The 72,089-nt window shown below is 41.5% G+C and overlaps 1 protein-coding gene across 1 annotated transcript; it reads right to left on the reverse strand.

The window, feature by feature from the left end:
* Window positions 1-3,547: 3,547 nt before the first annotated feature.
* MYL10 (myosin light chain 10) lies at window positions 3,548-59,458 on the reverse strand. Its single transcript, XM_044273506.1, has 7 exons — window positions 59,412-59,458; window positions 34,669-34,758; window positions 33,574-33,649; window positions 27,239-27,343; window positions 11,427-11,505; window positions 6,777-6,825; window positions 3,548-3,755 (listed from the first exon to the last, which is right to left on the reverse strand). The coding sequence occupies exons 1-7, from the start codon at window positions 59,412-59,414 to the stop codon at window positions 3,657-3,659; spliced, it is 501 nt and encodes a 166-aa protein (XP_044129441.1). The 5' UTR covers window positions 59,415-59,458; the 3' UTR covers window positions 3,548-3,656.
* Between the last annotated feature and the right edge of the window lie 12,631 nt (window positions 59,459-72,089).

A 72,089-nucleotide genomic window follows, 5' to 3' on the forward strand; every position in this document is an offset into this window, starting at 1 on the left:
CTTCAAACGGATCCGTCCCCATTGACTTACATTGTAAGTCTGGACGGATCCGCTTGCCTCCGCACGGCCAGGCGGACACCCGAACGCTGCAAGCAGCGTTCAGGTGTCCGCCTGCTGAGCGGAGCGGAGGCTGAACACTGCCAGACTGATGCATTCTGAGCGGATCCGCGTCCACTCAGAATGCATTAGGGCTGGACGGATGCGTTCGGGGCCGCTTGTGAGCCCCTTCAAACGGAGCTCACAAGCGGACACCCGAACGCTAGTGTGAAAGTAGCCTTAGGATTAAAGCGTACCTGAGTTAAAAAAAAAATTTGTATAATGGTGTTGCTTCTTTGTATAATCATAATTGTGAAGAGACAGTTATTTTTTGGCCTCCCTAATGTTTTGTCAGCCATATTATTCCCTATTTGGACTGCACAGCTAGATGCATTTCACTCAGAACCAAGGGACGTATCCCTTCTGTGAAATATGCCAGCACTTTACTGCTGTGATGTCCTTTCCCTTATTTTCCACTATATTTGTGTTCAACTCTAGAGCTCACAGAACAGATAAGGAGGGAGAAATCACACTTACAGACACACAGTGATGTTCAGAAGCCGCGCAGAACCAATTCTTTTATCAGGCTCACAATCTCAGCTAGCTCTGACATGCCCCCATTTTCTTCTTGTCATGTTCTGTATCTCTGTTACCAGGGACAGATCTTGCCTGACAACATGCAGTGGACTGCAACTTAGGTGGAAGTGGGACCCCTATTGTCGTTTACTTTACAGCCTTTTTTCAAGTGAATGCAGGTATATTTTTTTAAATGAAGTGATTTAGAAATGTGCTATTTGCACCATTCTTTATTAAATTAAATGGAATTGCGTAAAAGTACAGTGACTTTTTAAGGGCAGAAATCAAGGAACCCAGAGAAATCCATACACAATCCATACACACACAATTATAAGGCTGGGGAAACATGGTGATTTTGGGCACGACACAGTCACTCAACCAAAGATTGTTGAGTAGCTGCAACCCCATTCAGTTCGGTGGCTGCACTGCTACACAGAAATCTGTGGTCGTGCAACGAGTGTCAAGGTCAAGACTGCTGTGTAGCCCCAGCCTAAAAGTCACATCTGCCAAATACAGGTCCTTCTTAAAAAATTAGCATATTGTGATAAAGTTCATTATTTTCTGTAATGTACTGATAAACATTAGACTTTCATATATTTTAGATTCATTACACACATTACACACTCTGTTTCTACTCCAGACTCGGTCCACTGCTTCCGCAGGTCCCCCAAGGTCTGGAATCGGTCCTTCTCCACAATCTTCCTCAGGGTCCGGTCACCTCTTCTCGTTGTGCAGCGTTTTCTGCCACACTTTTTCCTTCCAACAGACTTCCCGCTGAGGTGCCTTGATACAGCACTCTGGGAACAGCCTATTCCTTCAGAAATTTCTTTCTATGTCTTACCCTCTTGCTTGAGGGTGTCAATGATGGCCTTCTGGACAGCAGTCAGGTCGGCAGTCTTACCCATGATTGCGGTTTTGAGTAATGAACCAGGCTGGGAGTTTTTAAAAGCCTCAGGAATCTTTTGCAGGTGTTTAGAGTTAATTAGTTGATTCAGATGATTAGGTTAATAGCTCGTTTAGAGAACCTTTTCATGATATGCTAATTTTTTTAGATATCATCAATATTAAAACAATAAAAGGCTTGAACTACTTCAGTTGGTGTGTAATGAATCTAAAATATATGAAAGTCTAATGTTTATCAGTACATTACAGAAAATAATGAACTTTATCACAATATGCAAATTTTTTTAGAAGGACCTGTATGTCTAAGGGTACATTCACACAACCATGTGTAATACTTTCCGATTTGCGGTCTGCAAATAACGGAACCGTGTGTCCGCATTTTGCGGACAAATGACTTCCTTATGTTTTCCGTTTTTTACGGTCCGCAAAAAACGGAAGGAAAAAAAAAGAGAGAGAGAAAAAAAAATAATTATGGCCTTCAAAGATATGGAAACGGATCCGCAAAAAACGGATGACATACAGAAACCATTCCGTATTTCATCCGCAATTTGTGGATCCATTGACTTGAATGGTGCTGCGGACAATAGTAGGGACATGCTTCATATTTTTGTGGAATAAAAATGCGGACACACAGATGCGGACAACATACTGAATGTTGTCCGCATATTTTATTAACCCATAGGAATGAATGGGTCCGCTTCTATTCCGCAAAATGCGGAACAGATGCGGATCGGACGCAGAAAAAATAATACGGTCGTGTGAATGTACCCTAAGCCACTCTGCTACACAGGGCAACCAATGTCATATAAACCAGGTACAGCAGCAAAGCAGACATATTTTTTTTTGCCGGAATCGCTTTAATGACTTTTGATGCCATAAATCATGTACATTTTGTACATGTACCACATGCTGTCTGGCACTAGTGCCTATAGATTAATGAAGTTGTTGACAAAAGTAACTTAAAGGGGTTGTCCAACCTTGAGTAAGTGATGGACTACTCTTAGGATAGGCCATAGGTAGCTCATCATTGTGCATCTGGCACCTGACAACCCCTGTCCAGTGTAGCTCCATCACCAGAAGTTAGCACCAGAACTACATAGCACTCTCAACACTGTAATGCAGGGAGCTTGCTATTACAGCCCTGCTCCCATTGACTTCAATGGGAGCCGCCCTGTAGTAGCGAGCTCCCTCTACTACAAGGTTGACGGTGCTGTGTAGCTCTGACACCATTGAAGAATCTACACCAAACAGCTGATTGGCGGGGTGCAGAGTGTCAGACCCCCACCGATAAGCTACTGATGGCTCCTGAAGATAGGCTATCCCTTACTAAAGGCTGGATGACCCATTCTATATAGATAGAGCAGAATGTATTAAGCTATTAATACAGCATAATACCATTAGAGAACTTGGCAATATTGAAGCTAATTACTCTATGCTCAGAGTGCCAAAAATGACCCAATTTATGCAAAACCATAACCTTTATTTACCTTGCTAATCCAGGAAGTATTTATGTAGCAATAAAGTCAATGAAGGCAGCTATAACTCCCCACATCTGGAGACTTGATACTACAGCATGCACTTCTTTCATATGCTCCACTAAAATGAGTAAAGAAAATTAGCAATTTGCAAGAAAACAATAGTGTTTTACATTGCTTGTTATGCTGGCCATACTTCAGATAAAAGTTAACTGGAATAGATGATTTTAGACGTTTTCAGCCAACTTTCATCTGATGGCCAAAGGCAGACTCTTGTCTGCCAAAGATTAAATCAGCCATGCTAGAAACATTGTTGGACTAAACTGTTCGGCCTATCATTTGCGACTGCGATCAAGGAACAGGGAGTAAGCTTTTTTTAAAACTGACTCCCCGGTCAGCCAGTTTAGTCTGGCATGTTGATGGTGGTATCAGATATACAAACGATCCCTCAGACAACTGATCGGCTGTTATAAAGCTGATCGTTGTCTGAAATGTATAGCCAGCTTTGATGTTGATCTGACGAGCAGAAACCATGAGAACAGATACAAATCAACCTCTGGAAGTAAATATTTCTTTTTATTATTTAGACAACTGATGAGGCACTTTGATCATCGGAATAAATCTGGTCTCCATGATGATGAGTTGTTCTAGATCTCCTTATTACTCCTAGTCTTTCTCTTCACCATGGGTGATAACATAACATAGATTCTTGTAATCCAGGTTACCAGCAACATCTGGACGGAATGATTTAAACATCTGGCTGATCTAGGAGATAAATGTGAAATAAGGTTACGTTAAAACTCAGTAAAATCTTTATAATATATGGTTTTCGTGATTTCTGCTACTTCAATTGTGCAATCCCATCCAATGTGGGACACATGTGTGAAGCTGGCAAATATTGCTTGTGTTCCATTGTTCAAAGAAATATCTCTCTGGCACCAGTTTTATTGTCCATGCAATCAAAGTTTACTGTCTCCCATGCTAGAAGAATTCTACTCATCATCATGAGTGTCCTGCATCTTCATCAAAAAACAACATGTATTAAAGGGTTTCTACCACCTCATTTGGACCTAATTAGCTGTCAGACACTAGCGATCTGCTAGTGTCTGCTCTACCTAACCATGCTATTCTAAGACCTTTGTGTGCAGCTGTTACACTAAAAAAACAACAGCCTCTAGGTGCTATGGGGGCATCTTTTCAGCACCTTGAGGCTCCGTCTACCCACCCTGCATTCCGCCCCGCTCGTCCCTCAAGCTCGCCCATCTACTCTAGATTGCCAGCCTCCATCTCATCCATAGGCCAAATTCTCGCGCCTGCACCGTGTGCGTCTGTATTCGGCGTAGGCGCAGTGACTGTCTGACCGCTCCCTGCGCCGGCATCTCCACTGCGCCTGCGCCGATTACGGGCATCGTCTGTTCCTCGGAGCACTCTGACGTAATCGGTGCAGGCCAAGTTTTTTTAGTGTAACGGCTGCACACAAAGGTCTTAGAATAGCATGGTTAGGTAGAGCAGACACTAGCAGATTGCTAGTATCTGACAGCTAATTAGGTCCAAATGAGGTGGTAGAAACCCTTTAAATCATGGTTAATACATATGTAGTATAGTGCATTTCTTTAGATGCACAGTCCAAAACTTGGCTTGCCTGTTTGCATCAGGGGCATAACTAGTGATAGACTGGTGAGACATGTGCCTTGGGTGCTGAGTGCCCAAGAGAGAAATGCCAACAAGCGGGGCTGGCATTGTGAGGAGAAAACTGAGCAATTGGCCAGATCCTCCATTCCCTAAAGGAAAGGGCACTGGTGTGCCAGATCCTGAAGAAGCACAAATTTCAACTGCATTCATGTCCACAGGGCACGGATACAGCTGAAACCTATGTTAAAGCAAAGATCCATAAACTCCTGACATTATCTATGTGATGGCTAACCTCCGGCACTCCAGCTGTGGTAAAACTATGACTCCCAAGATGTACACTTGCTTTGCTGTACTCAGAACTCCATAGAAATAATGGAGCATGCTGGGAGTCATAGTTTCACCACAGCTGGCGTGCCGGAGGTTAGCCGTAGGCCAGGTCAGATATGTTATAACTGATCAACTTGCAGGATAACAGGCTGAACTGGATGGACAGATGTCTTTTTTCAGCCTTATAAACTATGTTACTGTGTTTGGCAATTAGGGTGGCTGCACACATTGTGGGTTGCGCATGGTTCTTCCGCTCGGATTTTGTGTGGAAAAACCACAGGGTAATACAGTACTAGCAAAGTCTAGGAGATTAGACAAATCTCATGTACACCTTGAGTAAAGGAAAACTCGTTTAGTTGCCCATAGCAACCAATCCAATTTCACCTTTCAATTTCCAATGGAGCTGTGGTGAAATCTAATTGGTTGCTATGGGCAACTAAGCCAGTTTTCCTTTGCACCAGTTTTGATAAATCTCACCCTTTGCTATTTTCTTATGTGCATATTGTATTCTTTTTTTTTTCATGTGTGTGGATTTCACAAACACAGAAATCTGTATCAAATCCCCACCAAAAACGGCTCAAAAAATGCAACAAAACCGTGTTGCGGATTTCTGTGTTTATTTTGTGCAATTTTGGTGCAGATTTCTATTGGTGCACATTTTATACACACAAATTTGTTTGGGGTACAAAAGGTGACGCTATTACTTTGTGGCCCACAAAGGGGGGCACTTTGCTGTATGGTATAGTATTATGATCTGGGCCACAGATAACATCTGGGGCACAATATAAGGAAGCTATCTGTTTGACACTATTATATTTGGGGGCAATATCTGGCACAACAGTTTTCAGAGGCATTGTCTATGTGGCACTCTTGTTTTGGGGGTAACTATAGTTCTGACACTATTATTTCTATAATACCGTAGTTAGGGACACTGGGCAACACAGTATGTAAGGAAGATGTACTATACACATGTTTACTGCACATTGGGGCAGAAGATATATTAAGAGATTATCTTTGATGTTGTTTTAGAAAGTGGTAAAGGGAAGATGCGACAAGACGCTCGCCCTGGAAACTATGCGCATAATGTAGTGGGCATGCCAGGGTACTGCCAGCTCAGCTACCACTTAAGTGAATGAAGCTGAGCTGCAGCACATACACATCAAACCCTACACAGTGGACAGAGCCTTCCATTCAATGTATAGTTTCTAGCGCCGGAAGCTGCACCAAACAGCTAACCAGTGAGGGTACTGGGTGTCTGTCCTGAGGATAGGCCATCAATATCCTGGAAACCCCTTTTAACTCCGTGTTATAAAAACTCTGGTCAAGGTTACTCAGTTATAGAGTGCTTTTGGGTTTGTGACAGCATTTAAAATTCAATTGGATAAATTTACTAATCTGATTACACTTGGACCTTTCCATAAAATAGGCTAACATTTGGCACATTGCTAGCGCTTCAGGCTACATCAAGTTTTTTTACCAATTTAGAAATCAAACCAGTGTGCTCTTCTCTCCTGTTTTGAGTTTAGCTTAGCAGAAGGGGCGTGTTATTTAAAAGGGGTTCTGTACCTTTTTACTACTGATGATCTATCCTTTCAATAAGTAAATCTGCCCACTACTATAAAATATATTATAGTATACTCTATAGTATATTATACTGTTCTATTACATAGTATATTTAAGAGTTATATGAGTGTTTTGAATAGAAATGTTGGTTTTGTAAACAAGAGATCTATGGCATCACAATAGATGATTCATGGGCTATTCTTTATCTAGTGGTAGATCCATTAATAAAATATGCCAAATAATAAAACCAAAAGAGAATCATACCTCTTCCTGGCTAAATCTATCCGCTTGAGTTGTGAGCATTTCTCTGATACTGGAACATAAAAAAGACAAATCAGATTATCAGAAATATGGAAAAAAAACATGGCTTTTCAGTACAATTGTGTAACGGACAGGGTGTGTGGAACCACTGCGCCAACTAATTGGTTTCACTTCGGTTTAGACTTAACATCCTTAACCTGACACTCTCCTGGTTTTCACCCTTTAAACCCTATACAGAAATCTAGTCTTCACTACCTATTGGAATAGTCTTGCAATAGTCTAGATGGCAGCTGACCTACAAGGGTCAAAGACATTGGTGTGAAGCATCAAGAGAATAGGCAATGCTCATGGTCAGGAAACAGACAGAGGCCAGGGCAAGCAGCGTTTGTGCGTATCCATGAAACAAGTCCAAGGTCAGAGCAGGCAGCTAAGGGTCAATACCGTAAAAAGGCAGTAGTCAACACAGGAAGGTCGGGGGGTCGGAGTCGGTAAACAGGCAGAGCCTGGTACACAGGCAGACAAACATAAAAACACACCTTAACTAGGGCTAGCAAGCTAGAATACCTAAAGTTCTGGCACCCTCCCCTAGGGGAAGGTGCCTTAAGTACCAAGCAATGCCCAACCATTGATTGAGGAGAATGAGGATGCATGCACCCGGATGTCAGCTGGTTCCCGGTCTCTCCAAACACATTGGCACAATGTGACCCACTTCAGAAAAAGACCCCGCCCGCTGGCTTGCATGGGCTTATGACCTGTAGCTGGCCGCTCCCCTCCCCGCCTCTGTGAAGGGTCCACCCCTCCTTCTCTGGTGCTGGCAGCAAATGACCTATAAAACACCTTAGGGCTCATAGCCCCAGACCAGAATGTCGCAGGAAGGTGGTTCCGGGCCTAATTGATCCACCTGGGTTCCGGCTACAACTAGAGTCCAAGCATGGTACCGTTATTTGGTTTCTGTGGGGAGATATGTATATTTCCCCTCCCGGGCATCCTAGTATCAAGCCAGGACCACGTGGATGTTTGGCTTTACCCCAGGATCGCAAAAAGATAACCGAATTATGCCTGGAATGGACGGACGATTCATAATTCCTTATGAAATCTAGGTACCAACATGTCTGGGAGGTATCATTGATCCTGGGCAACGGCTGAGACCTCCTGCTGGGGGTTTTCCTGCAGGATTAGCTTGCCTCCAAACTGTCTGGTTGAGGAGTGACTTTATCCACCTGGGGCCTCCTTGAAGCCTGGACCCCTGGGGGCTTTATATCTGACAGCAGATGGCTGGGGGGTGAGAACATATTTTGCATGTACACTGACTGTGTACATGCCAAAAGGTGAATCAAATGACAATCCATATTCCTCAAATGAAGTGCGTATATTTTTCTAGTAGTACTGAAATACAACCCTATACGCTTTGACCAGAAAAAACGTAAAGAGTGAAGTGCGTATATATTTTTCTTGCTGTACTGAAATATGCCCCTATACGCTTTCACCAGAAATAACTGCAACAATGCAGTGCTTATATATTTTACTTTTGTTACTGAAATACGCCCCTATACGCTTTCACCAGAAGTTACTGCAGAAGTGAAATGAGAATATATTTTTCCTGTTGTAGTGAAATACGCCCCTATATGCTTTCACCAGAAATAACTGCAACAGTGCAGTGCGTATATATTTTTCTTTTTTTACTCAAATACGCCCCTATATGCTTTCAACAGAAATAACTGCAACAGTGCAGTGCATATATATATTTATTTTTACTGAAATACACCCCTATATGCTTTCACCAGAAATAACTGCAACAGTGCAGTGTATATATATATACAGGTCCTTCAAAAACAATTAGCATATTGTGATAAAGTTCATTATTTTCTGTAATGTACTGATAAACATTTGACTTTCATATATTTTAGATTCATTACACACAACTGAAGTAGTTCAAACCTTTTATTGTTTTAATATTGATGATTTTGGCATACAGCTCATGAAAACCCCAAATTCCTATCTCCAAAAATTAGCATATTTCATCCGACCAATAAAAGAAAAGTGTTTTTAATACAAAAAAAGTCAACCTTTAAATACTTATGTTCAGTTATGCACTCAGTACTTGGTCGGGAATCCTTTTGCAGAAATGACTGCTTCAATGCGGCGTGGCATGGAGGCAATCAGCCTGTGGCACTGCTGAGATGTTATGGAGGCCCAGAATGCTTCGATAGCCGCCTTAAGCTCATCCAGAGTGTTGGGTCTTGCGTCTCTCAACTTTCTCTTCCCAATATCCCACAGATTATCTATGGGGTTCAGGTCAGGAGAGTTGGCAGGCCAATTGACCACAGTAATACCATGGTCAGTAAACCATTTACCAGTGGTTTTGGCACTGTGAGCAGGTGCCAGGTCGTGCTGAAAAATTAAATCCTCATCTCCATAAAGCTTTTCAGCAGATGGAAGCATGAAGTGCTCCAAAATCTCCTGATAGCTAGCTGCATTGACCCTGCCCTTGATAAAACACAGTGGACCAACACCAGCAGCTGACATGGCACCCCAGACCATCACTGACTGTGGGTACTTGACACTGGACTTCAGGCATTTTGGCATTCCTTCTCCCCAGTCTTCCTCCAGACTCTGGCACCTTGATTTCCAAATGACATGCAAAATTTGCTTTCATCTGAAAAAAGTACTTTGGACCACTGAGCAACAGTCCAGTGCTGCTCCTTTGTAGCCCAGGTCAGGCGCTTCTGCCGCTGTTTCTGGTTCAAAAGTGGCTTGACCTGGGGAATGCGGCACCTGTAGCCCATTTCCTGCACACGCTTGTACACGGTGGCTCTGGATGTTTCTACTCAAGACTCAGTCCACTACTTCCGCAGGTCCCCCAAGGTCTGAAATCGGTACTTCTCCACAATATTCCTCAGGGTCCGGTCACCTCTTCTCGTTGTGCAGCGTTTTCTGCCACACCTTTTCCTTCCCACAGACTTTCCCACTAAGGTGCCTTGATACAGCACTCCTGGAACAGCCTATTCGTTCAGAAATTTCTTTCTGTGTCTTACCCTCTTGCTTGAGGGTGTCAATGATGGCCTTCTGGACAGCAGTCAGGTCGGCAGTCTTACCCATGATTGCGGTTTTGAGTAATGAACCAGGCTGGGAGTTTTTAAAAGCCTCAGGAATCTTTTGCAGGTGTTTATAGTTAATTAGTTGATTCAGATGATTAGGTTAATAGCTCGTTTAGAGAACCTTTTCATGATATGCTAATATTTTGAGATAGGAATTTTGGGTTTTCATGAGCTGTATGCCATCAATATTAAAACAATAAAAGGCTTGAACTACTTCAGTTGTGTGTAATGAATCAAAAATATATGAAAGTCTAATGTTTATCAGTACATTACAGAAAATAATGAACTTTATCACAATATGCTAATTTTTTAAGAAGGACCTGTATATATATATATATATATATATATGTATATGTATACCCGTATATATATATTTTTTTTACTGAAATCCGCCCCTATACGCTTTCACCAGAAATAACTGCAACGTTGCAGTGCGTATATATTTTTAATTTTTTTACTGAAATCTTTCTTGTGGTACTGAATAAGATACTAAGATATAAGCCACTAAAGGCTTTTCAACATAACACTTACAAGCCCAATAACAAAAAGTTGCAATGACAGAGCTGTCTAATGACTATTTAGATCCCCAAATAATCTTTCCCTTCACTTGTAAATAACTTTCCTATTAATGTCCCTAGAGCCTTCTGACGTCTCTCCCTGCACTAAGATGCTGTGAAATGATTACTATCCTTTCCCTGCACTTATACACAATTTTTTCTGTCTTTTTTTTCCACGTTGCAAATCAAAGTTTTCCTGAAATTCTGATCAAATTAAATTTTGTCAGCTTTGATTCGCTCATCTCTAATAGAGACCACTTCTTGGTGAAGCTCTGCCTCCTGAAAACCCATGAAGCAGAATCTGGCAGAATAAAAGTTCATATTCTCACTACTCCTGATGATAAAAGCTTCACAATAGGTATATCAGTACTGCTCTGACTAGCCCCAAACTAGCGCATTCAGCAGTTTAGCATAGTCAAAACTGCTGACAGAGTCTTTTAAAGAAAATATAAATCTTCCAACTTGGCCTTTAGTCACTATTCAAAATGCATAACAATCTGTTAATGGTTATATTCCAATTATCATTAGAAAAATGATGGCGATACAGGTGCTTTTATCTGATCCAGGTAACCCTAAGTCATATAGTAACCTTTATCTACGCTGGTTCTTAGTCAGGAACTTGCAAACTAAAGGGTTCATTACTGTTGCTTTTCACAATAACCTAGGTTATATTACCTAAATTCCATCCAGACAACCTTAATGCACCCACGTATTAGCAACTGTTGCAAGTCTAATGACTCAAACAGTACCAGGGAACTTTAGCATGCTGGTATTTTGGGTCATTAGATCCGCAGCTGGGTTGGGATTTTTGGTGGTTTGAATGAGCCCTAGTTGTCATATTTCTGACTTAAATTTCCACATTACTTAATTTATTTAAATATCCACATAAAATACTTAAAATAAAGGTATTTACTTGTAATACTTTGTATTAGTATAAAAGAAAATACATTTATGGTTACTGATTCATTTGCATCATGTAGTAAACATTGCATACTTACTAATCTGCTTTTATATGACCTTTACCATCAGGATCAAAAATCTTGAAAGCATTTAAGATGGTTTCTTCTGGGTCTGTGCCTACAATAAACATAATTCATGAAACATATGTCTCACATGTTCACATGTGTTCACATCATTTTAACGTGAAGCTAGTCAGTTCCATATCTATCACTCTCCCCAGATGTCTTAAGAAATGAGTTATCTTTGACTAAATGCTCTTCTGTCCGATTTGGCCCAGCCTAAAGAGTCCGCAACCAGAAATGACTTTAGCACCTTGCAAACTTTAAATTACTAAAAGAGTGGCAGGGCCTGGGGGAAAGCTGTCAAGAAGCAAGGAGTGAAATGAACTTATTAGACAGCCCCATCATTGATGTCTCACTCAATATTTCCAGTCACTCTGTTTGTTACCTGGAGGGCAATACCATTATTACTTTTTTTTGCTGGGTATTGATATGTGTGTAAAAGGCAGCTGTAGAGTTAAATGGTTTCTTAAGATGCCAATTTGTTAGAGTTGTAATAGCCATAATGTATAGAAACAATTACCTGTCAATCTTAGTCATATAGAAATAATGTAAAAATATATCATAATACTGCGTAACAGATACAGTATGTCATACTAAGATTATTCTGTAGGCCAGGGATCAGCAACCTTCGGCACTCCAGCTGCTGTGAAACCACAACTCTCAGCATGCAAACCTACTCGGCTGTTCTTGTGACTCCCACAGAAGAGAAAGGAGGATTCTGGGAGTTGTAGTTTCAGAACAGCTGGAGTTCCAGAGCTATTGCTGATCCCTGCTGTAGGCCATAGATAAAATAATAGCAAATAAACTGTGAAGGCTACTTCATCTACATTGAAAACTGCAGTGTATACACATATACTGTAGTGGAAAAGTATCTACTTTATTACTTTATGAATTTTTTGAAGGCTGCTTTTAGCCATTCATTCTTCTGTGTGTTATTGGCCCTCCTTTTGGCTTCCCTCTGCTCAATGCATGTTTCCAACCAGAGTTTCACTGCTACTTGGCTTCTTCTTGTCCAGACTATGGAAGTCAACCAGTACACACGTAGAATTCGAGTATGCATCCACGGTTACTGTAGGCTATTCCATGGGCTATTCCCAGTTCACCTATTGCAGGCATGTCCAAAGTGCGGCCCTCCTCGGGATAGGTTATCAATATCTGATCGCTGGTGGTCCAACACTAGGGACCGATCAGCTATTTGAGGAGACAACCTAGAGCAGTTGTTTGGAGAGACAGAATCTATCTAACAAAAACAATAGGCCAGGCATGTCCAAACTGCAGCCCTCCAGCTGTTGCAAAACTACAACTCCCAGCATGCATGGATAGCTTACAGCTATTAGGGCATGCTGGGAGTTGTAGTTTTGCAACAGCTGGAGGGCTGCAGTTTGGACATGCCTGGCCTATTGTTTTTGTTAGATAGATTCTGTCTCTCCAGCCTAGAAGACCACATTGCAAACCTTTTTTTTGTCAACTTAGGACTGAGATCCATCTTCCATAATTTTTCATTTTTAAACAACTGCTCTAGGTTGTCTTCTCAAATAGCTGATCGGTCCCTAGTGTTGGACCACCAGCGATCAGATATTGATAACCTATCCCGAGGATTGGTCATCAGTACAAAACAGTTGGAAAACCTCTAAAGAAAAATAACAATTGGGTGTACAATAAGCATAAAAAGGGTCACACGCTAGGTATATATGAATAATCACATCAATTAGAAAAAAATTAGCAGTACCATGATCTTATTAAAGGTTTTCCAATCTGTAGATATTGATGACCTATCCATTCACTTGAATGTGACCTGAGCTCCAGTACCCAGACACAGGCACTACAGTGTCCAGAGCCTTTTACTTCTGGCTCTTTCTATTGTGTTGTTTCCAGAGCCTACAGTTGCTGTAAACAGCTGATCGGAGGTGGTGTTGGGTGTCAGACTCCACCAATCACATATTGATGACCTATGCTGAGGGTAAGTCATCAATATCTACAGACTGGAAAACCCCTTTAATAAGATCATGTTACTGCTAATTATTTTCGAATTGATCCAACAAAAACTCTACTATCGCATACAGTACATCTATATGTTAATAATTCGAGAAAATCACCTGCTAATTACCTTCAGCTACAAGCACAGACGTTGTTACCAATAATCCAGATCAGAAGCAGTGGAGACAACCTGGGGGCCCAGTTGCATAACCACATCATTGGGCCAATTATGCATGTTCCTACAATTGCTTGTTTCCAATAATGGCCTGGTCTAAATATGCCATTGAACACCCAAAAAACAAGCAAAATGCTTGTTAGCTGGGTGATCCATTTTTTATGCAGCTTATAAAATCATTGCTTGTTAGCAGCACATCATCCTGTTTAAACAGGAAAGTGCTGCAAATAAACTATGAATCTCTATGGGGACAAATGATTGCAGCAGCCATTATTCATCCCAATACAGAATAAGCAATAGAATTTGCCTTATTTGGATCTAATTAATTATAGTTTTCACTAAAGAGGTCATGTATAGTTTTGTAAAGTATAAAGTTCATAAAATGTGTTGGTTGTAGTTTAAACTGTGATGCTGTTTGTGGGGGGGGGGGGGGGGCAATGTTACTTAAATTACTTTTGTGATTGTACATTGTACCCATCAGATGCCACGTTCATAGCTGATCGTGGCATCTGACATTAATATTACAGTGTAACATTTTTAAAAAGTAAAAAAAAATCATACTTACCCTCATCCATTTAATTGCGAAGAGCCAGCCGCTGCCATCATGACGTCACTGTACACGGGATTTCACGCCTGATCTTCAATCAAGATGGTGCAGGCCGGCTCTTCGAGCTCAAACGAATGATGCAAGTATAATTCATTTATTTATTTATTTTTTACTGCCATTCAGGGAAAATCAATTCATTGCCACAAAGCACGAGGAAATTTAGCTTTGTGGAGAATAACATTTTCCCTGAAATTCGGATCGAATTCTACTTTGTCAGGTTCGATTCGCTCAACACTAATCATATCATTATATCATTTGACAAATTCAAAATAGTTACTAACTGGCATTACAAACAAAACTGCTTTAGGCATCTAAATGCTTGTCATTCAGACTAGCCCACCAGAATGTCAATGCACCTTCCCCTGGGTCCAGACTCTGAAAAAAACTAATTTGGAGCTGATTTTAGAGTCATTTCAGACTGTAATTTTGCCAAGCTCAACTGTTCCTGATCGCCACAGTCCTAGTCTTTATATACAGTTGAATCACGATATGACCACCAGCCAGGGGTGCACCTAGCCTTTCTGCTGCCTGAGGCAAAAACTGAAACGGCACCCCAACCCCCAATGCCACAAATTGGGTTCGGGTACGGCGCTCAGGCACTGGAGGAATCCTGTTATGGATTCCATTATAACGGAATATATCGGAATTATATGACGGAATGCAAAATGGAGGCCTTTTAGAGGCATTCTGTTTTGATCTGTCATAATAGAAGTCTATGGCCAAGCATAAAGGATCCATCTGGTTTCCGTTATGCAGGACTTTGTTTTTCGTCTTGCATAACAGAAACCAGAAAGATCCGTTACACATGACCATAGACTTCTTTTATGATGGATCAAAACGGAATGACTCTTAAAGGCTTCCGTTTTATTTCGTTATACCAGAATCCATAACAGGATTCCTCTACGGCCGCAGGGTTTCTTAGTGGTTTGATGATTAGTCTGATTATAAAATACTGGCTTGGAAGTCCTATTTATTATATGTTTATCTAGGCCTATCAAGAGAACAAAATAGCTGTCATTCTGTCAGTCATTCCAATCTGCTACCTACTATTATAATGGGATTATACTGGAGATAATCTCTTCCCTTTGCAGCAGTGTCAGAAACTGATATAATTCTCCTGTCCCTTTTAGAGCTTTATATCTCTCTGAGCTCTGCTAAAGAAGAACAATATTTTGTTTTTAATTTTAATGGCATAACTTTTAAGGAATGAAATAGCAAAAATTATGTTTTCTATGAACAATATGTTTAAAAATTACTCCTTGAAGTATCCTTTTAACTACTAATTTGCTTTTGTTGAAGTCCAGCACTGTCAGTGATGACATTCATATGAGCTACAGGCACTTCTAGTTCAGCTGCATATGAGAGGAAGAAGGTGGTCAGAACCCATTCCTAGATTGTGACTTTCTAGGTTCTTTTTTTTTTTTGTGTGAATGTTTATTGCAAAAATGTATGTCCTATATATTTTCAGTTATTTTAATGGTATAGCATTGGTAGTAAATTGCAGCTGTAAATGAAAAGTACTGTGTTTCTGGAAAAGATATAACTGATATTTCTGAAAACTGCTACAGCCAAACAGATATAAACTAGTTATCAGCAATAACAGCACTAAAAGTCTGTCATTGGGCACTTAATGGGCTACAGTACTGTTATTACAGCTAAGCACTACCACTATACTGCTTCCTATAATGACACATTGCTTCTGCCTATTCACTAGCCTGTTGAGCTGGTCAGCCATCATTAATACCAGGAGGGGGTACAAACATTAAAATTTTAAGGGTTTTCTGCTTTAAAAATATCCAATCTAGTCTATGGAAAAATCCATACTCACCTGTTCCATATCTCCATCTGTAAATTTCCGGATGGACAGGGTTATGTGAACTACAGCAGCCAATGGCAGGCCTCAGTGGTAATGTGTCCTCATGCAGCACAAGACCCAACAGTGACATGCCACTTGACACAAGGGGTCCCCTCCATCCAGAAGTTTACAGATGGGGCCGAAAGACAAGTGAAGAGAGCCAGAAAGCTGGAATGGAGCTGCAGGGAGTAGGCAATGGATTTTCTCCAGGTACCGCAGGCTGGGGTGACTATATCTGCCTTAAAAAATACTGGATATTTAGAATCATAATGAAATAATAAGCACAGTGTTAACTATCTTGCATAATGGTACATGAATTCAGATTGCGTCCATTACCAATAGTCCCATATTAAATCTAGAACCCTCAGCTTGTAACAATATCAAGTTGTTTCCTTTGTCAAAATTGCAAGAACTAATTCAAATTGCAAAACCGATTCACTATGTTGTACCTAGACAACTTGGTGCATAGGTAGAGTGGTGCTTGTTCCCTTGGGTACACATGCATTCCCCGGCTATTAAAGGACCAGACCAAGCACGAGCTCATCTGTTTCCATCCAATGACAGCATTTTATGGGGTATATAAGGCACCTGCCTCTTGGCAGATGCCTGAGCTATAGGTTCCTAGCTTGTCTAGTCCTGCAAAGGTGTGCTGTTGAATTGTTCTGACCTCCTCTACCCAACCTCTGTCTATTTACCGGATTAAACCTTTTTCTGCCTATTACCTGAATACCTTATTGAACAAACTCTGCCTGTCCTGATCTCATCATGTTCCCTAACTAAGCTTTTGCCTGCCCCCTTGGAAGCACTGTGAGGATCATGTTTTTTTATTTCTCCAGTGCTTTTAACACCATCCAACCTGGACTTATGAGGGACAAGCTGGAGATGGCAGGAGTGGACCACCACATGTCACATTGGATGTACTTGATTACCTCACAGAATGCCCACAGTTTGTTAAATCTCAAGCTGATCTGCAGTACAGGGGCAACACAGGGAACTGTGCTGGCTCTGTTCCTCTTCACTCTCTACACTGCAGACTTCTCCATCAACTCCCCAGGCTGCCACCTACATAAGTTCTCTGATGACTCTGCCATAGTTAGCCTTATCACAAGTGAGGACGACTCAAAGTACAGACAGGGGACACAGGATTTTGTGGACTGGTGTCAGCAGAACCAGCTTCAGATCAACGCGGGCAAAACCAAGGAGCTGGTGGTGGATTTCAGCAGACACAGGCCCTCTGCTTTGGTTCCAGTGAATATACAGGGAACAAACATTGAGGTGGTGGACTCTTATAAGTACCTGGGTGTTCATCTGAACAACAAACTGGACTGGAGCCATAACACTGATGCTCTATTAAAAAAGGGTCAGAGCAGACTCTATCTGTAGAGGAGACTGAGGTCCTTTGTGGTGCAGGGGACACTTCTAAAGACCTTCTTTGACTTAGTGGTGGCATCAGCCATATTCTATGGTGTGGTTTGTTGGGGGAGCAGCTTATCTATTGGCTGAGAGACAGAGATTAGATAAGCTCATTATGAAGGCCAGCTCTGTCCTAGGTTGTCCCCTTGATCCAGTGCAGGAGGTGGGTGACAGAAGAACTCTAGCAAAATGAACATAATTGTTAGACAATGTCTCCCACCCCATGCACAAAGCTGTTGTGGAGCTGGAGAGCTCCTTCAGTGTTAGACTGCTGCATACTAGATGCACGAAGGAATGTTATCGGAGGTCCTTCCTCCCAGCAGTGGTTAGGATTTATAACCACCACTGTTCCCAGAAACCCAGTAGTGAATTTTTTAAGCAAATTCTGTGTTATGTTTTTCTTGTATTTTACTCTGTAATTTCTAATTACTCTTTTTTTGCTCCTGTTGTGAATGTGATTGCTGCTGTTATGCCAAAATTTCCCCACTGAGGGACAATAAAGGGATTTTCTTCTTCTTTTTCTTCTTCTTCTTCTTGGTTCCACACACCGGAGTCTCTTAACCTGCCTGGGTCAACAGCCTATGAGCAGAGACTATTTCTAGTTAGCAGCTTGGTAGTCCCGATTAGTGTTGAGCGCGAATATTCGAATATCGAATTTTTTTCGCGAATATCGGCACTTCGCTAATTCGCGAATATTTCGAATATAGTGATATAAATTCGATATTTCGAATATTCGTTTTTTTTTTTTTTTTTTTTATTGTTATATTTTTTTCTTTCCCACTTCCCTAAAGTTGTTCTTACCTGTCCTTTGGATTCCTGGCTTCCTGGCTGCTCCAGTCAGTGCCCGTTGCCGCTTCTGCCGACTTCCATGCTCATGGAGCGTCCCCATCACCATGGGAACATCTCCATATACTAGAATGTACTGTCGGATTTGAGAATTACGTTGAAATCGCAATTCGATTTTTTCAAGTTATAATAATCGAATTTCGATTTTAACTTAGCACTGCTATATGCCATATTAGGCTAACTAATATGGCATATAGCAGTGCTAAGTTAAAATCGAAATTCGACTATTATAACTTGAAAAAATCGAATTGCGATTTCAACGTAATTCTCAAATCCGACAGTACATTCTAGTATATGGAGATGTTCCCATGGTGATGGGGACGCTCCATGAGCATGGAAGTCGGTAGAAGCGGCAACGGGCACTGACTGGACAGCTAAGTTTAATTCGATATGCGATTATATTACTGCTTTTTTTTAAATAAATAGAATAATTATAATACCTGATAATTATTATAATTATACTATTTATAAAAAAAAGCAGTCATATAATCGCATAGCGAATTATACTTAGCTGTCTCTATAGTCAACTTTCCTATATCATTGCTAGAATTAGCGAAGTTTATGAATAGGTAGCTAAAATGAAGATGCAGAATACTTCGTTATCTTCGTTTTGTGATATATGACGAATACATTCGTTATATTCGTTTTGTGGAATATGACGAATACATTCGTTATATTCGTTTTGTGGAATATAACGAATATATTCGTCAATTCGCTAATTCTACCAAGCCATTGAAGCCATATTCCATGCTTATGGAGCGTCCCCATCACCATGGGAACGACTCCATATACTAGAATGTACTGTCGGATTTGAGAATTACGTTGAAATCGCAATTCGATTTTTTCAAGTTATAATAATCGAATTTCGATTTTAACTTAGCACTGCTATATGCCATATTAGGCTAACTAATATGGCATATAGCAGTGCTAAGTTAAAATCGAAATTCGATTATTATAACTTGAAAAAATCGAATTGCGATTTCAATAGGAGAGTAGCCTTTAAGTTAAAATCGAAATTCGATTATTTAAATCGCATATTAATCGCGATAACAAGAATAATGACGAATATTCGATTTCGACGAATATAAAACGAATATTCTATCGAATATTCGCGAATTTCGTCGAAATCGAATATGGCACCTGCCGCTCATCACTAGTCCCGATAGCAAATTCCAGATCCCTATATGGCATGAATGGGTAAAAAAAAGGTCCACCTTGACAACACCCTCTGTGGTTTGCTAACCATGAAAATCCAAAAATGTTCCCGTAGAAAAGCCTTAAGTTAAACAATTTGTTATATAAGTTTCTGCAACTTGTCATGGCCCAAAAGTTCCATACTTTGCAACAACAAAAAATTGAGAGGGAAAAGATGTGTAACCAAGTTGAATCAAAGTTGCCCTCAAGGTCACATCTATGATGCCCAAGTATGGATGGTGCAACCAAAGTCGTCATGAGGCCCTAGTCCAGGGGTAGGCAACCTCCGGCTCCCAGCTGTTGTGAAACTATAATTCCCAGCATGCTATATTCATTTCTATGAGAGTTCTTAGAAAAGCAGAGCAAGTATGTATACTGGCAGTTGTAGTTTCACAACAGCTGGGAGGCGGAGGTTGCCTAGTATGCCTACCCCTGCCCTAGTCTAACCTATGACCACCCCATCAGAGCCTGCAGTAGGCATAATACAGTATATTAATTTAACATGTGCTGTTCCTTTAAAAATAGCCCAATAAGCAAGTAAAATTGGATAATTCAGTTCTAGTACTAGAAGACAGGCAGCAGAGGTTTTTACAGCAATAATTTTAGCAGCATTAGGTGTAAATTGGAACTTTATCTAGGTAGAAAAAGGTAGGAGAAAGGGGCATCATAATTGAATATTATAGCATTGGATTTATTGACTGAAATCTCTGCAAACCCCATGTGCCGCATATGCTCTATTTCCATGGCTAACAATTAATATTCCTCTACGCTTTATCTGCTGTATTATTTGTTACATATTTATTCAGCTCTTTTTTTTATGCTTAGTCAATAAAGCAAATGCATTTTCCTTGGGATTTACTTGTTCAATATCCAAGTGCATCACTTAAGTTTCACTTGAGCAGACTGTCGATAAAGGAAATAAAAATCTCCTGAAATATACTTAAGGGCAGAGAGATGCATTATTGTAGTTGGAAGATTGTGTGCTATGTGCCTTCAAGGGATCACTGAGCGTCTTTCCTTTTCAATCAATATCTCTTTACGCTCAGTTCCCTATTGTCAATCATACTGCCGGTGGCAAACATGAGGCATTTCACAAAGCTTGGGTTCCCACCATTTCATGCAGTGTTCTACATTTGTCTCTCACTATTTCTTCAGGCTTTGTCTGAAACAATGTCACATATAACTCATCCTTTATTGATTAGTTGGTAAATAAAGTGCTCCTTTTCATGTGTGTCAACGTTATTTTCTCCGCAAGCTGCAAATGCATTTTTCTAGCACTCAATAGAAAACATCAAGCAGTTAATACTACATAAATAGATACGAGCATTTGAGATAACTCTTATTATTACGGAAGCTCTCAATCTTTCCTGTATCAGTTACTGTTCGTTTAATGTAAAGAAAATTAAAAATTTCAGATATTTTTGAAACCATTGTCTTAATAGAAGGTAAACCAGTATTAAACTACAAGAACAAAAAGATTCATCCTGACCTTGAAAGAGAGCTAGCAAATGTAAGATATAAACAATATAATTAGGGATGAGCGAATCGAAGTCCACAAATAGGATAAAATTGATTCTCCGCAAAGCCAAATTTCCTCGTGCTTCGCGGTAGCAAATAGATTTAACCTGAAATAGTGTAAAAAAATAAAAATAATACCTACCTGCCCGCCGCTGTCTTGCTTGAAGATCTCGGTTCAAATCCCGTGCGCGGTGACTTATGACGTCACCACCCCGGCCAGCATGATGACATCATCTTGGGCCACACAAGATGACGCACGTCAGACCTTCATGCAAGATGGCGACGGGAGCAAATGGATCACTCTTTTACACTCTTTTATTTATATCAGATGTTGTGATCATGTATGAACGCGGCAGCTGAGGGGAACAATGAGGAGGGAGGCACAATCGCCGCTCCCTGTCATTGCAGCCACTACTTACCATAAAAAGCGCTTTGTGACAAGTAATTTGTCACAAAGTGGATTTTTTTTGTAAAATTCAGCGAAGCAGCAGAATAGAATTTTTAAATACTTCACTCATCTCTAGATATAATACTAGTTCTTTAAGTATGGCCTTATTCACGTCTGCATTGAGGTTTCCATTCTTCTGATCCATTAGAAGAACAGAAAAAGGGGAAAAAATGTATCCATTAATAGAATGGAATGACATATGCAAACAAAATATATTCCATTTGCATGCATCATTGACTTATCATGTTAAAAAAAGAAGCATTCCGTCAGTTATCTATTACTTCTTGTAGAAAGAAAAGTTCTGTATTCCACCAAAAAAGAGCGGATACATAACAGAGCAGTTACTAACTCAACTTAATAGATGCTCTAAAGTAGTGCTTTTCAACCTTTTGCATGGCAGGTACCCAGGGATGCACCTACCCTTTCTGGAGGCAAAAACTGATACAGCGCCAGCCCCATGCTGATTTCTTAACCTAAACCCTATTGCCCATGGCCCTTCCGCTGACCCCCTCTTGCCCCTACCTGGTGCTGCCTGAGGCGATCGCCTCACCTGACCTCATTGGTGGTCCAACCCTGGAGGTAATCCACAGTGACAAAAACACTCGTCTGCAAGAGCCCTTACTGTCTGGTAGTGTTGATCCTACTGCTTAAAATAATGCCTCCTCCAAGGTGCTCTTTAAGGCACACTGATTATTATACGACCCAGGAAGTTCCAACTCACTAACATTTACTAGAGTTTAATCAGATGAACCAGATAATTCTGTGCAAGAAATAAATAAATGCTGTTCTCCACATGTTCTGAGAATTCCTAAGACCCAAAATCTTGTCACTATATTGTTCTAGACATAGTCATGTGATAGAGTTTTCACCAGTTCAGTAATTTTCTTTTGTTCTTCAGACCTGCAAAGACATATGCTTTGTTCTTCTAATCTCGTCATTAAAAACTCAGCCCTACTCACTTGAAAGGAACAATACAATGAAAATGACAGCCCGATCCAAGGGGAGTGATTGGCAATGGTCAATTATAATAGAGGTCATTATCCTGGTACCCCAGGGGCGCAAACCTGTTCAATGTTATCTCTGTGGTACCATTATGACCTTGGCAAGAGATGATATGGTCATGTTGAAACCCAGTAAAGGAAAATCTGTTGTTTTGACAACAGCAGACATTGCTTTGGTGACCGCTTTCAGGAAAGCTGAAATATTTTCAAAACTGTGCAGGAAGTAAACAAAAAAAAATAATGGGCTGAACATTAGTCAACATTTGTAGAAGTGTGGTGGTGCCTAAAGGCAAGAAGCAAATATTTAGCATTTGTGGATGTGTGGAGGCTCCTAAAAGCAAGAAAAAGCAAGCATTTTGCAATTGTGGAAATGTGGTCACTCCTAAAAGCAAGAAGCAAATGTTTTGCTTTGTTTTTGTCTGTAGAAGTGTAGAACCTCCTAGAAGTCAAGAAGAAGCAAATATTTAGCATTTGTTGGAAATGTGGTAGTTCCTAAAGGCAAGCAAATATTTTGTGTTAGTAGAAATGTAGAAGAAGCAAATATTTAGCATTTGTAGAAGTGTGGATGCCCCTAAAGGCAAAAAGAAGCAAATATTTAGCCTTTGTGGAAGTGTGGTGGCTCCTAAAGGCAAGAAGAAGCAAAAATCTTGCCGCTATAGAAGTGTAACGCTGGGTTCAGACCTGAGCGTTCGCGATGGAGCGCTCTGTATGCGCGATTGTACCAGTGTTTGCAATCGCGCATACAGAGACAAGCGAACGCCCATTGTTGCGCGTTCCCGGAAGTCTATGTACGGAAACGCGCGACAAGACGCCCCAAAGAAGCTCATGTACTTCTTGGGGCGTCGGGCGTTTTACAGCGCGATCGTACGCGCTGTAAAACGCTCAGGTGAGAACCATTCCCGTAGGGAATCATTGGTTCTTGCCTGTTGAGCGTTTTACAGCGCGTAGGAACGCACTGTAAAACGCTCAGGTCTGAACCCAGCCTAAAGGTCCCAAAGAGCAAGCAGAAGCAAATATTTTGCAACTGTAGAAGTGTGGTGGCTCCTAAAGGCAAGAAGCAAATGTTTTGTTTTGTTTTTGTCTGTAGAAGTGTAGAGCCTCCTAAAGTCAAGAAGAAGCAAATATTTAGCATTTGTAGAAGTGTGAAGGCTCCTAAAGTCAAGAAGAAGCAAATATTTTGCATTTGTTGGAAATGTGGTAGTTCCTAAAGGCAAGCAAATATTGTTTGTAGAAATGTAGAAGAAGCAAATATTTAGCATTTGTAAAAGTGTGGATGCTCCTAAAGGCAAAAAGAAGCAAATATGTTGCATTTGTGGAAGTGTGGTGTCTCCTAAAGGCAAAAAGAAGCAAATATGTTGCATTTGTGGAAGTGTGGTGGCTCCTAAAGGCAAGAAGAAGCAAAAATCTTGCAGCTGTAGAAGTGTAAAGGTCCCGAAAAGCAAGCAGAAGCAAATATTTTGCAACTGTAGAAGTGTTATGGCTCCTAAAGGCAAAAAGAAGCAAATATGTTGCATTTGTTGAAGTGTGGTGGCTCCTAAAGGCAAGAAGAAGCAAAAATCTTGCAGCTATAGAAGTGTAAAGGTCTCCAAAAGCAAGCAGAAGCAAATATTTTGCAACTGTAGAAGTGTTATGGCTCCTAATGGCAAGAAGAAGCAAATATTTTAGGGCAGACTTATCATGCATATTTCCTGGAATAAATACATTGAAAAATATGGTACTTGGGCCAAACTCCATATTTATAAAACCAACCCCCTGTGGCATGTTTTCATAAGCTGCACTGGAGGAGATACCCACATAGTGTCCACATAGTGTGCCACTACAGCTAAATATCCCCACTGTCAATTACCTGGTGTCTCCTTCTAGTAGTAAATTGTCCTGAGCGCTGTTCATTGTATTTCTCTCACTGACATAAATATCCAGCAATAACCATATAATATTTCCGCAGCCACGGTCAACAGAGTTTTATAGTTCTTCATTGTACAAGGACTCTGCATATGCCATTATGGTTGTCATTATTTTTTCCGTATTGACTATGAACATTTTTATGAGCACGTAGACTTCAAGAGGTATTAAACAATATGCATATTATAATTAAATTTGTTATCCTTTCTAAATGACATCTCTTCCTCCTGCTTTAAAGAAATCACTGCCAATTCTGAAGCCAGCTAATGATCTGTGTTAAATCATGTAAGAAGATTATACAACAAGCTTCTTACATTTAATTCAGAATTGACAAAGCTGGATTGAACCAAAAACACCTGTCTGTGCTTCAGAGCCATAGTGGTCATCACAGTATATGAATAACCCGAGCATTCATCTAAGAAATGCCAACATCCCCACACAGTGGAGACAACCATATAGTCATCTAAGCCAAGTTTTAAATGCACATAGTTTGGGCCTGAAATTATGACTAGATATTGGAAACATCATCTTGTGGTATCATAGAATATAATGCACGGATCTTGTGCATTTAAAGAATGGTTCATCACCTGGAACATTGGTGGCATATTGCTAGAATACATCACCAATGTCAGTTGGGTGCGAGCCCCACCTCAGGGACCTGCAACTATCTCTAGAATAGAGCTCCCAAAGTTCAGGAGAGTGCACTGCACATGCACGGCTGCCTTCTATTCATTTGTATGGGTATGCTGAAAATAGCCGAGCATAGTCACAGCTATTTCTGGCAATTCCATAAAAGTGAATGGAGTGGTGACTATGCTTGCGATCATTTCTATGGGACTTTTGAACGCTGCTATTTTCAGTGCTCCCATAGAAATGAATGGAGAGCGGCTGCATATGTTGCAGTGCGATCTTCCGAATTGTGGATGCTCTGTTCTAGAGATAAATTTAGATCCCAGAGGTGGAAACCGCACCTACATGACATTGCTGGCATATCCTAGCAATATGCCACTAATGTTCCACGTGAGACAATCCATTTAACATTGAAAGGGGGCTACATCATATTCCCTGCGGTTAGAAAGGATGGAAATGTTATAATCCAACCCAATGCCCGATCATCCTCACTACAATAATTTGCTGTAATGTGTATGGCCAGCTCAAAGTGAATCTTCACCTTTTATGCTATTTTATGCTATTTTCATGAGCTGGTTTATTTCTTTATAGTAGCCAGAGCTATATATTTCTGATATAACTCTCCCACATAGACAGGTGGTTGATGTTTTTCAGATTCATGAGTTGTCCAGAATTAGTAAAACATGGCTGCTTTCTTCCAAAATCAGTGCCACAACTGTCCATCCCTAGTATTGCAGCTCACCTCTATTGAAGTGAATAGGACTGATCTGCAATACCACACACAACCTGTACATAGTTGTGGCACCGTTTTTTTTTTTTATTTAAAAAAGAAAACAACCATGCTTTTCTATTCCTGGAAAATCCAAGAAAAATAATTATATTTGGTCTCACTATTTGTCAGTCTGCAGCACTTTCTATCCAGCCTTGTAGAAATCCTGCAGAGAATAAAGGAGTTCATCACCTGTTGATCTGTTCTATCTTCAGTTTAACAGCCGGTTCAGACCTGAGCGTACTGACCTGAGCGCTGTGTATGCGCGATTCTCCGGTGTCTCACATACCCGGCTCCGGTAGTATGCGAACGCCCATTGTCGTGCGTTCCCGGAAGTCTATGCACGGGAACGCGCGACAAGACGCCCCAAAGAAGCTCCTTGTACTTCTTGGGGCGTTGGGCGTTTTACGCGCTGTAAAACGCTCAGGTGAGAACCATTTCCATAGGGAATCATTGGTTCTTGCCTGTTGAGCGTTTTACAGCGTGTAGGAATGCGATGTAAAACGCTCAGGTCTGAACCCAGCCTAAGACCAACTGAGGGGGCAGTTTTTTTTGTATTACTGCTGATTAGACAGCAGGGAGGTTCCTGCTCCAACTACTTGTCCTACAGCTTATCCCAGGACTGTGAGGAGCAGGGAAACATGGCTGAGCTCTTGAGAAATATAGATAAGATTCTTTTCTATATTTCTCAGTTTTAACTGTAATACGAGAAGATAGGACCAAAGAAAAGTTTTGTGTTCCTTAAAGAATATACCCAATATTATTGGGATTCCTTTCATAATCTTCAGGCTTTATGTCAGAAGACACCACAGGTATAATCTGAAAAAAATGCAAACCCAAGGAATGACCTGAACAAAGAATTTATTTTTCTTTTGGAGTGGTGCCATATGCTACTTTCAGGCTGTAGACATCTATCAATGACATCAGGTGATCTAAGGGCCACTAGAGAAACTGTGAATTTAGAGTAAATCTTGGTCTGTACTTGATGGTTCTGAGTGTCTTGTAATATGCATTCATAATATAATGTAAAGCTATGGACTTGTCCTACCAAATGTTTTAGAAGGTTGCATGCACATAAGTAAGGTTAAATTCTTAGAAGTCTACATTACCTGATGCAAAATCAGTCAAGAAACAGATCCATAAATAATTGTGTAATGCATTGTTATACATGTTATCTGTAATTACCGGTAAGTATCAAAGATATTGGAAGGGCACATGGCAGTCAGATACTATAATTTGCTTATGTCGTCTACCACTTTGGCATGGGGCATCATGTAGATGCTTCCTTACTTGTTTCAGCAAGTCCTATCTCAAACAATCCCTTATAAAACCAATTCATGTTCAGACGTATTTTATCGATAGTTTACTTATAGAATTAATCCTGGGTATGCATTCAAGCATTTTCCTAAATCTGACCCACTTAGCATTGTCTTTTGTATGCTTATGGTCGTACCTTTAAGTTTTTCACCAAACATTGTAAGGAAGATAGTAAAATTAATAGGCCCAGGTGCTTCCTTCACCATGTCATCCAGTTCTTCACTCTTTACATTGATACGACCTGAATAAAAATAAAAGAATGAGTAAGAATTATATCCAGCTTAGTACTTTTCTAAGGCTAAATTCACATCACATTTAGCCCTGTGTGCCACTAAATGTATGCTGCAAACCTACAGTATATCTGTCATTAAAGGGGTTGTCCTGTTTCATGAGATTGTTTCACCAGGATAGGTCATCAACATCTCATTGGTTGGGGTCTGTCGATCTGTTTAACAGGGCATATAAGTTATGACAGCTGGGGGGAGAGAGCTGCAGTAGAAAGTACATGTCCCCTGAACTGCAGCAGAAGGGACGCACATCCCGAGATGCCAGCCTTAAATAAATCTAGCAGAGCAATTGGAGCAATGAATGGGGAGATCCCTGGATCCATGTGAGGTACAGGGCTCGTTCTAGCTTTGTTAGAAAGAGATTGTCATGTACTATATGATGTCTGATTTTCATTTTACATCAATCATGGCATAATCTTTTTAATTTTCAGTGGCATGGTACGTCTAAAATAAATTGCCTTTAAAAGTATCTCTATTTTTTTAAATGCAAAGCCCCAAATCATTTACTTTAACATTTTAAAAGATAGCATGCTGGAACTAACTACATACTGTTAAGGCCCCTTTAACAATGTACCAAGCTATTGTCGGGAAGGAAGTGTTCCTTTCTGACAATCTCTTGCTTGTCAAAGGAGGAGTAAGTTGAATTTACACACAACAAACTTAGGTAACTCCATGTCTTCCACTTCCTGTCTTGTCTCTTTAACTTCCTCCTTTGTTTGGACTTTTAGCATGGCGGACAGAGAGTGGGCGATTGATTTACTCAAATAAATTATCACACATTACACTGATAAATGCAGTGCTGTTCTGTGGACATATTTATCTAGGCCTATCAAGAAAACAATAGAGCCATCATGCCAGGGTTGCCAACTGTCCATATATTCCTGGACAGTACATAAAAATAGACCACTTTTTCCAGTGTTCGTGAAGTTTTTTTGAGGCTGGTGGTTGAAGATCATTATGAATGTAATTATCATTTTACGGCTCACACTAAAGACTGCTAATACTTTTATATCAATGCATTGAGCTATAGACACATATTACTTATAACCTTTATCATTCTTTCTGGTTTTCCAATTTGTCTGTAAAAAATATTGTCTGTCAGTAATTTTTTGATACATTGTCCAGAAAAAAGAAAATTTTAGGTTTCCAACACTATATATTATTGTTATCCAAATTCTACATCTACTTTACACTAACAGATAACATCTTCACCGAACATCAGCAGTGAACTGACATGTATGGCAGATGTGAGGTCTTTAAAGATGGAACCTGCTCAGGAGCTGAGCAGTCACCATAGCCAGCAGGTTTCTGCTGTTCTACACAGCAGACAACCAGAGGCAATGTCTGTGATTGGCGTTATTGTTACTTTTAACTCCACACATGCTGTGGTCAGTTATGACCACTGCATCTGAGAGAGCTTTCCCAAGAAGCTTTTAGCGGCTACCTCTCTCCAAGATCTACGGTGCTGTTTGGTTGCTATGGCATCCTACAGCCCTCTGAAGTATCAGAGGCCTGCCACAGCGATGTTCCTAGGAACATAGTAAATCTTCCATTAGACTGCAAGGGTAATTCCAAAGATTCCTAGGGGAACTTTACAAAAGTGAAAAAAATAAATTCTAAAGTTTTTAAAAATGTAAAAAAATATTTAAAATATAAAAATTTCAATCAATTTTCTTGTTACAATGTTCACAGGATACAGGATAAATACATTTATATACTTCAGGTATTTAGGGAAGCAGTAATGCCTATGATTTTATTTTTGTATTGTTTTATTTATATTTATTTTAAATATGGAGAATGAGATAATGAGGTAAAACAATAATAATAAAAAAAATCATAGGCATTACTGCGTCCCTAAATACCTGAAGTATATAAATGTATTTATCCTGTATCCTGTGAACATTGTAAAAAGAAAATTGACAATTTGCTGAGTTTGTTTGTTGTTTCACCACCTAAGAAAAATAATAAAAATTGATAAAAATATCATACACTCTCCAAAATGGTATAAATAAAAAGGATAGATCGTCCCACTAAAAAAAAAAATTCATAGACATAAATATGAAAAAGTTAATGAGGGTTAGAATATGGTGATGCAAAGAAAAAAATGAGTTTTTTTTCCCAAGTATTAAAACACAAGAAAAACTATAAAAATGTAGTATCCTTGAAATTATACTGGACCAGAGATTGAAGATAACAGGTCAGTCACTGCATATGAAATGCCGTAAAAACAAAAACCCATAAACTGTGGAGAAATTGCATTCTAGTTTTCATTTTATATATTTTATGCGGGCTCTACTATACCATATGGATTATTAAATCTGAAACATTAGAAAGTACAACTTGTCCCACAAAAAGCAAGCCCTAATATAGCTATGTGAATGGAAAAATAAAAAACGTTATGGCTCTGGGAAGGTTGGGAGTAAAAAATCAAAACGCAAAAATGGAAAATTTCTTGGTTAGGAAGGGGTTAATATTTGTCTGCTTATAAGACTGTCTGCAGGCAAATGCTGACATAAAATAGGTACTGTATAAGCCATGTACTTTGTTTGGTTAGAGCATGAATCTACATGAATTTCACATTAAACTAATGAGCTTTATCTGAGAATGGAAACACAGCTAAGAATTAAACTCTGTTTTTGAATGTTTAAAAGCCTTTGACACTATATAGGCTGATGTACCGGAGGGAGACTGACACATTGTAATACTGGGGATGGGGGCAAGGCATATTGTACATATTGTACCTAGCATATATGGAGAACTATTTTTGGAAAATCTTGAGGGTGCATTCACATGTAGCAGAAAATTTGCTGCAGAAAACCAGCTCCATTGATCTGATTGAGGCTTGCAGAAATCCATGTGCTTCCCACTAAAACAACCCCACTCAGATGACTGGAGCAGATTTTCAGTTGCAAAGATTTTCTGCCACATGTAAAAGAAACTTATAGGAGTTGTAGAATAGGTCATCAGTATGTAATTGGTGAGGGTTCGACTCCCTGCACCCACGACGATCAGCTAGGACAGTGACCTCATATCCACTGATCACATGTCCTAGACGCAGCTGAATCCTATTCAATGTGAATGGGGCTGAGCTGCAATACCAAGAACAGTCCAATGGAGTTGCTGTGCCTGCTAAGTTGTGAGGGGACTGTGGTGCTCCCCAGAGCACTGCGGCCTCTTCAAACAGCTCATTAGAAGGGGTGCTGGGTGTCAAACCCCCACCAATCACATACTGATGATCTATCCATCAGTATCAAACACTCAGAAAACCCATTAAATGTTAAAATTTAGGTTCTGGGCTGTGGTTACCTACTAGCTGCCAATAAGGATGAGAATAGCGTTGAGAAAGAAAAGTGATTCTACATTTGTCAGGAGGATTGACACGTCTATATCAGGGACAGATCAATACATAATTATTTAGAAATTTATAAATTGTCAAATAACTTCCGATATATACTGTGGAACTTTCCAAAAAGCCACCATCTCTTTAAGGCCTCATGCACATGGCCGTTGTGCGGCCATTCCGCGCATTGGCGACCGCAATTATAGTCCCCAATGGATCAACTTGAATGGGTCCGTGGTATGTCCGCACTGCAAAAAAATATGACATGTCATATTTTTTTCCGGTGCGGAACCACAGAAAGAAACACCACGGAAGCACTTCGTAGTGCTTCCGGTGTTCTGTTCCATGACTCCGTTCCGCATCTCCGGAATTGCTGACCCATTCAAGTGAATAGGTCAGCATTCGTGATGCGGGTGCACACGGCCGGCGGCGTGGATTGCCGACCCGCCGTTTGCGGGCCGCAATACGGCCACGGCCGCCCAACGGCCGTGTGCATGAGGCCTGAGAATCCCATCCATGATCTAGACCAGACTTTTCTGTATCCTATGTACACTGAGCAAAAATATAAACGCAACACTTTCGGTTTTGCTCTCATTTTGCATGAGCTGAACCCAAAGATCTGAAACATTTTCTACATACACAAAAGACCCATTACTCTTAAATATTGTTCACAAATCTGTCTAAATCTGTGTTAGTGAGAACTTCCCCTTTGCCGAGATAATCCATCCCACCTCACAGGTGTGGCATATCAAGGTGCTGATTAGACAGCATGAATATTGCACAGGTGTGCTTTAGACTGCCCACAATAAAAGGTCACTCTGAAATGTGCACAGTTTTGCCTTACTGGGAGGGGGTCAGAAAACCTGTCAGTATCTGATGTGGCCACCATATGCCACACGCAGTGCAACACATCTTCATCGCATAGAGTTGATCAGGTTGTTGATTGCGGCCTGTGTATGTATAGGTCCACTCCTCTTCAATAGCTGTGCGAAGTTGCAGAATATTGGCAGGAACTGGAACGCGCTGTCATATACGCCGATCCAGAGCATCCCAAACATGCTCAATGGGTGACATGTCCGGTGAGTATGCTGGCCATGCAAGAACTGGGATGTTTTCAGCTTCCAGGAATTGTGTACAGATCCTTGCAATATAGGGCCGTGCATTATCATGCTGCAACATGAGGCGATGGTCATGGATGAATGGCACAACAATGGGCCTCAGGATCTCGTCACGGTATCTCTGTGCATTCAAAATGCCAACAATAAAATGCACCTGTGTTCGTTGTCTATAACATACGCCTGCCCATGCCATAACCCCACCGCCACCATGGGCCACTCGATCCACAACGTTGACGTCCGCAAACCGCTTACCCACACGACGCTACACACGCTGTCTGCCATCTGCCCTGAACAGTGAAAACCGGGACTCATCCGTGAACAGAACGCCTCTCCAACGTGCCAGATGCCATCTAATGGGAGCACTCAAGTCGGTTATGATGACGATTTACTGTCAGGTCCAGACCCTGATGAGTACGACGAGCATGCAGAGGAGCTTCCCTGAGATGGTTTCTGACAGTTTGTGCAGACATTCTTTGGTTATGCAAACCGATTGTTGCTGCAGCTGTCCGGGTGGCTGGTCTCAGACGATCATGGAGGTGAACATGCTGGATGTGGAGGTCCTGGGCTGGTGTGGTTACATGTGGTCTGCGATTGTGAGTCCAGTTGGATGCACTGCCAATTTTTTTTAAAAACCCTTTGGAGACGGCTTATGGTAGAGAAATGAACATTCATTGCATGGGCAACAGCTCTGGTAGACATTCCTGCAGACATACCTGTTTCAGATCTTTGAGTTCAGCCCATGCAAAATGGGGGTAAAACCGAAAGTGTTGCATTTATAATTTTGCTCAGTGTATATTATCCTCTTTTTTTGCTTTTGTTTTATTGTATGTAAATAATGATATAATAATTATTATTATTTATTTTAAAGTGGCAGTAATACCAGGATTTTGTACAAAGGTGTCTAATATACCACAAGCTGTATTTGGAAGGAGACTGTTATAACTGTAAGATGTCTACTATTTTATAGGTGGTTTCAAATGCTAGTCTTAGTAAAAAAAAAAACTTGACGGAATAAGATGTGGCTAATTTATTAAGAGGCGCAGCTTTCTTAATAAATTTGTCACATCTGTGATGTCTGGGAGCCAGAAACTAAAACCAACGCTAACTAGGAGCTGACATAGATTGCATTTATATTTTAGGCCACTTTTCTAGTGCAGATTATTGTAAATGTGTCGGACCCCCACCGGTCAAATATTGATGGCCTATCTCGAGAATGGGTCATCAATATTAAAATCCTGGAACACTCCTTTAAGGCCTAACAGCTGATGGTATCTACAGCATTAATGCCAAAGTGTATGTCATCATCAGCATTAGTGGCTGGTTTCATTACAGCTTTATTTCAGAAAGCATCTTCCAAAAGGTATCAGTTCGCTGTTTCTTAGCGAACTGCAGCAGATTTTGTCAAATGAAATGTATCATTGTCCAATGGTATATAGTGAGAATTATAGGCAGCGGCTACTCTCCTCTAGTTACAAAGAGTCACAAAATATAACTAGTATGTAACTGTATTGTAGCAAAATGTAACAAGTTAAACTGTGCTTCACTAAACACTTAGAGGTTCCAAGTCCATAAACAAGAGGATCACGTTAAATCGGTTTGGCAGACTTCCCTTTTGGCTCACTGACTTTGACATATCTCCTTTGACTCACGCAGCTTCAGTTTAAGTATAATCATTTCCTACATACTTGAGCATGTGAATTTGATTTAGATATCACTTTTCTTTTACCCAGAGCAGCAAATGTGTCTCTCAGGTCTCCTTTATCAATGAAGCCATCTCTGTTCTGGTCCATAATGGTGAAGGCCTAGTGACAAGGAAACAGCACAGCATTAGTAAGATCCGCAGGATCTCCCATCCTCTCTGATCCTCGCTTACACACTGTGACACATTTCACTTTCACTTAAAAATAAGCAACAAACAAAGCCTCTGTGAATTACCCACGTTTAGTATGCTAATGAATCCTGACAAGGGGTTTAATTAAAATACAATTAACCCACCCCAAGTTCCTTCAACTAAATTAATACTAGGCACAATATGCTGCTGGATGGGTTCCAATATACGATTAGATACAGCCAGCATTAACTCTCTACTGGAGTTGAATAGACAACAATACCCAAAGCTATAATGACACAGTGCAGTAAATGTACATCACAAAATTATTTCTCTCATTAGCCCAACGGTTTATGAACATAATCTAGAAACACATCCGCATCTGCAGACTAAAACCTTATGTGATCTGAATAAACTATAAAATGGTTGCTGTAATCTAAGAAATAATTTTATCCAGTGTAACACGCCATTATAGCTTGAAATACTTGGCCTCCTCAAGTCCAGAGTCAGTGCAGGCTGTATCTACTTCTTTACTGCAGCCTATTCAGCATTAGCCAAAATTCCACCGCACATAAGATTCAGAGAAACTCTCCCTAATAATTAAGGTTTTTACGTGGTTTTAGGCCTCTTTAATGCAAATATATTTTTCATCAGTATTACATTCATACTTTGAAGTGCCTAATTACCAAGTTACTCTATGGCAGCATGCTCTTCTTTTATTTTGCGAGTGGAAATGTTTATTGAAGTCAAAATATGGCTGTATCTGTATATATTCTCTATGGCACCATTAGTTCTTCACTATTGCATCCATTTTCATTGAGGCCGACTTATGTAACTCAATTTTCTCTCTATGGGCTCATCTACACTGTCCTTTTATGTATTTGTTTTGTACAGGGCAAGGGCTGCCATTGAGGTACCTGGGTCTTCTAACTCTGCATGTTTATACACAGTTTTTTTTTTAGTAGCCTATTTTACGAACGTCGCCAATGTTACCTCTTTAAATTCCTGGATCTGGCTTTGATCAAACATGGAGAACACATTGGAACCACCTCCATCAATTTTCTTTTTTGCTTTCTTGGGAGACTTAGGGAAAAAAAAAAAATAATAAGTTATCACAATGCAGTAATGAATAAATTCATCTATTTTTCTGTTCTATATGTTTTATAAATTTCAACATTATACCATAACAGCAATGTTAATTTTAGCATTTTGGTTGGGTTGTTTTGTTCTATGGAAACTCCAAAAATGTCATAGAGTACTTGTTATCTACAATGTTGAGATTTGCAAACTGATATACCAAGAGATTGCTTGTGACCCGAAGCACTGTGGAATATACCCCCACGCGTATCGCTGCCTTACAAATGCAGCTTTGTAAAGGTTTTTATACTGTTGGTCCAAAAATTATTTACATTCTGTGCATCATTGGTCAGCACCGTTTTTGCATGTGTCTGATTATGGACATATATAATGGATCTCTTAACATGCAGGTTGCACCAGCTTTGCCAACCATCCAAATATTTTAGAACAGCTAGGCTTTTCAACAGAGATTAACAAAATGCTCAAAATTCAATTTAAGTTCAATTTGGCCAAATCAATTGACCAATTTTATTTGGGTCTAAATCAAGACTGCCAATAAAAAAAGGGGTAAACCATGCAATATAAGTTTTATTACATAAAGTTAAAATGAAAAGTAAAACTGATTGGATTTGTCTTAAGTTTAGTAAACATTCGAGGTGGATCTGAATCCGAATTTTTGGTGATTCAATTTGGGTACATTTTGGTAAGAGACAGAGAAATTATAAAAAAAAATAGAAATGAATACATACATAAAAAAATGTAATATAAGAAGAAGGCTGAAGAAGGCTGTTAGCCGAAAAACATTTTTGACTGGAACCGCAAATAAATAAAAAGCATTATTTTGAAACCCAAGTGGAGTACAGGAGTCTAACTATTATTACATTTTTAAAAAAAGTCAGAAACAAGAGAGAGATAAGTCCTAGGAGACCTCTGTGTATTATACACAAATTTTCAGGCCAGTTGGGGCAAACGTTTTTCGGCTAACAGCCTTCTTCAGTACAACCGGGTCGAGCCGCATAGGAAGGGAAACAAAGCATCTAAGGTAGTGTCCCCTCAGTGGGTGGCAGGAAGCTGCGTGTCAGGGGGGCTCTATGGCCCTGTGTGGCGTGTGTTCCGGTAGGCGATAGCCTGAATGGGGACACCACCTTAGATGCTTTGTTTCCCTTCCTATGTGGCTCAACCCGGTTGTACTGAAGAAGGCTGTTAGCCGAAAAACTTTTTTGACTGGAACCGCAAATAAATAAAAAGCATTATTTTGAAACCCAAGTGGAGTACAGGAGTCTAACTATTATCAATATCTGGTTTGAGAACCATCTCCTAATACCCACGCAATCTAATTGGAGTACCATCCAACCTTATATAAAAACATTTTTATGTATGTATTCATTTCAATTTTTTTATAATTTCTCTGTCTCTTACCAAAATGTACCCAAATTGAATCACCAAAAATTCGGATTCAGATCCACCTCGAATTTTTACTAAACTTGAGACAAATCCAATCAGTTTTACTTTTCATTTTAACGTTATGTAATACAACTTATATTGCATGGTTTACCCCTTTTTTTATTGGCAGTCTTCTGCAGATACACGTCTGTGGTACGAGTTAGGCTGAGTTCACACGGGCGTTGTGGGAAAAGGTGCGGGTGCATTGCGGGAACATGCATGATTTTTCCGCGCGAGTGCAAAACATTGTAATGCGTTTTACACTCTCGTGAGAAAAATCGGCATGTGTTGGTACCCAAACCTGAACTTCTTCACATAAGTTTGGGTTTGGGTTAGGTGCTGGGTAGATTGTATTATTTTCCCTTATAACATGGTTATAAGGAAAAATAATAGCATTCTTAATACAGAATGCATAGTACAATAGCGCTGGAGGGGTTAAAAAAAAAAAATTACCTCACCTTAATCCACTTGCTCACGCAGCCGGCATCTCTTCTGTCTTCTTTTTTGCTGTGTGCAGGAAAAGGACATGTGGTGATGTCACTGCGGTCATCACATGGTCCATCACACGATCCATCACCATGGTAAAAGATCATGAGATGGACCATGTGATGACTGGAGTGACGTCACCACAGGTCCTTTTCCTGCACACAGCAAAAAAGAAGACAGAAGAGATGCCGGCTGCATGAGCAAGTGGATTAAGATGAGTTAAAAATTTTTTTTTTTTTTTAACCCCTCCAGTGCTATTGTACTATGCATTCTGTATTCAGAATGCTATTATTTTCCCTTATAACCATGTTATAGGGGAAAATAATAATGATCGGGTCTCCATCCCGGTAGTCTCCTAGCAACCGTGCGTGAAAATCGCACCGCATCCGCACTTGCTTGCGGATGCGGTGCAATTTTCACGCACGGTTGCTAGGAGACTATCGGGATGGAGACCCGATCATTATTATTTTCTCTTATAACCATGTTATAATGGAAAATAATAATGATCGGGTCTCCATCCCGATAGTCTCCTAGCAACCGTGCGTGAAAATCGCACCGCATCCGCACTTGCTTGCGGATGCTTGCGATTTTCACACAGCCCCATTCACTTCTATGGGGCCTGTGTTGCGTGATAAACGCACAATATAGAGCATGCGATTTTCACGCAACGCATGAGTGATGCGTGAAAAATCACCGCTCATGTGCACAGCCCCATAGAAATTAATGGGAACAGATTCAGTGCGGGTGCAATGCGTTCACCTCCCGCATTGCACCCGCGCGGAATACTCGCCCGTGTGAACTCAGCCTTAGATGGACCAACAAGTGTCATTAGCAAATGTAATGCCTAACATCGTGGCCCTTCAGGCCTTGCCATTTTTATAGTAGTAGAGGGAATGGTGGTAAGTAATATCTCATTGTTCTTTTGGGGCCCTTCAGTCATAGTTACCTGGTTGACATTACAACCACTTTTGTCACACAATTGCTCCAGAAATTAAGACAACCTGGAAATTTCACCCAGAACCCCACTTTTGCTTCTCGGGCAGAATTTCCCATTTAAACTGGATAACTTTAGGCTGCAATATGCTCCCTATTTGAAGTGAAAGCTTGCTTGATAGATTCCCACAAATCTAGGCTCAAGGCAAGTTTTACAAGTTCACAGAAGAACCATTAAAATTCCAAATGCAACCTCTTTTACACCCTTGTACTTTTGCCGCTATAGGCTCAGATAATGACACCACCATGCATTTCAAGTCTTGTGCAGAACACACACGATCTGTGATTTCAGCTGTCTCTCCTAATACTTTGTATCAACATCTTTTTTCTTAATAATGAATCAATTACACGGCAGTGCAAAGTTCAACACTCATTTCGGTTGTGTGACTGATTCTAAAGAATTGTATGTTGAATGGAAATGGAGGCGCCTTTTAATAACCAATACTACAGAAGGAGTGCTGAGCATTATTTGGTTCACAGGTTAAAACTGCGAAAACGCAAATGCTTATTAAACAACATAAATTAAGATAACACATAAACCAGTGATAGATCTGGGTGTGACCTCACTTTCTCATGCAAGCAAGAGCCTAAAAGTCTCCCCATGGTGCTCCTAATCTCTAGACGAGAAAATCATTGAGGGTGGTTTGAGTTTTATAGGATATTGTTCTGCTGAACTATGTAATGACTTAGACTTCTATGTTATAATTCCTCAGCGTCTACAGGAGGAGTTCTGGCTTGATATATCATTATGTGTAAAATAATTATGAGGCCTTCAGTCTGAGGGATAGAATTGTTAATGTATTCAGTTGCTATCATAAAATTAAAGAGACATACAAATATACATATGGTTTACGTTATACGGGCCAAATAGAAAGTTCATTATTTCTATTTGATTTATTCATTAGGAGTAAATGTTGACAGACTTTTGATTTATTGACTGCTTATATGCTTCATTTCTTATCTAATGTATAAGTTACATATAACCTTGTGTCATAGCTATATAGTTAATGGGTTGAAAATAAGGTTGTCCCATTACAACAATTTATCCTCTATCGCATAAGTGTCTGATTGGCTTCCAGCAGCTGGGGCCCCTGCCGATCATAAGAACGCAGAGCTTGTCCACTCATTTTAATGGAGAGGCAGACAGACATGTATGGCTGCCGCTCCTTTAAACTCTGTGGGATTGCCAGAGATAGCTAAGTACAAACATTTGGCTATTTTACAGAATTCTCTTTCATCATATGCCCAAGTAATGAAAGTCTATGGGCACATTAAACATATGGATCATCAGATGATGACTAGTGATGGGCGAATATCGGCCGAGACGATTCGCGAACGCGATCAAATGTTCGCGAACCACAAGTTCGCGGCAGGCCCCATTCACTTTCATGACAGGCGAACCTGAAAAACCTTCAGCTCATATTTGCAGCCACCAAATACTTACTAGAAGTGTGCAAATCATCCTACAACACGGACAGTGACAAACCAGAGGGGGATCAGTTGCAAAAATTCCTGCTAAAGCCTAGAAATTTTTTATTTTAGACCACGGGAGTACAGGCCCCAAAGAACAAGTTATTATGTGGCTGGAGGTATATTAGACGGTCAGTGCATAACAATTTTACTGTAGGCCAGTGGAGTACAGGCCCCAAACATTAGTAACATAGTACATAAGGCCGAAAAAACACATTTGTCCATCCAGTTTGGCCTGTCATCCTGCAAGTTGATCCAGAGGAAAGCAAAAAAAAAAAACTGTGATTTAGAAGCCAACTTTCCCCACTTTAGGGGAATAAAAAATTCCTTCCCGACTCCAATCAGGCAATCAGAATAACTCCCTGGATCATCGACCCCTCTCTAGTAGCTATAGCCTGTAATATTATTACACTCCAGAAATACATCCAGGCCCCTCTTGAATTCCTTTATTGTACTCACCATTACCACCTCCTCAGGCAGAGAGTTCCATAGTCTCACTGCTCTTACCGTAAAGAATCCTCTTCTATGTTTGTGTACAAACCTTATTACTACAGGCCCCAAAAATTATTCATTCACCGTACAGAAAAAAACAATTCATAATGTGGTTGGAGGTACATTAAGTGGTCACCGTATAACAATTTTATTGTTGGCCAGTTAGATTACAGGCCCCAAAAATTATGCATTCAACATACATAAAAGATCAAGTGATTATGTGGCTGGAGGTATATTAGACGGTCGATGGATATCAATTTTACTGCAGAGTGCAACAATATTTTGATACTATTTAACCACCTCCCGACCGCTGTACGCACCGATGCGTCCGGGAGGTGGTTGATTAGTTCCTCCTGGACGCATCGGCGCGTCCTCTCGCGAGACGCGAGATTACGTCACAGCCGGCCCGCGCATGCGCATCGCGGGCCGGCATTTCGCAGAAGAGTATTTCGTCAGCAGCCTGCCGGCCACGATCATTGGCTGGCAGGCTGCTGATTTTTAAAAAAACCAATCAGCAGCCATTTAACCCCACATATTAGTAAATATGATGGGGTTATATGGCTGCTGTGCTCCTCTGCTCCTTCTTTTGGTCGGTTGGTTCCAGCAGAGGAGCAGAGGAGCACATCATTACTGTGAGTACCCACCACACCACATTTAGCCCCCAGATCACCCCAATTAACCCTTTGATCACCCCTTTTATCCCCCCTGTCAATCACTAGTGAAAGGAAAAAAGTGATCAGTGCAAACTGTCACTTTTTTTTTTCACTGTTATTGACCGTTAGGTTTTAGGTATAGTTTAGGTCCCTTGGTTAGGTAGTTAGCGATCAGTTAGCGCCCAGCCCACCGCACCGCAGTCCGTTATTCGCTGATTAGCGTATCGCTAATCAGCATTTGTACTTTTATAGTATCTGGAAGTGATCAAAACTGATCACGGTCAGATCTATAATTGTACTAGTGTCACTTTAGTTCGCCCTCCACCCAAAACGCAGTGTTTGCCCGATCAGGCCTGATCGGTCGCCCACATGTGCGTACACCCACGCCCGCCCCACCGCAGTGACAAAAAAAAATTTTTTTTTTTGATCGCTGCACATTCACTTTACACGCACTGCGGCGATAAAAAAATCAGTTTTGATATTTTTTATCAACTGCAGCGGCCTCCGGTACTTCGCTAGCCTCCCATTTGTAAGACAGGCTTGCTTTTTTTTTCTTGGGTAGTCTCAGGGAATACCCCGAAATTTAGTTGCCCACATGTCTAACAGGGGGTATTCTTCTGAAGAGGCCTACAGGCTTCTGACCCAGTCGGATGAGGAGTGGGAACCCTCATCTGATGAATCTAGCGGGTCAGAATACGAACCTGTAGAAAGCAGTGGCTCTCTGACCCAAAGTTCGGACGAGGAGGCTGAGGTCCCTGATAGCACCAGGCGTACCCGGCCCCGTGTCGCTAGACCGCAGGTTGCGCAGGATCCGCTTCAAGAGCAGCAGAGTGGGGCTGGTGCTGTCGGATTACGTGGTGAGGCATACACCAGCAGCCCAGCCCTTCCTGGACCTAGTACCAGCACTGCCGTACAACCTGGTGAAGTAGCGAGCACCAGAAGGGCAGTTGAAGCTGGTACGGTGGCACGTGCAGTAGTGACCCCGTCGCAGCCACCGCAAAGACGTGCCCGTAGAGCCCCTAGAATCCCAGAGGTGCTGGCAAACCCTGATTGGCAGTCCCCAACTTCAGCCGCACCCGTAGTTTTCCCTTTCACCGCCCAGTCTGGAGTTCGGGTTGAGACAGCTCAGATCGATTCGGCCCTGGGATTTTTTGAGCTGTTCTTGACTGCGGAGCTTTTAGACTTAGTCGTGGCAGAGACAAACAGGTATGCCACACAATTTATCACCGCTAACCCGGAAAGCTTTTATGCCCAGCCTTTCCGGTGGAAACCAGTCCAAGTTTCCGAATTTAAAACTTTTCTGGGCCTCCTCCTCAACATGGGCCTGACAAAAAAGCATGAATTGAGGTCATATTGGTCCACGAACCCGATTCATCACATTGCCCATGTTCTCTGCTGCTATGTCCAGGACACGATTTGAGGTCATCCTGCGTTTCCTGCACTTTAGCGACAACACCGCCTCCCGTCCCAGGGGCCACCCTGCTTTTGACCGGCTCCACAAAATTCGGCCCCTCATAGACCATTTCAACCAGAAATTTGCAGATTTGTATACCCCTGAGCAAAACATCTGCATAGACGAGTCCCTAATACATTTTACCGGGCGCCTTGGCTTCAAACAATACATCCCAAGCAAGCGCGCCCGGTATGGGGTCAAATTGTATAAGCTCTGTGAAAGGGCCACAGGCTATACCCACAAATTTCGGGTCTATGAGGGAAAAGATCAGACCCTGGAGCCGGTCGGTTGCCCTGACTACCTGGGGAGCAGTGGGAAGACAGTTTGGGACTTGGTGTCACCCTTATTCGGCAAGGGGTACCATCTTTATGTGGACAATTTCTACACAAGTGTGGCCCTCTTTAGGCATTTGTTTCTAGAACGGATTGGCGCCTGTGGTACCGCGCGAACTAGTCGCGCGGGCTTCCCCCAACGGCTCGTTAGCACCCGTCTTGCAAGGGGGCAGAGGGCCGCACTGTGTAACGAAGAACTGCTCGCGGTGAAATGGAGAGACAAGCGTGACGTTTACATGCTCTCCTCCATTCACGCAGACACGACAATACAAATTGAGCGAGCAACCCGTGTCATTGAAAAGCCCCTCTCAGTCCACGACTATAACCTCCACATGGGAGGGGTCGACTTCAATGACCAGATGTTGGCTCCGTATTTAGTTTCCCGACGCACCAGACGCTGGTATAAGAAGGTGTCTGTATATTTAATTCAATTGGCTCTGTACAATAGTTTTGTTCTCTACAGTAAGGCTGGGAGAACTGGATCCTTCCTCAAATTTCAGGAAGAGATCATCGCGAACCTCCTGTATCCAGGAGGTTCCGTGGCCCCATCCACCAGTGTAGTTAGCCGTCTACACGAGCGACACTTCCCCAGTGTCGTTGCTGGTACCTCAAACCGACCGCCACCCCGAAAAAAATGTCGTGTCTGTAGCAGGAGTGGAATAAGGCGTGACACCCGCTATTTCTGTCCTGACTGTCCCGACCACCCTGCCCTATGCTTAGGGGAGTGTTTCCGAAAGTACCACACACAGGTACACCTAGCATAGGGATCACATCTCACCAGGATAGGCACACAGGGCTATTAGGGCCCATTCACTCACAGCTGCTGCAAACGTCTCCTTTCACATGGGACAAAGTACATAACGCACTTCGCCACATCTTTGGGCGATTTGCGCTTTGCACATTGACCCATGGGGAAGGAGAGGTTTGTTCTATAAAGGTAAAAAAACAAAAAAAAAAAAACAGGTAAGCAAACAGGTTAATGTTTAGTTCCAAAAGTTAAAGTTACATGTTCTGTTCCAAAGTTAATAAAATTATTGCGTTGTGGCCTGGTTTTTTCTTTTTTTTTTGTCTTTTTACCTTCCAGGTGGACCAACCGATCTACTAGCTGCAGCACCGATGTGCATTCTGACAGAAGCATTGCGCTGCTGTCAGATTACACGCAAGTCGGTGTATGCGGCGCTGCAAGACGGGATTTTCTCCTCTGCAGTGACAGATACGTTTGCCGAGGCATACGAGCTGAGGAGGAGGCGGCGTTCCTATGCTTTGGCAAGCACTTTGTATATATATATATATATATATATATAAAAAAAAAATCCCGGCAATGATTTATTCATCCACATCGATTGATGCGAATGGAGAAATCTGGTTTGCCAGGGCATACGAGCTAAGTGGGTATGGATGTAGGGCGGAGCTCCTATGTCCTGGCAGACGCCTTTCCCCTCCATTTTTTTTTTTTGGCAGAGATTTTTTCATCCACATTGATCGATGCGAATGAAGAAATCTGTGCCGTTCATTTTTTTCTTTCAGCCCAGAGGCTGAACGGAAAAAAAAAATCTCATTACCTGTATGCTCAATATAAGGAGAATAGCAGAAACTCCTAATGCTGGCCATACATGTAATGATTGCGGAGACCCTCAAATGCCAGGGCAGTACAAACACCCCACAACTGACCCCATTTTGGAAAGAAGACACCCCAAGGTATTTGCTGAGGGGCATATTGAGTCCATGAAAGATTGAAATTTTTGTCCTAAGTTAGCGGAAAGTGAGACTTTGTGAGAAAAAACAAAAAAAAAATCAATTTCCGCTAACTTATGCGAAAAAAAAAAAATTTCTATGAACTTGCCAGGCCCCTCATTGGATACCTTGGGGTGTCTTCTTTCCAAAGTGGGGTCACATGTGGGGTATTTATACTGCCCTGGCTTTTTAGGGGCCCTAAAGCGTGAGAAGAAGTCTGGGATCCAAATGTCTAAAAATGCCCTCCTAAAAGGAATTTGGGCCCCTTTGCGCATCTAGGCTGCAAAAAAGTGTGACACATCTGGTATCGCCGTACTCAGAAGAAGTTGGGGAATGTGTTTTGGGGTGTCATTTTACATATACCCATGCTGGGTGAGATAAATATCTTGGTCAAATGCCAACTTTGTATAAAAAAATGGGAAAAGTTGTCTTTTGCCAACATATTTCTCTCACCCAGCATGGGTATATGTAAAATGGCACCCCAAAACACATTCCCCAACTTCTCCTGAGTACGGCGATACCAGATGTGTCACACTTTTTTGCTGCCAAGGTGGGCAAAGGGGCACATATTCCAAAGTGCACCTTTCAGATTTTGCAGGCCATTTTTTACACATTTTGATTGCAAAGTACTTCTCACACATATGGGCCCCTAAATTGCCAGGGCAGTATAACTACCCCACAAGTGACCCCATTTTGGAAAGAAGACACCCCAAGGTATTCTGTGAGGGGCATGGCGAGTTCCTAGAATTTTTTATTTTTTGTCGCAAGTTAGTGGAATATGAGACTTTGTAAGAAAAAAAGAAAAAAAAAAAACATCATCATTTTCCGCTAACTTGTGACAAAAAAAAAAAATTCTAGGAACTCGCAGTGCCCCTCACGGAATACCTTAGGGTGTCTTCTTTCCAAAATGGGGTCACTTGTGGCGTAGTTATACTGCCCTGGCAATTTAGGGGCCCAAATGTGTGAGAAGTACCTTGCAATCAAAATGTGTAAAAAATGCCCTGCAAAATCCGAAAGGTGCACTTTGGAATATGTGCCCCTTTGCCCACCTTGGCAGCAAAAAAGTGTGACACATCTGGTATCGCCGTACTCAGGAGAAGTTGGGGAATGTGTTTTGGGGTGTCATTTTACATATACCCATGCTGGGTGAGAAAAATATCTTGGTCAAATGCCAACTTTGTATAAAAAAATGGGAAAAGTTGTCTTTTGCCAAGATATTTCTCTCACCCAGCATGGGTATATGTAAAATGACACCCCAAAACACATTCCCCAACTTCTCCTGAGTACGGCGATACCACATGTGTGACACTTTTTTGCTGCCAAGGTGGGCAAAGGGGCGCATATTCCAAAGTGCACCTTTCGGATTTCACCGGTCATTTCTTACACATTTTGATTGCAAAGTTCTTCTCACACATTTGGGCCCCTAAATTGCCAGGGCAGTATAACTACCCCACAAGTGACCCCATTTTGGAAAGAAGACACCCCAAGGTATTCTGTGAGGGGCATGGTGAGTTCCTAGAATTTTTTATTTTTTGTCGCAAGTTAGTGGAATATGAGACTTTGTAAGAAAAAAAAATAAAAATAAATCATCATCATTTTCCGCTAACTTGTGACAAAAAATAAAAAGTTCTATGAACTCACTATGCCCATCAGCGAATACCTTAGGGTGTCTACTTTCCGAAATGGGGTCATTTGTGGGGTTTTTCTACTGTCTGGGCATTGTAGAACCTCAGGAAACATGACAGGTGCTCAGAAAATCAGAGCCGTTTCAAAAAGCGGAAATTCACATTTTTGTACCATAGTTTGTAAATGCTATAACTTTTACCCAAACAATTTTTTTTTTTGCCCAAACATTTTTTTTTATCAAAGACATGTAGAACTATAAATTTAGTGAAAAATTTATATATGGATGTCGTTTTTTTTTGCAAAATTTCACAGCTGAAAGTGAAAAATGTCATTTTTTTGCAAAAAAATCGTTACATTTTGATTAATAACAAAAAAAGTAAAAATGTCAGCAGCAATAAAATACCACCAAATGAAAGCTCCATTAGTGAGAAGAAAAGGAGGTAAAATTCATTTGGGTGGTAAGTTGCATGACCGAGCGATAAACGGTGAAAGGAGTGTAGTGCCGAAGTGTAAAAAGTGGCCTGGTCATGAAGGGGGTTTCACCTAGCGGGGCTGAAGTGGTTAAAAAGTAGCATTTGATAAATCTGGCTAAAGTCAGCTTGACAGGCTAATGATTCCTTTTTTTCCATCTACTTTGAAAAACTGGAATGAGTTGTGAACAAAATACTAAATGTCACAAATGCATAAATAAACCCAATAAATTGCAAAGCCCATATTTTGTGACTTTTTGAAGCCAGAATTCGGGAGTGCAGGACTTGATAGATTCCCCCAAATTTTTCACAGAGAGTCAAAGTGGGGTCACTTGGTACAACAAAAGAAAGGAATGATTGTGATAAAGCACTTGGTAGGATATTTAACGGCACTACTATTTGCATGATTTTCATTACAGTCAGTTCATATCTGTGCTTCTTTTACCAGTTCAAGACCAGGCTCTTTGTGACCAGACGCTTTCTACGTTCTTCAGTACATTTGACTTTGAAAAAAACTTTTTTTCCATTCATTTATATAAATTAATTTTGTGCCTTTTTTTCGGTGATACAAGTGGCTTCATTTTTGTTATTTTTATTTTAGTATTTTTTATTTATATCTGTGAAAATGTAAAAAAAAGGATAAAATAATATTTTAAACATTTTTTTCAGTAGCACAAAGTGCTACTGTTTTAAATTATATCCTCTTTTCCATAGCAGTTGCTTTGTTGGTGATGTATGGATTATGGTCACTTGGGGCGGGGCTAGAAGTTGGCGTGTGGTATTGTTTTAATACATTTTATTTACATACAAGACCTTTTGGGGGGACAGTTAACATTTTTTTTTTATTGTTGATTCTTAATGTAACTGGGGCTGAAATATTATTCCAAGTTACAGATAGAATACAGCCCCCAGATAGGTTGTACAAGGCTGTTCAACCTCACTGCAGAGCTGATCTGGGTCTGCTAGTACCCAGCAGCTCGTGCAGTCACCCAGACCCCTGTGATCACATGATCACTACGACTGATGCAGTATATACATAGCAATAACTGAGCACTGTGTATACAGAGATGGAGAAGGCAAGGACGGTAAATAATGAGATTTAAACTATAATCGATAGGCACACCACCTTCTGGAATCACCTGAGACTGATGTATAAATTGTCTAAGATTTGTTACAACACAATGGATTGCACATAAATGTCCCCCCAAAAAACTCTAAAATCACTTGTTCACACACCTAAAAATCACATAAAAGAATCGCATAAAAAAAACAATGTAGCAGCACAAAATTCACAAATATTTGCAATATTCCTATTATTTCAGTCCCGATATATAGTTCTTTGATGGAAGTTCCCAATAAGATTTCAATAAACAATTAACCGTCAAGGTTGATTAATTAATGTCTCAAAAAACATGATTTCATGACATGATTAATTCATATTTTATGGAGTTGATAGTTCGGTATTGTTGTTATCCAATCCTTATATTTATAAATACTGTAATTGTTGCCAAAATATAGGTTATTAGTCCATCTCTATGATAAACCTCCACTATTTAAATCTTTCCGTTGTGGAGAGTAACAGTGCTTGTGTATAATGTTACACAGTGTCGGCATACAGCGCTTGTGTATAATGTTACACAGCAGAGCACTTACCTTGATTCAAGCGCAGGAGGAGTTTAGGCTGTAAGGCTTCATAGTAATGCGCTTACCTTTAACCTTACCTTCGATTCGGAGTAGAAGCAGATTATGGGGCTGTGCACTCACCCCTGTTATATTAGTGTTTCCTGGCTACTTAAAGTTGTTGATGGCCATGCTCCTCTCCTCGGCGTGACTCGTGGTAGTTGATCCTGCTGCTCACCGAGCAAGTGATTTGTTCTCCCAGTATAGCGCTTGCTTGATCACATCAATTCATTGGTCAAAAACACAAAGTCTCTTGAAAAATGTTAACATTAAACGTACAGTGACATAGTACCACCAGACGCGTTTTGGAGACTCATCTCCTTCCTCAGTGGCCTTATGTCACGTAAAAGTGTATAGCTTATTTATACTCCTCTAATTATCGCCCAAACTTGGACTGGATCAGATGGGTTAAAATGATGTCTCTGAAACATTTCATGGATTAAATGGATTGGTGCCTTTTTATGCGATTCTTTTATGCGATTTTTTAGGTGCGTGAACAAACAATTTTAAAAGATTTTTTTGGGACATTAATGTGCAATCCATTGTGTTGTAATAAATCTTAGACAATTTATACATTAGTCTCAGGTGATTCCAGAAGGTGGTGTGCCTATCGCTTATCTCTTGGTCAGTTTGGGTTCCCAAAATAGATAGAGCACCTGCTATTTTTCCCTTGTGAACAGTGTGTGACCCAACTTCTTGCTAATAATCTACTTGACCAATTAACCCTTTGGTGGTGAGCTCCAGTGCCACAATGGAAATCTGGAATTGCCTGGATGATAAAAGTAAAAATGTGGAAAAGTATACATTTGAAAATTGGAAAGAAAAAGCACAAGCAGAAAATAGATCTGTAACTGATACATTCAGGAAGCTGGAAACTTTGTTGCAAAGGTAACTTAGAGAGAGAAGGGAAATCAAGTCACTGAATCAATATTTAGCAAATTATATGGTGCCCAAGGGTCTCACCCTCATCAAACATCCATCACAAGACCTATGTGGGGATGGATTTGATTAGGAGTGGAATTTTTTCCTAAAAATTCAATCAATGACATTGATACAGATGATCATAAAACGGAGAACACATATTTTAGAACAATTAATGGAACAAATAAACACGATGAAAAATACTGTAGAAAACTACAAGACGAGGAATTCAACAAATGGCAAACACGGATTTGTAAGGGGCTTAATGAATTAGAACAGGAAATTATGAGCAAAAAAGTGAAAAAAATCTGCGACATCTACATCCAGAACAAAATCTGCAAGAACCATCGCAAAAAAGAAAATATGGAGGGGACAGAGAAAACGAATCCAACAGGAATGTCAGACAGGCAATAAACAGATAATGGTAACAAATTCCATTATAAATTTAAGTCAATGTACGCTTACGGAAGCTCAGGCAGCATTGTTAAATAAAGGACTCAAATTTGCCCCAACAACCCCATTCAACAAATTTGATACTTATATTGGTATAGAAAAATTTGTAAGAAAGCTGTGTTTAAAAAAATTATTTTTGAAAAAACCATGTGAGAAAGGTGATAATTCAACATCTAAAAATCAACATACACAATTAAAATTGAAGTCAAATATGTATCTTAGACAGGAAACGGGATATGATATTGGAACCTTTAGGAAAAATGTAGAAATGGAATTAAGAAAAATGAAAAACAAAAACCAAATAAATTTAACAACTTAACAAGACAGGAAATGCATGCAATAAAACAATTACAACAAAATAAAAATCTAAATATACGACCAGCAGATAAGGGGGGATCTATAGTTATACAGGACACATTGAAATATAATAAAGAGTGCCGAAAACAATTGGGAGAAGGGGATACATATAAAAAACTTAAGAAGGATCTGACAAGTGAGTACCAATCCCTGTTGGTTGACTTGTGTAACAAGGGAAAGGAAAATGGCATCTTATTAGAAAAATAATTCCAATTTATCATAGGAACACAAAAAAGAGTTCCTGTTTTTTATTAGATACCAAAAATTCATAAAAATAATGAAAATCCCTCAGGCCGCCCAATTATATCGCGCATAGGATCAGTTGCATCTAACCTATCACAATACTTAGATCAAACACTCCAACCATTGGTCAGAATTACACCATCATACACTAAAGACACAACACAGGTCATAACAATGGTGGAGGGTCTACATTACCAACCCCACTGGATATTGGGCATGCTGGATGTGAGCTCTTTATATACCATCATAGACCATAAACAGGGCAATGAATCACTAAATACAATTTTACAGAGAAAGAACGTTGAGTAGGGAGCAGGTACAATTCACTATAGAGGGAATAGAACACATCCTTACACATAACTACTTTTGGTATGAATCAGATTTCTACCTTCAAATACTCGGAACTGCTATGGATACCAGATTCACCCCCAGCTACTTCAATCTGGTTATGGCACAGTGGGAATATGATACCACTACCGCCCCCAACTGGGGGCGGGTCTGGTACTATGGCACCGCTTTATTGACGACATTCTGTTTGTTTGGGATAAAGGAGAAGTGGAACTGGAGCGATTTTTTTTTTGTTGACTTAAATGATAATTCAAGAAATGTGAAATTCCCTTAAAATATCAGTAGGGAACAGATAGTTTTTCTGGATCTTGTTATTCCAGTCCGAGATGATAAATTGGTTTGCAGTACACATCATAAGCCTGTATGAAAAAACTGTTATATACTGTATACTAGCTGTCACCTTCCTAGATGGTTGATTAACATCCCTATGAATCAGTTTCGTCGCCTAAAAATAAATTGTAGTATGGACACTCAATTTGAGGAAGAAGCCAGTAAAATGTCTAATGAATTTATAGGCAAAGAGTACCCACAAGAGATTATTAATATGTCATTGGAATGGGTAAGAAAAATGGACAGAAGTGTTTTTTTTCACCCCTAAGGATTCAATGAATCTAAAAGATGAGGAAAAAAAGGATTATCCTTCCATTTAATTCCCAATATAAAATAGTGGAGAAGTTAATAAGGAAACATTGGTACCACCTACTTAAAGATAAAGCGGTAGGGACCTTACTATCTAAAATTCCCAGTATCGCCTACACTAGAGCCCCCTCAATTGGCATGAAGATAGCCCCAACGGTAAAAAGTCAAGGTAGAGCCACCTCTATTTCAGAGTGGGTGGGTTTAAAAGGCTTCTTCGAATGTAGGAGATGTGGAAATTGCCAAACAACTACAGGCCCAAAGAAAACAAGTACAGTATATTTCACACAGAATTCATACAGATGGAAAATTAGAAAGTTTTTAACGCGTAATACGTCAAATGTGATTTATTTAATTCAGTGTCCCTGTAACAGACAATATATAGGTAGAAAAAAACTCCCTAGCTGTGACGCTCTGCGATTGGACAGTGCTACAGGCAGGGGAGAAGGAGACGCTCACGGAGAAAGCATCAGTCTCCTCCTCATTGCTCCAATGCTCAGTATTAGCATACTGAGTAGGAGAAATCCAGTGGGGCACAGCGGGGCATAGGAGGCATATTTTAAAAAAAAATCAAGCAGGGTGGCAGCATCAGCAGGGGGTACCCGGCAAGTACAGGTATATATCTCCCTTAATAATTTCACATGAAAGGTCCTCTTTAAGTACGAGTTCCCGGACATTTATAGTCTATTGCCCAGGGTCCTCCAGGGGGCCCAAGTTCTGACAATAATGAATCCCTAATAAAACAGGGCCCTTAAGGTCCTATTTACACTGTGGGTGGAACCTCTGAATAATTTCCTCTGGTGGGCCCAAGGGACTTCAGTCTAACACTGCTACTGGCAGTCTAGAAGTGGTAAAATTTGAACTAACTGACTAACCAAATCATGGGAGACTACCTGGTTGCTAGAGAAATACTGCTGACAACCATACTTCAGACAGTAGTTATTAGGCTGTGTTTTCATAGCAATCTGTCTGTCTCAAATGATTATGTAGTTCAAATCGGGAACCCGGTGTCATTCATTATTTCCTACATTAATTTTAAAAAACAAATTTAAATGAAGAACATCTTGAGTATCTTCAAAGGGTTTGTCCCATAAAATTACTTGTCAACTATCCTCAGGATAGGTGATAAGCATCAGATTGCAGAGGATCAGTGGTGTACCGCCCATATAGGCAGACCACGCAGCTGCTATGTGGCCCATGACAGGGGGGGCCCGGAGCGCATGGAAGGCCCCACCCCCTACATCTATATTATGTACTATGATCGCTGCCTACTACTAGTTATTAGTGATGAGCAGCAGGGGCTATATTCAAATTTGCGATATTTCACGAATATTTTGTAGAATATTTGTCATATATTCGCGAATTTCGAGAATTCGAGATTATTTTATCGAATGCGAAATGTCGTTAATGTAAAAATCGCGTAATACGAATTTGTAACACGAAATACAGGTGTGGTTCACTTTGGCTACATTTTTCAAGCTGCTAGAAGTTTCATGAGTTTCTCCTGAGACTGGAGAAAATGGATGGCACGGCAGAGCATTAGAATAGCTTTATATGCAGATAGAGACAAGTGCTCTAATATATTTGCGATTGCGCTAATCGGCAGTGATTAGAATATTTTTTCGCACTACGTGTAACTTCACGTTTTAGCAGGTCTGACTACAGATTACTGATTGGTGCACTAAGTATTGTTGTGAACTTGACATTGCTTCCTTCTCATGGCCAACAAGCAAGAAGCAGAGAGGAATCATGTGTTCAGATGGAAAAAAAATGCTGAATATTCGACATAACGAATACATAGCACTATATTCTAAATATTCGCAAATTCTCGAAGTGGCGATATTCGCGATAAAAATTTGCAATTCAAATATTTGTGCTCAACACTACTAGTTATATCAGGCATTGAGGCAGCCCACTTGTCTTCCGTCCCGGGCCCTGCTTTCCCTCTGTTCTAGGTAGTAAGGTGTGTGGGCCCCTTCATCCTCCCTTCCCCTCCCTCACTCTGTGTCTTGCCCACAGTCACAGTTGCAGAGCGCCCTATCTGCAGCGCACCCAGCAGGGAAACTTTAGCAGACATGCCACAGGAGGGTTCTGCTGCCGTCCGCCCCCTGCTGCTGCCTGACCTGACTGTGACTGGTCCCGTCTCACCCCCAGAAACCAGTCAGCCTCACCTGTCCTGCAGAGAGAGGGGCTCAACCTCCAGGCTCAATGTAAAGATCTGCCATGGCCTGCCTGCCCCTCTGCCACACAGACAGCAAGCTGCAGTGGAGTGCACAGTAAGTGAGCACAGCAGCAGTGCACTGCAACTTTAAATTAAAAGTTCATGGGTTGGGTTGGGTTTTGTTGGATTGTTTTTTGTTGGGTTGGGGGGGGGGGGGGCTGTCTATTACCCACAACATGTACACCTATTGGAATGTGCATGCTGAGACCTTGAGCAATTTCATGAGGGTAGTATTCACTATAAGCAGCATGCATGCACAGTTCATAAGGGGGCCTGTTGGCACACAGAAGAGCAGACACAGTTCATAAGGCAAGGGGGGCTATGGTGGCACTGGTATTCTATTGTGCCAACCTCACCATAGCCCCCATCCCCCATGAACTGTTCCTGTGTGCTGCTTATAGTGGACAGTGCCCTCAGACAATGAATGGGGCCAAACAGAAGTGTTTTTTCCCCCGGTATTGAGACCCTATAATGGATCTCAATACCGGAAAATAGAAACGCAAGTCTGAAAGTAGCCTAATATGTAACCCGCTCCCTGGCACCCGAGTCGCTCCTGATGCCTACACGGTTGCCACTGCTGGGAGTATGGAAGGGGAAGAGCCAGTGAAGGTGGTGGGATGGGCCAAAGGTGGTTAGTGAGCGAAGTTAGTGGGACCCCACTCATATTCTTGCTATGGGGCCCAATGATTTCTATGTACGCCCCTGCAGAGGATGGACCACTGGCAAGGGCGGGCTGGGAACTTAAAGTAACCATGGAAAAAAACTTTAATTTTTTTTTAAAGTGGCCCCAATTTTGTAGATTGCTCCAAACTGACAGAATTTAGGGCAACACAAGTAGATGGGGTTCAGTAATACCACAGTGCAGTACAAAATACCTCCACAGAAGCTGTCCCTCTGTTTTGGCCAGCAATAGCTGCCACATTCTGTCCTCCTTCTCCTCCAATTTCTAAGGAGCAGGGGGTTCAGGAGGTGAGATGTGGGCCACAACACCAAGCCAGAGATCCCCAGAATAAGGGACCCCTGATTCTCCTCTCTTAACAGAGTGGTAGTGGTCAACTGTTCCATTTTTAAGAAATCTCATACCGTGATATAAATATTTTTCATTAGATAACCTTGTTAGAATGAGAGCTGCCATACAGTATGACAAAGGACGATATTACTGAAACAGAAATATAAATGAAAGTTTATAACCAGACTGAATGTGGGCTTTGTGATGAAAATGTCAGGATCCCGTATATGACAATATGACGGGATCCTCATGGTATTATGAGCATCCCAGGTTAGATGGCTATTAGTTTTGGCGGGAATTTTTCCAGCCGAAAGTGGATGGTCAGGATGGCTAAAAATAGCCATTGTATCCAGGGTAGGGATGGTGAGGCCAGATTGGGCAGTTATATGTCCTATCCTGGGATTGTTGCTGGGGTCAGGAAGATTAGGAACCCCAACAACAGTAAGGCATTGGCTAATGGTCAGGAGTGCTTATGGCCAAAGGTGTATCTAATGGCGGTGGCCGACAGCATTGTGCCGTCTGCCGGTTCGCAATCTGAGGAGCTGCTGCCCGCCCTCCCTTAAGTTTTGTTTGTCATGGCCACTTTATTGAAAGGAGGGGTAAAGTTGCTTGCCGTATAGTGGCGAGTGGATGAGTTGATTATGGTATTTAGGCCGAGCTTATGGCTGGTCTATTCTGTGGTTTTAAAGTTATTTCATTATTATCTATTGTATAAGCTATTCTTTTATAAAGTTGGCCTAATTTTATCCATGCACTAATGTGTCCACGTGTCCTATTATTAATTTATAGTTATTAGTTTAAGTCAGGCATGTCCAAACTGCGGCCCTCCAGCTGTTGCAAAACTACAACTCCCAGCATGCTCTAATAGCTGTAAGCTATCCAGGCATGCTGGGAGTTGTAGTTTTGGAACAGCTGGAGGGCCGCAGTTTGGACATGCCTGGTTTAAGTTATTTAATGAGGAAGTTGTATGATCTATAATCCCATGAACAAAAAAAAAGTAATTCCTCCTACAGCTCACAAATGTCTAACATCTCAGAACTAAGCTTCAGACTGTCTCAGACTTCCAGGATTCTTCCTAGAAAATTCTGCCATGAACTTTCTTTTGCTGCGATGTCTATTATTTTTACAGGGACATGTTGATTTCTCAGCTCAGGTGGTAAATTCCAGACAGTTTATCAGAAGAGCATCTATTTTCAGACATATGAATCATTGCCCCCAAAATCCTCCTTGCATACACAGCTCAGTCCGAACTGTCGCCAAGCTCAATAAACCCTCCCTGGGCTTACGGAATATAAAAATAGAGAATACTTTTATGTCACCCTCAGTTACATTCCACCGTTCCACTTAAAACAACACAGCCTGCACTCTGTAAATTTGTGTGGTCTCATTGCACACGTCATTACTGTTTGTCAGTATCCAACAGCTCAAGCTAAACGTGTAATTATTTTCACTCTGCCGCTTTTGTCCGGACTAATCCTTTGAAAGTAGATTTACCAACCATTTGAAATATTACGATGCCTTCAACATTTCTGTAATATTGAAGAATCCCTTCAGACATCAGAAAGAACAAATTCCCAGCAGCGTTCATTTGGCATAATTACTACTTGAACATTTCTAGAGGATTATAAAAACAATTATCAGCTTTTTCCACATCCTTCTAATGCTAAGACAAATACACTTATTTCATTTTTGAGCATTGTAGACATTTTCGTTCATCAGAGTGGCACAAAAAAATAAATACTTTAAAAAAAAAATGTCTAACTCACCCAATTAAATCTGACCTGTGGAACAAAATCAGATTTAGCTTTAATCAAGGAGGCTAGACTAGGTCAGCAATTTCATCTCAGTAGACGTTTTACTACTTGCTGTCAATAGATGTACCATAGAGACCAACAGGCAGATATTAGACTGATTACTAGAAGGGCAGATGGATAGAAGGTGGATAAGAACAAAAACCTATATGGACTGTAGATATGTTGAAAAGTTATCCCCTATCCACAGGATCCCAGCAGTAAGACCCCCACTGATCAAGGGAACAGGTGCAGGACCCCCGAAATGAACGGCGCAGCAAGTCAAACATTCACATTGTCGCTCCATTCATCTCTATGAGAGTCCAGCACTTGGCTATTGCCAGCAGGTCCCATAGAGATAAATATAGCAGCAGAGTGTATGGTCGACCTGTCACTCCATTAATTTGGGAAGGGGGGCCCAGAGTATGTGGTGCCGTTTTTGTATTCCATAGGGGTCCAATTGGTAGGACCCGCAATAATCTAAGGCCTCATTCACATTTCTGTGTCCGTTAAAATATCAGTCTGTGTTTCATCTGTGAAGAATCCGTGTTTGGTCTGTGTGTCCTTTTTTTGCTCGCCATGTGTCATCTGTTTTCTACAAACACTGTTCATCTGAAAATTTATTTCAAAAGCATCGCCTCTCAGTGGGCAGTGAAACGGACCAAACATGGATGCTAATTGTGTTGTGTTTGTGAATTTCACTGACCCATAGACTTCAATGGGCATGTTTGGTTCGCATCATGGACCAAAGTAGTGCATGTAGACATGCACGTCCATTGAAGTCTATGGGTCCATAAAAATCGTGGACACAACACGGATGGCATCCGTGTTGCGCTTGTTTTTCACTAACTACTGATAGGAGATGCTTTGGAAATTAATTTTCAGCTGAGCAGCGTCCATGGAATACGAATGACACACGGACCAAACATAGATCCTTCACAGATAACTTCACAGATAAAACACGAACCGATTTTTTTTTTTACACCCGTCAAATTGACATGGACATGTGAACGAGGCCTTAAAAGGATATACACTATATAAATATATATTATATAGTATACATATATAGTTATATATTTAGTAATGGAACTCAAAGCAGCATAAAATAAGAAGTATTGGTCAATTAATTCGCCGATCTTGTGAATTTCAATTCCACCTCTATGATTGCTTGCCAAAATGCGTGGCGCAAATTAATTGATCCATGTTTGCTGCTCTACATCTGGGGTGTTATTGCCTTCTTCTGAAGTTGTATGGAGGTCTGTGATCAAGATTGGGTGTAACTAGCACCCAAATTCAAGCTCCATTGTGCTGATAGGCCCACTTGGTTTCGCCACAGATTTTACTCTGTGCATTGCAGTAAAATTCCATGTCGAATCCATAGCAGAATATTCTCCAGATTACAAAATCTGTAGTGTGCTATAATTCCGCGTGGATTTTTCCCACTGCAAGCGGATTGTGTTTTTAAAAAAAAAACTGCCCACATGCTTTGTGCTGTAAATTGCTGCAGATTTCGTCGCAGAATCCACAGCAAAAATTCCATTACAGAACAGGCTGCCCTAAATGGCAAACTAATATCCTTCGCCTGTCAGTGTTGCGTGCTCATTAATAAGGGTACTTGAAAAACTAGAACCAACCCACTGTACGAAGGGTACATACTGTTACCGCAAACGCATACATGACAGGTTTATATGTCAGGGGCCCATTATCTTTGTAAATTATTTCATTATCTCTTCATATGATCTTGAAACTGAATGAATTATCCTATACCAGGAGAACTAGGTCATGGTTGATGGTATGTGATTGTCCGTCATGTATGTTAAGCATACGGCATCGGGCTGCACTAAATAGTAATTACTTTTAATTAAAAAAAAGTATCTAGACGCTATATAGTGCAGATTTACACAGGCATTTCCTCCCTATATGTCAGATTTAAGCCCCAGGGTTCAATAAAACCTGTTGACACACAGACTGATTTTTGTGTAGCTTATATTATTTGATACATTTCTTATCTATTAAATATATCCAGTAAGTGTAAAGTGGCATCATTATATCTCAAAGATAGATGAAGTCATTACCGGTAATTATAGGTAACACATCTAGGGGAGTCGGAATGGTTATTGCAACGTTTATTTCAGATTTATTGCAAACACACATTACCCAAATCCCTTTCCCACACAATTAATACGAAACTGTGATATGAATTTGAAACCTACTTAGGCCATTGGGTGTTGAACCTGCTTTATTTAAAAGCGCAAATGTACACATTCCATATCAAGAAAAAAATTAAAGTATGTACACCAATTCCCATTGCCTTCTACTGAATTACATTCTACATAGACTGCACCTTGGTCCGGACAAATCAACTTATATAAGATTGAGAGTTCCCCAGAGTGAGGTTGAGTAGAAGTGGCCCACTTGTCGCCCACCCTGCCATCAGCTATAATTGATGGGGAAATCTGTATGTAAGCCCCAGTTCTTTTGCAGTGTCACTGTATGGTACTCCATTGGAATTAATGGGTGTAGTCATTGCTTTAAATGGTTCTGCTGCCTTAACGGTTTGCAAAGATTTGCTTAATGGGGTTGTCCCATCTTGGATATTGAGGGCATATCGCTAGGATGTGCCCCCAATATCTGATAGGTGCACACCTTTACTTAGAACGGAGCCTGCAAAATGTTAGAGATAGAGAACACACCGAGCATGCATGCGCAGCCGCCCAAAATTCATTTCTATTGCAGTGTGCTCGGCTATTTTCGGCAGTCCCATTGAAAAGAATGGAAGCTCATCAAGCTAGCGTGGCGACCGCTCCATTTACTTCTATGGGGCTTATGGAACTAACCGAGCAAGCACCCTACTATTCTCAGTAGTCCCATAGAAATGAATGGAGGGAGGCAGCGCATGCACACTGCGCCATCTGGCACTTTGCGGACTCCGCACTAAGTATATCAGACATTGGGGACATATCCTAACTATATGCCTCCAATGTCTGAGATGAGTATACCCCTTCAAAACAGACATTTCCTTTAAAATAATCTTTTAGTCTATAACAGGTAGGGCTAGAACATTCTGTTTAATAAAGAATATACAAATTACAGATATTTATCAGAGCTGTATTATTCAATGTAATATTTACAAACACTATGGACATTATTAGATGACTCTGATCTCGGGCATCTCCTACCAGTGTCACTGGTGCCAGTGACATACTAAAATACACCTAGATTTAATAATGTATAGGAGTTTAAATGATAAGCATTATTAGACCAGATCCTACACCTTATGTCTCAGTATGGTACTCAAAATTAATGAAAACTGTGTACATGTAAATAAACATGCAAACAAGTTAAAAGGGGTTATCCCATGAAGAGTATTCTGCATACTTTTGTAATTGCCTGTTATTGAACATTAAGTATAACCATTGAGTTATTCAATAAAATGCACCTGTATAGCGCCACCTGCTGTTTATTCTTTTCCTTCTTTCTCTGTCCACCTCAGTAACATCTGTGAGGTGGACGCCTATGCTCAGTTCCATCATTTAACTGCCTCTAACCACATAACTGTTAGAAGTTGTGACAGCTATACAGATAGAGCTGCAGCAGAAAGGACACCTTACTGAGAAAAGAAAAGCGCATAGAGTGTCTTTTTAGCATACATCTAGGCAAAACTCTGGGAGATTTATGTACCAGACATACACAATAAACAGGATATAAACAATTTTGCTATAAAAGCACAAAATTTATCATACATTACCAAGAGATATCACCAAACATACATGTCAGAAAAAAATATAATATTAACATAAAACTGTGGCAGAAAATATGAAAGTTAAATATTGAACTATTTGGTCTTACCATCTTGCTGCTGCTCCCTTGACCCCCTCAGTGCCAAGTCTCAAGCCAGTCCAATCCATATTGGTTGTCTTTTTATAGCGTCACTCAGAATGAATACGTTTGTTCTAAGTTTAGACAATAGATGTAAGGTTGGAAAAGTTCAGTAACTGGATCTCAGAATAATCCAAGGCATTTGTCCCAGGGGCCATTGTTTTTCAGAGAAATATTAGGTGCGGGAAGCTCTTTTACATTTCACATAGAAGGTTTTAGGACCTGTAAACATTTTATGGAATGGCAGCTGTGGATGAAAGCCTTCCCGGTATGTCATAGACACAAATGGTGCATCTACAATATAAAGCGACCAGTGTGATCTTCTGCTGTATCTGATACTGACATAGACAGATAATGATATTAGCACAACATGAACCTAGAATTGCTGATGTTCTCCTGTGGCATAAACACGATAATGAAATGCATTTTTGAGTTTAGTAGGAAGTCAACCCCAATTCACACTGTGTGTCCTTGAGTCATTAGTTTTTGCATCGTTGTATTGATGTATCGCACTTTTTATCTTTATTGAGAGCATAACAAGTCTTACATAAAGGCTATGTTCGCCTTTGCAATGATATTTTGTATTGACTCAATGCGTTTAAAATGAAAAATGAGTATTTTCAGTCTACAGCTCCTTTGCAGACATCTGTATCTCCATGGTAACAGCAAACCCTATGTAGTCCATTCCTACAGTCCTATTTATTTTCCTTTGTCCACTACATTTTTAAAAGGTTTACAGTCTGAGTTGTTTACCTCATGTACATATTCCCCATGATTTTTTACCCCAATCAGGACTCTTTTGACCCCTTTTCACCATGTAACCAAATCTGGTTTGTTTCCCTCCTGTATGTAGAACTTCCTATTGCTATGTCCAACCAACCCCATGATTCACTTCTTCTTTCTGTGCCGCACCCCTGGTTTATATTTTCTCCCACCCAGGTAGTTACACAGACACTCCTCTATCACTGACACACCCATGGACATGACATCCCAGGAAATAAGAAAGAGCTGTATGGACATGATCATGTGACCACAGTCCAGAACAACATTACAAAATTACAGTTACGTTCATAAATGAATATTTTAAATGCGGTTGATACAAACCAGAAAACACCTTTAAGTTGCCCATAAACCTACACTAGGTTTTGGCCAAAAGCTCATTTGTCCGACAGCTATTTTTGGCTATGCCTCTATGTTTTGCTCTTTTCCTGTGCATTTTGTTTGACACTTTGATCCTTGATATAGTTCTTTATGCTGCTATAAGTTTCCACTCGCCATTTCATGCAGATTGTAATGCCTGTGGTCTGTGGCAGTCGATATATTCCTGCTAAAGGCTGCTGCAGTCACCCCTCCTGCAAGCTCTGAGGTTCATGTCCACCAGCATCTCTCTGCTTCCATGCTACAGGCCTCTTCTGGTCATCTTCTACTTGCCAGTTCCTGCTCTGTTCCCTTAGGGCACAAGGACATGCTTTCCCTCTCTTTTGTAGAGCCAGCAGACGTGGCCTAATCTGTTATCACCACATAGTTGCATTTCTTGTGTGGTTTAGGTTGCCTTCCCCTAAGGGTAGGTGCCTGAGCAATAATGTCCTTAGCTTCTGTAGTTCATGCTAAGATGTTTGCGTGTGTTGTGACCTACCACTGCCTGTTTACCTGATTGACCGGGAAGAATTCAAATACAGAGGCAGGTTCAAAACCAGGAGAAAACTACAGAAAGAGTGGCAGGCAAAAGAAGTTAAGGTTAGGAAAGGTTAACCAGATGAGTAGTCAAGAAAGTCGGATCAGAAATCAGGAATCCAAAATAGATACAAAGTAAACATACACCAAGTTGTAAGATAACATATATGGCATAGGCATCAGGGCTAGCCTTCTTCGAACAGAATATTGGTCCCCCTGTCTGTTCTCTGATGGATCCGCTGCTGGTCCTTCTAAATAGCTGGCTGATTAGACATCACAACTGGTGGAATGGCTGAGATTTGCACAGGTGCAGACCAGCAATTAGTGGTGATCCACATGTAGATCCTAAGGCCAGGGGGGTACTGTACATCTGCAGTCCAAACTGGAAAACATTAATTTTACCTGAAGAAATGTTTGGTTCATATAGAAATAATAAAAACTTGATACAAATTCCTATCGGCTTAGAGATTGCCGCCACATCAAGGCTGCTGGATTCTTTTTTAGCCTATGGGCTCTGAAAATTGTCAAGACAAATAAATTGTTGAAAAAGAAAATTTGTTTTCCTTGCACATTTCACAAACTTACCCAGTGTCTGCGGTATGGTCCTGAGTAGAGAACATGGGTACCGTCTCAGGACGTTCATGCTCCTCCCCTAATTAGGAAATTCCATTAAAAATTTCTGTTGTAGCCTTGCGGGAATGGTGGCCCCTCTTAAGATGTGTGGTAATTTAGCAAACTTACTTGTCAGGTCTCCAGCGCTGCAGTCTCTGGCTTCAGCGCGGCTGTGTCGGATGAGACGCTCTGCCAGGTCACGCCCTCCAGTGATGCCGATTGAAAACAGTCCTATGGAGTGCTATATCCATGGACCTATTAGGTTCTGATCCAGGGACTCAGCGCTCTATTTAAATCCCCTCCTGGCAATACACCTATGCCAGTGATAGTCCTTGACTCCCTAGCTGTGCTCCCAGTTCTGGTTCTGTGTGTGTTTTTGAATTGTTCATGTATTTGACCTCGGTTCTCTTTTGACCACTCTCTGCCAATTTCTGGCTTGGTACTGTGTTATCCGTCTGGTTCTGATCTTGGCTTGGCTATTTGATTACCCTCCATCTCTAATTTTGGCACTGTATCATCCGCCTGGTTCCGACCCATTTCTGTCCGACTCTGCTTTTGTGTTTTTTTGTCTCTGTGTGTCATCTGTCTTGCACCTTAGTAGAGTAGGGAACGTCAACCAGTTGTGGACTTGATACCTAGGGCTTGCACTGCAAGTAGGCAGGGAAAGCAGGCGGAACCCTTCAGGGGAACCCTCAGAAGTGGACATTGTCCCTGTCGCCTAATTCCCCTGAATTATTTTCTGTGAAGTGACTTCTTTCCTCATTAGGTCTCCTGTATGATAAGTCAGACTAAGCAAATGTGAGTTTGGTGCAAGAGAAGTCTCTTTTCTGGCTTATATTCTGTCTCCCCAAGAATTTTGTATGGATCCCGTTCTTCCAAACTTTCACCTTAAAGAATCTTATTGCTCTGTTCTGGCAGGTCATCTTGGTATTGCAGGGACTAAACTCTCCTGAGCCTACTGGTGGCCTTCTTGGTCACACGATGTGAGTGCCTTTGTTTCTGCATGTAATGTGTGTGCTAGGGCCAAGGTACCCATCACAGCACACCTACAGAATAGTAAAATGAATATATCAGGCATTTTATGTTATCTGTCTGCACTCCATGATCACTGGAATCATTACTTGCCATGGGCAACATTTGCCAAATTAATCATGTTTGCATTGTCAGCAAAAAAAATTTGCTTACTCCTTACTGGTATGTGTCCAAGAATAGCTTGTTTTTCTTATGCTGGTATACTGATTTCCAATGTTTAACACTATTATATAAAAAATCCTTAACTATCTCATGGTCCTATTAGTAAATGATATCCATTTTGGGGTGGGCACTTTTATGTCAAAATTGAGAGGGCAGGAATATTTCAGACAGGAGACTATTGTCAGTGTCAGTTACTTTTAAGATGCCAATTGCACCCTAAATCCCCCCCACTCACACACCATTAAATAATTTTGCTGCAGCCCTTGCAACCGTACCCCCACATGATCTCTATACCAAATACTTTCTATGCATCTATTTTTGAAATAAAATAATATTTGATGCCATATATTTATAAACCACTTCAAATAACATACTATATCTACTAATACCACAATTGTTATCTATCTGCACTCCATGATCACATGTTGTATCGAATAATACGGTTCAAAGCACTATTTTGTCTACATGACAAGAGCAACAAGTCCTTCAATATGCATCATCCTAGAGGAACCTCAGACAACGATCCAGAGACTTCTTGATACTTTATTCTAGGCTGTTCCAGGTAGGAAGAAGAGAAACATTATAAATTCCGGCTGACGCCGAAGTGAAGAAACGGTGATCGTGTGAAAGGAGTACACAATACATGTACAAATCTAGAAAAAAGAGAGGACAATTATTATAATATGTGAATTAAGTATTTCCCAGAATAGAAACCTGTGAATAAAAGTTCCTCGTTAAGACCCGGAGGGGACAAACTACCCAAATTGAAAATCCAATGGGATTCAGCTTTAAGTAGACATTGTGCCATGTGTGTACCCCTAATATTGTGTTGGATCCTTTCTAAACCCACCACCTCCAAACCATTATACTTACCAGCGTGATAATCCAAGAAATGAGTGGCCACAGAAGTGAGAGGCTTCTCCTTTTCAGACCTATCCCGGGCAGCCAAAGTAATGTTAGACATATGCTGCTGGATTCGTTTCCGTAGTTCCTGTGAGGTCTGCCCCACATATATTTTCTTACATGGACAAATGATGCCATATATGATGTTTCTTGTGCGGCAGTTGATGTAGTGCTTGAGGCGTATACATTGTTCATCCTTTGTGAACAAATCTGACCCCCCTCCCCAAACCCAGCGTGGGGCTCTGAAAATGACTTTGTACAAGTTGGTCTTTAAGGGAAGGTGCCTTGCATGCAATCATTTTTGGTTTTTCATCTATGTAGGGTACCAGCCTTTGATCAGACATGAGCAGGAACCAATGATTTTCCAGAACCTTATAAAGTGCTGTCCACTGATTGTTATAACGAGTAATGAGATGTATCTTGTCCATCCCTGATTTTAGATTTTGGGGTAAACAACTCGGTTCGGTCGGGACTCTTGGCATCCTCATAGGCACGGGATATAATTTTCTTGGGGTATCCCCTGTCCTTAAAACGTAAAGACAGATCTTCTGAGGCTGTCCTGAAGTTGGCCAAATGCATGCAGTTTCGTCATAATCTGAGGAATTGACTTTTCAGAATTCCATTTCTCATATGCGCCGGATGGAAACTCCCATAATGCAACAAACTGTTAGTGGCAGTGCTTTTTCGAAAAAGGGAGGTGATGATCCGTTCTTCCTCCCTACGTATTTTTAGGTCCCAAAAATTGACCGAGACCTCCGAGATGGTGTATGTTAAATGGATATTCAAATTATTCTCATTTAATGCATCAATGAATTTGATGCATGTCTCCCTTAAGCCCTGCCAAAAAAACAGAATGTCATCAATATAGCGGAACCAGCCCACCACACACTCATGGAAAAACGACGTACGGTACACGCACACCCCCTCCCACCAACCCAGAAAAAGGTTGGCGTACGACGGTGCACATCGCGCACCCATCGCCGTTCCGGACTCCTGCCTGTAAAAATTACAATCAAAAACAAAATAATTATGATGCAAAACAAAATGCAGGAGACTAACCAAGAATGCGCGGTGGGCTGGCTCCGCAGAGGCCGACCTATCCAAGAAATGAGAAACAGCCCCAATCCCGTCCTTATGCACTATGTTGGTGTACAACGACTCAACGTCGCAAGTCACCAATAATACATCCGACGTGAAAGACACATGGGAAATTGGTATCCACACAGAGCTCTCCCAGGTGACAGCAGCTGATTGCTGGGGGTTCGAGAAGCTATACTGGGGAAGGGGAGCGGCTTACTTCCTTGGGAATCATGCACACGACTGACTTTTTGGTCCGCATCCAATTCACATTTTTTGTGGATCCATTAATTTCTATGAGTCAGCATCCGTGTGGCCTTTCTACAAATTTTAGAACATGTTCTATTTTTGTTCATTTTGTGGACAAGAATAGAAAGTTCTAGTGAAGGCAGTGAGAAATTTAGGGAAGCACAAAGCCGATATCCATATTTTGCAGATCCACAGTTTGGCACTGCAAATTGGATACAGTTGTGTGCATGAATACTAATACAAAGTGTAAGCCCCGATGAAACAAACCCTATCAATATAGGTCTATGTAGATATGAATATTGCAGAAGTATGTTGATATATACAAATAATAGAGGCTGAGATAATTAGCAGCGTATATTCTGATATGCTGATTTTCAATGGCAGTCAACTTAACTGCAGTCTGGTGAACTTATTTTTGTTCATTTTTCTAAAGGAGAAAATATATAAAAAAAATATGCATATATGTAATACAAAGACTCCAGCGTATGATATAGAAAAAATTGATTCTTTTATTATTTTTGGGTTACTGCTAGGGATGAGCGAACTCGAACTGTATAGTTCGGGTTCGTACCGAATTTTGGGGTGTCCGTGACACGGACCCGAACCCGGACATTTTCGTAAAAGTCCGGGTTCGGGTTCGGTGTTCGTCGCTTTCTTGGCGCTTTTGTGACGCTTTCTTGGCGCTTTTTGAAAGGCTGCAAAGCAGCCAATCAACAAGCGTCATACTACTTGCCCCAAGAGGCCATCACAGCCATGCCTACTATTGGCATGGCTGTGATTGGCCAGAGCACCATGTGACCCAGCCTCTATTTAAGCTGGAGTCACATAGCGCCGCCCGTCACTCTGCTCTGATTAGCGTAGGGAGAGGTTGCGGCTGCGACAGTAGGGCGAGATTAGGCAGATTAACTCCTCCAAAGGACTTGATTAACTGATCGATCTGCAGCTGTGGATCATTGAGCTGCTGATCCTCAATTGCTCACTGTTTTTAGGCTGCACAGACCGTTTGTCAGTCTCATTTTTCTGGGGTGATCGGCGGCCATTTTGTGTCTTGTGGTGCGCCAGCACAAGCTGCGACCAAGTGCATTTAACCCTCAATGGTGTGGTTGTTTTTTGGCTAAAGCCTACATCAGGGTGAAGCTGTCACACCAAGTGCATTTAACCAGCAATAGTCTGTTCATTTTTTGGCCATATACAAAATCAGGGGCAAGCTGCGCCTGTCACCAAGTGCATTTAACCCTCAATGGTGTGGTTGTTTTTTGGCTAAAGCCTACATCAGGGTGAAGCTGTGACACCAAGTGCATTTAACCAGCAATAGTCTGTTCATTTTTTGGCCATATACAAAATCAGGGGCAAGCTGCGCCTGTCACCAAGTGCATTTAACCCTCAATGGTGTGGTTGTTTTTTGGCTAAAGCCTACATCAGGGTGAAGCTGTCACACCAAGTGCATTTAACCAGCAATAGTCTGTTCATTTTTTGGCCATATACAAAATCAGGGGCAAGCTGCGCCTGTCACCAAGTGCATTTAACCCTCAATGGTGTGGTTGTTTTTTGGCTAAAGCCTACATCAGGGTGAAGCTGTCACACCAAGTGCATTTAACCAGCAATAGTCTGTTTATTTTTTGGCCATATCCCAGTCTAATTCTGTCACTAAATCCATACCGGTCACCCAGCGCCTAAATACTAGGCCTCAAATTTATATCCAGCTAAATCTGTCCCTAGTGCTGTAGCTGGGCGAGTTATTTAGTGTCCGTTCAAGCACATTTCTTGTTCTGGGTTGAAATACAATTCCCAATTTAGCAATTTCATAATTTAGTGGTTCCTGCTATATCAGAGCTATTTGAAATCTATCCCAAAAAGGGTATATAATATTGAAGGTGCACATTGGGTCATTCAGAATAACTTCACACACACCCGCTACTGTGTATTTCCAAGTCTAATTCTGTCACTAAACCCATACCTGTCACCCAGCGCCTAAATACTAGGCCTCAAATTTAAATCCCTCTAAATCTCTCGTTACCGCTGTACTGTTGTTGCTGGGCAAGATATTTAGTGTCCGTCAAAGCACATTTTTTGTTCTGGGTTGAAGTACAATTCCCAATTTAGCAATTTCATAATTTAGTGGTTCCTGCTATATCAGAGCTATTTGGAATCTATCCCTAAAAGGGTATATAATATTGAAGGTGCACATTGGGTCATTCAGAATAACTTCACACACACCCGCTACTGTGTATTTCCAAGTCTAATTCTGTCACTAAACCCATACCTGTCACCCAGCGCCTAAATACTAGGCCTCAAATTTAAATCCCTCTAAATCTCTCGTTACCGCTGTACTGTTGTTGCTGGGCAAGATATTTAGTGTCCGTCAAAGCACATTTTTTGTTCTGGGTTGAAGTACAATTCCCAATTTAGCAATTTCATAATTTAGTGGTTTCTGCTATATCAGAGCTATTTGAAATCTATCCCTAAAAGGGTATATAATATTGAAGGTGCACATTGGGTCATTCAGAATAACTTCACACACACGCTTCTGTGCATTTCCAAGTCTAATTCTGTCACTAAATCCATACCGGTGACCCAGCGCCTAAATACTAGGCCTCAAATTTAAATCCCTCTAAATCTCTCGTTACCCACCGCTGTACTGTTGTTGCTGGGCAAGATATTTAGTGTCCGTCAAAGCACATTTTTTGTTCTGGGTTGAAGTACAATTCCCAATTTAGCAATTTCATAATTTAGTGGTTTCTGCTATATCAGAGCTATTTGAAATCTATCCCTAAAAGGGTATATAATATTGAAGGTGCACATAGGGTCATTCAGAATAACTTCACACACACGCTTCTGTGCATTTCCAAGTCTAATTCTGTCACTAAATCCATACCGGTGACCCAGCGCCTAAATACTAGGCCTCAAATTTAAATCCCTCTAAATCTCTCGTTACCCACCGCTGTACTGTTGTTGCTGGGCAAGATATTTAGTGTCCGTCAAAGCACATTTTTTGTTCTGGGTTGAAGTACAATTCCCAATTTAGCAATTTCATAATTTAGTGGTTTCTGCTATATCAGAGCTATTTGAAATCTATCCCTAAAAGGGTATATAATATTGAAGGTGCACATAGGGTCATTCAGAATAACTTCACACACACGCTTCTGTGCATTTCCAAGTCTAATTCTGTCACTAAATCCATACCGGTGACCCAGCGCCTAAATACTAGGCCTCAAATTTATATCCCGCTAAATCTCTCGTTACCGCTGTACTGTTGTTGCTGGGCAAGATATTTAGTGTCCGTCAAAGCACATTTTTTGTTCTGGGTTGAAGTACAATTCCCAATTTAGCAATTTCATAATTTAGTGGTTCCTGCTATATCAGAGCTATTTGAAATCTATCCCAAAAAGGGTATATAATATTGAAGGTGCACATTGGGTCATTCAGAATAACTTCACACACACCCGCTACTGTGTATTTCCAAGTCTAATTCTGTCACTAAACCCATACCTGTCACCCAGCGCCTAAATACTAGGCCTCAAATTTAAATCCCTCTAAATCTCTCGTTACCGCTGTACTGTTGTTGCTGGGCAAGATATTTAGTGTCCGTCAAAGCACATTTTTTGTTCTGGGTTGAAGTACAATTCCCAATTTAGCAATTTCATAATTTAGTGGTTCCTGCTATATCAGAGCTATTTGAAATCTATCCCAAAAAGGGTATATAATATTCAAGGTGCACATTGGGTCATTCAGAATAACTTCACACACACGCTTCTGTGCATTTCCAAGTCTAATTCTGTCACTAAATCCATACCGGTCACCCAGCGCCTAAATACTAGGCCTCAAATTTATATCCCGCTGAATTTGAATACAATACATTGGGCCAAATAATATATTTGTTGTTGTGGTGAACCATAACAATGAGAAAAACATCTAGTAAGGGACGCGGACGTGGACATGGTCGTGGTGGTGTTAGTGGACCCTCTGGTGCTGGGAGAGGACGTGGCCGTTCTGCCACATCCACACGTCCTAGTGTACCAACTACCTCAGGTCCCAGTAGCCGCCAGAATTTACAGCGATATATGGTGGGGCCCAATGCCGTTCTAAGGATGGTAAGGCCTGAGCAGGTACAGGCATTAGTCAATTGGGTGGCCGACAGTGGATCCAGCACGTTCACATTATCTCCCACCCAGTCTTCTGCAGAAAGCGCACAGATGGCGCCTGAAAACCAACCCCATCAGTCTGTCACATCACCCCCATGCATACCAGGGAAACTGTCTCAGCCTCAAGTTATGCAGCAGTCTCTTATGCTGTTTGAAGACTCCGCTGGCAGGGTTTCCCAAGGGCATCCACCTAGCCCTTCCCCAGCGGTGAAAGACATAGAATGCACTGACGCACAACCACTTATGTTTCCTGATGATGAGGACATGGGAATACCACCTCAGCATGTCTCTGATGATGACGAAACACAGGTGCCAACTGCTGCGTCTTTCTGCAGTGTGCAGACTGAACAGGAGGTCAGGGATCAAGACTGGGTGGAAGACGATGCAGGGGACGATGAGGTCCTAGACCCCACATGGAATGAAGGTCGTGCCACTGACTTTCACAGTTCGGAGGAAGAGGCAGTGGTGAGACCGAGCCAACAGCGTAGCAAAAGAGGGAGCAGTGGGCAAAAGCAGAACACCCGCCGCCAAGAGACTCCGCCTGCTACTGACCGCCGCCATCTGGGACCGAGCACCCCAAAGGCAGCTTCAAGGAGTTCCCTGGCATGGCACTTCTTCAAACAATGTGCTGACGACAAGACCCGAGTGGTTTGCACGCTGTGCCATCAGAGCCTGAAGCGAGGCATTAACGTTCTGAACCTGAGCACAACCTGCATGACCAGGCACCTGCATGCAAAGCATGAACTGCAGTGGAGTAAACACCTTAAAACCAAGGAAGTCACTCAGGCTCCCCCTGCTACCTCTTCTGCTGCTGCCGCCTCGGCCTATTCTGCTGCTGCCGCCTCGGCCTCTTCCTCCGCCTCTGGAGGAACGTTGGCACCTGCCGCCCAGCAAACAGGGGATGTACCACCAACACCACCACCACCACCTCCGTCACCAAGCGTCTCAACCATGTCACACGCCAGCGTTCAGCTCTCCATCTCACAAACATTTGATAGAAAGCGTAAATTCCCACCTAGCCACCCTCGATCCCTGGCCCTGAATGCCAGCATTTCTAAACTACTGGCCTATGAAATGCTGTCATTTAGGCTGGTGGACACAGACAGCTTCAAACAGCTCATGTCGCTTGCTGTCCCACAGTATGTTGTTCCCAGCCGGCACTACTTCTCCAAGAGAGCCGTGCCTTCCCTGCACAACCAAGTATCCGATAAAATCAAGTGTGCACTGCGCAACGCCATCTGTAGCAAGGTCCACCTAACCACAGATACGTGGACCAGTAAGCACGGCCAGGGACGCTATATCTCCCTAACTGCACACTGGGTAAATGTAGTGGCAGCTGGGCCCCAGGCGGAGAGCTGTTTGGCGCACGTCCTGCCGCCGCCAAGGATCGCAGGGCAACATTCTTTGCCTCCTGTTGCCACCTCCTCCTTCTCGGCTTCCTCCTCCTCTTCTTCCACCTGCTCATCCAGTCAGCCACACACCTTCACCACCAACTTCAGCACAGCCCGGGGTAAACGTCAGCAGGCCATTCTGAAACTCATATGTTTGGGGGACAGGCCCCACACCGCACAGGAGTTGTGGCGGGGTATTGAACAACAGACCGACGAGTGGTTGCTGCCGGTGAGCCTCAAGCCCGGCCTGGTGGTGTGTGATAATGGGCGAAATCTCGTTGCAGCTCTGGGACTAGCCAATTTGACGCACATCCCTTGCTTGGCGCATGTGCTGAATTTGGTGGTGCAGAAGTTCATTCACAACTACCCCGACATGTCAGAGCTGCTGCATAAAGTGCGGGCCGTCTGTTCGCGCTTCCGGCGTTCACATCCTGCCGCTGCTCGCCTGTCTGCGCTACAGCGTAACTTCGGCCTTCCCGCTCACCGCCTCATATGCGACGTGCCCACCAGGTGGAACTCCACCTTGCACATGCTGGACAGACTGTGCGAGCAGCAGCAGGCCATAGTGGAGTTTCAGCTGCAGCACGCACGGGTCAGTCGCACTACAGAACAGCACCACTTCACCACCAATGACTGGGCCTCCATGCGAGACCTGTGTGCCCTGTTGCGCTGTTTCGAGTACTCCACCAACATGGCCAGTGGCGATGACACCGTTATCAGCGTTACAATACCACTTCTATGTCTCCTTGAGAAAACACTTAGGGCGATGATGGAAGAGGAGGTGGCCCAGGAGGAGGAGGAGGAGGAGGAGGAAGAGGGGTCATTTTTAGCACTTTCAGGCCAGTCTCTTCGAAGTGACTCAGAGGGAGGTTTTTGGCAACAGCAGAGGCCAGGTACAAATGTGGCCAGCCAGGGCCCACTACTGGAGGACGAGGAGGACGAGGATGAGGAGGAGGTGGAGGAGGATGAGGATGAAGCATGGTCACAGCGGGGTGGCACCCAACGCAGCTCGGGTCCATCACTGGTGCGTGGCTGGGGGGAAAGGCAGGACGATGACGATACGCCTCCCACAGAGGACAGCTTGTCCTTACCCCTGGGCAGCCTGGCACACATGAGCGACTACATGCTGCAGTGCCTGCGCAACGACAGCAGAGTTGCCCACATTTTAACCTGTGCGGACTACTGGGTTGCCACCCTGCTGGATCCACGCTACAAAGACAATGTGCCCACCTTACTTCCTGCACTGGAGCGTGATAGGAAGATGCGCGAGTACAAGCGCACGTTGGTAGACGCGCTACTGAGAGCATTCCCAAATGTCACAGGGGAACAAGTGGAAGCCCAAGGCCAAGGCAGAGGAGGAGCAAGAGGTCGCCAAGGCAGCTGTGTCACGGCCAGCTCCTCTGAGG

The sequence above is a fragment of the Bufo gargarizans genome, unplaced genomic scaffold (assembly GCF_014858855.1).
Source record: "Bufo gargarizans isolate SCDJY-AF-19 unplaced genomic scaffold, ASM1485885v1 fragScaff_scaffold_703_pilon:::fragment_2:::debris, whole genome shotgun sequence".
Classification (NCBI taxonomy): domain Eukaryota; kingdom Metazoa; phylum Chordata; class Amphibia; order Anura; family Bufonidae; genus Bufo; species Bufo gargarizans.

Coding starts and splice junctions, on each gene's coding strand:
- MYL10 (XM_044273506.1), bottom strand. Junction 27,344..33,573: donor AGACACATTTGCTGCTCTGG/GTAAAAGAAAAG, acceptor ATTTTTATTCAG/GTCGTATCAATGTAAAGAGT. Junction 6,826..11,426: donor GGTCATATAAAAGCAGATTA/GTAAGTATGCAA, acceptor TTTATGTTCCAG/TATCAGAGAAATGCTCACAA.